At 50.0% G+C, this 70,481-nt stretch overlaps 2 protein-coding genes across 2 annotated transcripts; both read left to right on the forward strand.

The window, feature by feature from the left end:
- Positions 1-6,170: 6,170 nt before the first annotated feature.
- Positions 6,171-31,960, forward strand: GNB5 (G protein subunit beta 5). Its single transcript, XM_082321635.1, has 11 exons — positions 6,171-6,318; positions 10,612-10,748; positions 12,457-12,498; positions 13,287-13,363; positions 14,913-15,045; positions 18,933-19,076; positions 22,221-22,312; positions 22,434-22,482; positions 25,098-25,194; positions 26,212-26,378; positions 27,312-31,960. The coding sequence occupies exons 1-11, from the start codon at positions 6,207-6,209 to the stop codon at positions 27,321-27,323; spliced, it is 1,062 nt and encodes a 353-aa protein (XP_082177761.1). The 5' UTR covers positions 6,171-6,206; the 3' UTR covers positions 27,324-31,960.
- Positions 31,961-32,115: 155 nt separating this feature from the next.
- BCL2L10 (BCL2 like 10) lies at positions 32,116-35,427 on the forward strand. Its single transcript, XM_082322814.1, has 2 exons — positions 32,116-32,595; positions 34,288-35,427. Exons 1-2 carry the CDS (start codon positions 32,194-32,196, stop codon positions 34,417-34,419), a joined length of 534 nt encoding a protein of 177 aa, XP_082178940.1. The 5' UTR covers positions 32,116-32,193; the 3' UTR covers positions 34,420-35,427.
- Positions 35,428-70,481: the final 35,054 nt, after the last annotated feature.

Consider the following 70,481-nt stretch of genomic DNA (forward strand, 5'->3'; position numbering starts at 1 on the left):
GTTCATAATGACCCAGCTTTCAGTGTGCTTGAAGCATCAACTTCTGCTCAAGCAGCACATTGTTTGTAATATTTTTGTAGCTGCTGACTGAATCCTAGGTCATCTTTTCAGTTTTAAAAATAACGCATAATATTGACTATTTAATAATGCAGTGGAAAAACAATAATTATTGATCAGTGCAGATTTCTCACAAATCCGACTGTTGTTATACATTTCTGGCTACTGTTTGCTGACAGTAGTTAAGTAAAAAATAAGAGTAATCTCCTGCATGTAGTGAATCCATGTGCACATTGTAACGATGTGTAATCAGTGCACATTATAACACAATATATATTTTGCTTTGTATTTTTCTTCATAAAAATCTAATCTGCAGAGCATGTGACTGTCTTGCATATAGTGACTGTTCATCAAGCTCAAGAGATTAGTCACAGAGAGAGATTATCCAGCCTAACGATGTCTATATACAGTCTAAGCTGCACTAGCTAGCACAGCAGTAGTGGGAAGCTTTGCGCTGGACTGGAATGCACTCTTTCCTTCTTCTCTGTCTCTTTCAGCTCTCTCGAACCGCAAAGGTGTGTGACCAGACCTTTTTAGCAGTTGTATTTGGTCCATGTGACAAGTGCTCCAACGAGAAGCCCCTTAGGGCTGTTTACATCAAATCAGAACAACTCAGCTACTGCTCACTATGTGTGGAAATGGTACGTTATTGATTTTATCAGCCAGAATGTGGAAAGACTGCAAAAAACGGGGCTTAGATCTATTAATGGTCTGTTATGTTGGATTTTTCTGGACAGCAAATAAGCATTGCTAGGCCTATAGGCTGCCAAACACACACCTCTGCAGACACCTGGTGTTTCCACAAGCCTGCAACAGTGGTGGCCCCGGGGTTCAAGGATACTTTTTATGATTCTTGACCAGAAAATGGCCGTGAGCTTTTTCCCCTAGGGTACCGCATTCCTCAGCCGTGCAAATGTTACATGCCTGTCTAAACTCTGTGGTGTATGTGTGCAAGTCTGCTTGGCCTATGATCTTGATTGTTTCCCATTGCCTTTAACAGAACTTAAAAAAAAAGATTAAACCATTGCAATAAACTCATTCACTAGTGACTACAGGATATGAAGTTCATTTAGTCTGTCTTGATAAAAACAAGACACAAGTGAAGTGCTGTCAGAACTCCTTCGTGGCCCACATTTCATACCGAGACCAGGTTGTCTTGTATGCTATGTGCAGTACTCGGGTGAGAGCTGGAAGTAGCTACCATGAGGATAAGGTGGGAAAAGGTTGCGCAGCAGTGGCATGTCTTCTGTCACCATGTGTGTGCATCACCACAGAAGGTGGTAATGGGGGAGATTAGCAAACCTGCTAGCCTGACCAGCAGGTCCTGCCAGAATAGCTGCATGAAGAAGGGATGGTGTTGGAGGCTTTCTAATCTCCAGCAGTTACTGGTGAGGCAATATCCCACTCTCCTGGTAGGGAGCACTGTTCTACAGAGATCACAGTGGGGTTTTTTAAATGAAATACAAAGCTAAGGTCATGAACCTATGTGGCTACTGAAGAGCTGGTCTCCAAAACTCCTTTTGTAAACTTAAGAATTTTGTTGTCTTGATTGTACTCCAGCTTGGAGTAGTTTTGTTCTATCTCCCTCAACCACTGTGTATTATCCCTTGGAGAAGACATCCTTCACTGTTTCCCCCCAGAACTGCTCTCTACCATGACTGAGTAGGGTCCAATAGTTTGTTGCATTTGAGTGTCAGATGAAATGATCTCTGCAGGAATGCTAAAAGGTTTAACTAGCTGTGTTTACAAAACACTGTCTTACAGGCAGATGAGAGCACTGATTTGGTGGTTGTAGGTGGTGCGGTGTGTACAGTTCACTGGCTGATGCAGCACATCCTCATGCGTTACATTGTTTAGGAGGAAATTTAGATGTAATGACTGCAAGACAAAAGACAGTCCCTTCCCAGTTTATTTGCTTCTCCTGACTTTGAAATTGCTGCTTTGTTCAGGTCCTTCTTGGCCAACAGCCTATAAATAGCTATTTATCCGGTAAATTTTTGCATGACTTGATAAATGCATGCTGGAATTGCAGGAAACTGGCTGTTTGTTATTTACAGTTCCTGCAACTTTCTCCTTATTGTTCACATTATGGAAGTTAGACTCCTACCAACAGAAACAGCTGCGAGGTGGAAGCAGATTGAGACTTCAGGAAGAATTGCATCAGTACCTAACAGCCTGTTAGGCTTCCTATTAGCACTGCAGTAGGACCTTGGGCTTTCTTAGCTTGCTGCTTCATATTAATTTTGTAAAAGATTTAAAAACAAATATTCGGAACACAGAGAGCTCTTCGCACTAGCACTGAAATACACATGGGTAGGGAAATTGTATCCTTTTCTTTTTTAAATTGATTTTTTCAGAGCTGTGGGTATGTTTTGGCTTATATCAAAATGCAGACTATATCCTTGCCACAGTTGTGCACGTGTTTGTGGATGCATGTGCATAATGTGGTGTATAGTTGGCTGAGCCTTTTGCAACTTCCTAATTTGCACATGCAACTCCTAATTTCAGTCCAGCAGATGCACACATGCATTTTCATCAGTGGTCTTTGTGATTTCCCCAAAACCAACATATGTTGAGGGATAACAGAATTAGAAATTGCTGATTCCCAGTGTTGAGATCATCCTATTTCAATTGTTTGCCTTTTAAACAAAATAATCTTTTCCTCTGGGGTTTTGCCTGCTTTGGAGATTGGTGCTAATCAGTAGAAACTCAATCAGTGTTTGCCGATTTAGTCTCCCCACAGAAGTATTACTAAATTAGCTTACAATTTAAAAAGAGATCAGCTGGTGAATTAGTGAGAGTGAAAAACTTATTTTAAAGACCTAACTTTTGAGATACACAACAATTTGTGACACAATGTTAGACCCTCCATTTTCCCCAGTGTCCTTATTAACGGAACAGTACCAGCTTTCTTCCATGCATCCCCATCACTACGATCTGGTGTATTTGCCACGTGTGGAAGGTAGGTTTATGATAGCAGTAATGACTGGTTTTGCTACAGTTCTTGGTGATTAATGTTTCTGTAGCAGCTCCATAGAATAATGCTCTATAGAAAGCTGACTACTTTCAGAGTGGTTACCTCAAAATATATGAAGCCAAGGGTCAGCTTGCCTTTGCTCCATCGGGAGGAGTCAGAGAAAAAAGCTGTCTTGTATGAAGATGTCCTTATTTTGGGCAACTTGGAAGCTCACTGCTGCTGAGGACATAGCAGCCGGTTTGGAAGTGGTCAGCTTTCTGGGGAATGCTGGTGGTCAGTATGAAGCCACCGCAACAAATACTTTTATGTGCCAGTCATTACTGCACAATTAATGGATCATAACATTACAAAGTGGAGTGCAGCTACTTGTTACTGCTTTTCCATATATTCTGCATAGCATGCCTCCTGTGCAGGATGTTTTCACAGCCTTTTGCCCTGTGCTGATATGTTTTGAAACTCATCTGAAAGCAGAGACCAGACTAAGAGGACCTAATGCTTTATGCACTGCTGCTGACTGAACTGCCATTTCAGATTCAACGTGCCTTCAGCATAGTGAATTCTAATACTGTGTTAACAAATTATTTACTACTTACATTTTTTTAAGTGATCGCTAATACATTGTTAAAAGTACATTGCCTTCAGTATGGTTAGATTTTATGCAAAGAGAGAAACAAAAAAACTTGATTGTTTGCTAAATAGTAATACTTTTCTTTTTTAGTTGACCTAGTACAATGTTATCCTCTACATTAATCCCATCCTGGTTCACTTTATTTAAAGCTCCCAAATGGCCTTACTCTAACCTGTGTTTTTTGTATGATTAGCTAACGACTATATGGGTAGTTAAGCAGCTTGGTCAGATGAGCTAAATACTTTTTTTTTTTTTTTTTTTTAATTCAAACTAATTAAATACATGTTATGTATCACACACTTACATAGCTCACTCTAGAGGCTTCTCTTTCACCTCGTGGCTCTGCTTATCCCTGTCATCTTGGGACTAGTATTGTCTATCAGTCTGAACATGTATGGTTCCCAAAGACTCTCACCTTCCGTGCTGTTCTTTGTAGACTTTTTAATCCCATTCCCTAAGGCAGTGAGACTGTTCACATCAGTAAGGCAAGAAAGTCTGGGTTTTTCGGTCAGAACTGTGCCAACTATCTGACATAGAGGTGTTATCTAAGCCAAATTCCTCAGAGCTGATGCGTTCCTATCAAGGCAAAGAAATTTCCTATGTTTTTTGTTGGATTTAAGTTCTGGGCCTCTTCACACTTATCAGGTGTCAGAAATAGGGCCTTTGTCATAGATTAAAATCCCTCAAAAATGAAGTTTCTTCTTCAAAATCTTCCCCTGCCACTCCCCCAGGACACAGCTGCATTGTTGAGTTTAATATAAGTAGGTTTAATTTTTCAGACATGGAGATAGCACACGAGAAGCTTCCTGTCACTTTCCTGCTAAAAGGTGCTTTTTTTGTTCTTTTGGTATCACTTTAAAAATACTGAATTTTTATTTCCTTGGCACTGTCAGTGTGCTGGAAGGCATTTCCAATGTGCTGTTTACTCTGAGGGGCTTTGAAGGATATTCCCATTCCAGCAGTACTGAACAGTACAATAGTGAACTCTGTAGATTATACTACCTACTTTTTCTTTTGTGATACGGAATGTAACTGGATCAATTCAGTTCAGGGTTCAAAATCAAGTTCAGGGTTGCCTACATGGCCATCAGGCTGGTGGGGTTAAGTCACATCAGTTTCTGTGGACTAGAAACGTATCCACTGCGTTTGACTCTCCAGTGAAGTAGCCCAGCTCCTGCCTGCGGATCCATTGACTAAGGGAGACCTTGAGCCAGACCAGGGCCTGAATGCAGCCTCCAGCCTGACAGGGAAGAGCTCAGCAGCTCTGCCCTGCATCCCAGTCGGACAGTGACACTGCTGCTAAGCCCACTGTGGGAAAGGACTTTTATTTTCTTCGGGACCCACACTGTGTCCAGGATGTGCCCAGAGTCTAAACAGCAGCTGCAAACACGTATTTTCTTATCTCCCTTTCCAATCTTGGCACATCTCCAGGTTGAACAACAATAGCCATTGGATTGTCTATTTTCTGGCTAAAGGGAGACAATGGGAGTCAATGTGAGCAAAGTTACTCCGTGTAGATCGAGGACAATTACTGTAATAAGAAGAGGACAGGACGTTTTCAAGGAACTCCCCTTCCAGGGAACAAAAAGCCGCAAGGCCATGTGCCACAGCTCTTTCTCTGGAAACATCAGCTGTTCCCTGTGCCCAGCACAGGCTCCCAGTCTGTACTGGCGCAGGGCCTGCAGAGCCAGGGAGCTGTGCCCCAGGCTCACGCCAGCGCCACAGCGGAGGGCTCTTCCTTCCCTTCGGGGTTTTGGAAACTGGTCCCTTTCAAGGGCTGGGAAGGGGACAGACCCCAATGTGCTTATCTGTGGGCAGGGGAAAGAGGGGGCTGGTTTAAGGGGGAAAAAAAACCCTGGTAACACAAAATTTACAAATGAGGAATTCAAACCACAGTAGAGAGAAGGGTTCCCACCACTGCATCTGTCCTGCTGGCACCGGAGCTGGGCCAGAGACCTTCTGAGTGACGGAGGCGCCCAGCCACCCCTACCCATGGGGTAAAGGGAATGGTGGAGCTGAGCTGGGCTTCCCAAAGCCTGGACAGAATCCGTCTTCCCAGTCTCGTATTTTAAAATGCTATTGGGGTGACCGATGACTTTTTTTTTCTGCTCCCCGCACAGCGTGTGCAACTTGGTACAAACAAGTTTGGGTACAAAGCAGAAACGCCCTTTTGCCCGTGTTTCTGGGGAAACGAGGCCTTTGGGCTGTGCGGCAGCTGCCCGCTGGTGGCAGGAGGGGGGCAGGCGGCGAGGCCGGGGCCGGCTGCCGCCCGGGGCCCGCGGGGACGCTGAGCCTGCCCTGCCGCCTCGGGCCGGCGCTGACGGCCGCTTTCCCGCCCGGTGCCGGTCGGTGCCGGCCGCAGGGGGCCGGGGGAGCGCCCAGCCCGGCCCTGGACGTCAGCGCGGGGAGGGGGAGGGAGCCCGGGCCGGCTCCGGCGCCGTTGCTGAGGCAGCAGGAGCCTCGCAGCATCCCCGAGAGCCGGGCGGGCAAACTCCTCCTCCCTCCCGCTCTCATCTCGTCTCTCTCCCCGCTTCCTTTGCAAAGATGGCAACCGAGGGGCTGCACGAGAACGAGACCTTGGCATCGCTGAAAAACGAGGCCGAGAGCCTGAAGGGCAAGCTGGAGGAGGAGCGGGCCAAGCTGCACGACGTGGAGCGTGAGTGGGGCCGGGGAGGCAGGGCCGCGGCCGGGGCGCTGGGGGCTGCCGCACGCCCGGCCCCGCCGGCCGGGCCCCGCCGGGTACGCGGGAAGGCGGGCGGCTGCCGCCCCGGAGGGGAGCGGGGCTGCGGCCGGGGACGGCCGGCCTCCCGCTCGGCCCAGGGCGCGGAGAGAGCCGCCCCCGCGCGCCTCCCGCGTCGCGACAGCCGGTTCTCCCTCTCCGCCGGAGCCCAGCCGAGAGCAGAGGAAGGGAGGGCTCCGCGCCGGGCTGAGCGGGGAGCGGACGGGCGCCGAGGGCCGCGGCGGGCTCCGGGGCCGGGGCCCTGCAGCCCCCGGCCGCCCCAGCACGGCGGGGCCGGACCGGGGCCGGGGCGGGGGCAGGCGGCTGCGCTGCCCGGGGGGCGGGGGCGGGAGGCAGGCCTGGGAGCAGACCGTGGCGTGTCCCCCTCCGCGGATCCTGACTTCTATTTGCGTCCTTTTCATGCACGTCTTGGTGGCAGAAAGGTTAAACCTAGCCTCGTGCAAGTTGGTGGGAATTGGCGTTAATGAGGCCAGGATTTCAGGCAAGGTGAAAGGGCTGAAAAAGGAACCTTGTTTCCAAAACCAGCTCCTTCTCCCCCCCTTCCCCAGGGAAACAACTTGCAGGGATCCAGCGCTGATTCAGAGGTGCGGGCTGAGTCAACGCTCGAGCTGTCAGTGCCTAACGCTGTTACCAGCTGCAGCTTCAGCATCCGTGGGTAATGTGGCAGAAACGGCATGGATAGGTTTCAACTCTGCCCCCCCCCGTGTCCCCCCCCCCCCCCCCTGTTCAGGAAAAAATAAGCTAATGTTATTTTTATGGAGCTTCTCAAATGGGTATTAATTCATCTGTCCTGAGAGATAAAAATCCTTTTATTTTTATAATTACAATGATATAATATGTTGCAGGGTTTTTTTGTGAAAAGCATGTAAATTACTGTATTCCTCTGAAATTATGTAGCTCACTTTATTAGAAATATTAGTGGGTCATTAAAACTTACTTAATCTGTTTTGATACCTTAAATGTTGAAAAGGAATCTGAGCCTGTATCCAGTGATTTAGCTCTTAGTGTTTTGTAAGACGGAAGGACTGGCAAACATTCTTAAATTTCAGGTGAGGGAGGGTTAAAAGATTTTCTCTGGAGTAAAGAGAGCATTTTCTTGTCTGAATTAGACAATCGTATGTTATATGAGTGTCTTCTTAATAGCAATCATTAAACAAATGGAGATGGCCTCATTACAGAAACATTACCATAAATCATCATATTCTTACAGTATAATTTCTGTATCAGAAATAGTGGGGTCTCTGTTTAACAGACCCCTTAAGCATATGCTTAAATTATTTTGCTCACAAAGCGTTTTGCCTATGACTGCAGTGATACCGTAACTGTGTGTGTCATTGATACTCATAGGATATTTATGTCTTTGTCATATGTAAAAATCTGTAAACTTATGTTGGAAGGCTGTGTTTGCATAGCCATGATGTGATTTCTGAGTCAAAAGTCTTATGCTGCTGTAGATCAATGCTCCCTCGTGATATTTTATATCACTGATTCTTTATCAGAGCTTTTTTTGCGCTTAAATGATCCCCAGGAACTATTTCTGCAGCGATTGTAAGTTTCAGAATAAAGCATCTCTTCCGTTTTGTTTGGTTTTTTTTTTCTAATCTAAAATTGTATCTCTCGCATGTTTTTGCTCTGATCATGACTTTCCCTCTATGGTTCCCAAAACAAACAGCTGGCTGAACTAGGATTGCCCTTATTTGTTCAACTGGTTTTGAACAGCAGCTCTCAAAAATGTGGGTAGAAAAAAGAAATACCAAACATGCATTTGATTTGCAATCTTACAATTTTAAGGATTCAATTCTACCACTTAAAATTTTAGGTAGAGATAAAACAGTTTGTTTTGTTCATGCAATCCATAAATTTTTAAGGCCAGAAGAGACCATTAGGACCAACTGACTTCCAGCATGGAAAAGATCAAAGACCCAGTAGTATCTGCTTCAAGTCCACCCCTCCTGTTCAGGCCAAACGACATGTTTTAGAAAAATAGCCTGTTTTATCTGTAAAACCACTCAAGCTACTTATTGTCTTTAGCTGATCTACTTGCCTGAGTGCATAATTTTTAACTATCTTGAAACAATATTGGAGAATGCTTCAAAATAATTATCTGACTCTAAAACCTGTGCGAGGCGGGTGCAGGATTATTATGGCTGTGGTTGGAGATAAGCATCCTCAGAGAACCAGTAAGGCTAAACCAGACAATTCCACAGAGTCTCAGCTGCGTTGACATAATGGAAACACTTTGCCCATTGTCTGTGAAATGTTTGTTTTTTCAGATATGTTCTGGACACAAGCATCTTTCCAGCTGCCATAATAACCTCCTGTCCTGTGTTTTCATGTCTTTTGATTGGATCATCTGGCAGGTTTCCACGGGCAAAAGTGGGGGGAAATGTGTCTTTTCCTCAGTGGTTTTATATGGTACTTTCTCAGAAACTTGCTTCTGACCTCCTGTTAGAGATGGTATGGACAAATTGTCAGGAATGGTGGGCAGCACTTGTCCCCTGGCCGGGCGAGACAGGTCGAGCAGAGATTTCAGGTGAGAACATTCTTCTGGCACAGCTTGCAGGGCTGGTGGTTTTGAAAGACAACTCCTCAAAAGCTTATCCACCAGAAATTAGTCTGCCTTTGGCAGAAATTGCTCCGCTGACCCTGTGCCAGGGAACGATCTCGGAGTTAAGGATGCCTGCTCTCTCGCTGTGGCAGCCCTTCCTAGCCCATGACTTTTCTTGCAGCTCTAGAAAAGTGACAATGGGTGAAGCATCAGTGCAGCTCCAGAGTGATCACCTGCTATGTGGGATGTGGAGCTCAGCCTCCAGCATGGCATTGAAAAGCTTAAGATTTCCTCCGCCACCTCATTAAAGCATGTGAGCTTCTGCATTTATTTCCAGAGGTTTGAGTCAGCCATTGCCCCCTTAGCTAACAGCAGCCAGATCATCTTAGGTTTCAGTGTGGACAAACGCACAACACGGCATCCTAGTAATTCTTCTCTAGACAGAGTCATTTTTAGTTCTGGTGCCAGGCTCTCCTGCCACAGGACCCCTACTCTGCTGTGAGACTTGAAGCAACTCCTGCCCTCCCTGGTGCTCCGTGTGAAGTGTGTCAGAGCTGCCACAAGGTGCCAAGATACATCATGGCCCTACTCAGCTCCACGCTGGATGAGCAGTGCTGGAGCAGGGCAAATAGGTTTCTTCAGACGATGCTTTCTCCCAGGCATGTGCAGATGACCCCAGCATGAGGCATGAGGGTTACATGAGATACATGAGATATACCTTTTAGTGGTGTCAGCTGCAGTGGGATGAATTTTATGGTAAAGTGAGTTTGCACAATTGGAAATGTAAATTTGTCGGGTTTTTAAGAATATCAGCTGAAAGTACTGCTATTAAATGAGGGATGAAAGAAGTGACTTCACTACCACCAGAGGATGCTACTCAGGAAAGTTGCTTGCCTGCCCTCTCTGTTTCTCTTTCCCATAAAAGGAGAAGCTGACCCACCCATGAAGTCCTCAATGTCAGTAGAAACTGTTGGGAAGTTGGGTAGTACACTCTTGTAGGGAAGGCCAAGCTTCTCTGCTCACTCACGGCTGTGTCCTGGCCCTCACTGCTCCCTTGGCCACCAGGGGGGATGGCACAGCAGAGCAGAAGTCTCCAGTGCCGGTGGCTAGTACCTGTATCACACTGCATCACCGCTGCGGTGCTAAGAGCTGACTGCGGCTGGGAGTCTCACATCCAGAACAAGTGTTTTACCATTGAAACTTGGGAGATTTGGTGCTTACCCCATTCTTTTGTATGATTTTTCCTCCAAGACTCAGTAGTGGTCTTCACTTCTGCTCAGTACCTTGAGGCATGTGTTAGGCTGGAGGCTGGCTGTGCACTTTCAAGCCTCAGTCAGGCTGAGGATTTCCCAATAAGAGGGAGCAAGGGGGTAACCTGTTTTCCAGTTATGCTTGAGTGCGATGGTCTGCAGGAGCCTCAGCTGTTACAGCCCTGAAATTCAAGCTCTGAGTGAATTAATCCTAATCTTTATCTGGTGAATGTGTTTGTACACTGCCCACCTTGGTTTTGCCACCTGCCAGCTCTGAAGCAGAGTTCGTTGACTTGCACCATAGACTCAAACTTCACGGATTAATTCCTCCAGGTGACATTACTCATAAACACAGAGATTTGCCAGGGCAGAGCTTTGATGCAGGGCTCTCTAACCATCAGCTGTTTGCAGTTCATCAGGTGGCAGAGCGTGTGGAGGCACTGGGCCAGTTTGTGATGAAGACCAGGAGGACCCTGAAGGGCCATGGAAATAAAGTTCTCTGTATGGACTGGTGCAAAGACAAGAGAAGAATTGTGAGCTCTTCCCAGGTATGCTGCTGGGTAGATGTTTTTCAAAGCTACTGTGGGGCACTATACTCATCTTTTGGCTGTGCTATGTGCCACTCTTTGCAGGTGATACCTGTGTATATTGCAAATGTTTTCAAGATGCCCTTAAAGCAATTCATTGGCAAGGTATTTGTTCAGAGAGCACAAATCCAAGCTTCTGAACATCGCTACGGCTGTTGTAGCCAATACCCTACATATTTCTTGTCCAGTCATATACAGATTTTCCTCATATTCCCTACTACCATAGAAAATAGAGAGAATTTATCTGAGGCCACTTTCATTTCCTTGTTCTTTACAGATAAAATATTTAGTAATTATTTCAGTTTATGTGTTCAGAGAAAATAATCAGGAAAAGGGAAGGGAAGATATGTTGATTCTTCTAGAGATTTCTGTGCACAGAAATTTCTTCTGCAGTCCGTATGATTGGTGCGACCTTGAAAGCCTCAAACATCCTGCCAAAATTACTGCATTTACTTGGGCATTTTGAGAAACAGTCCTAACACCTGCTCAATACCAGTCTCATGAGCCAGAGGAGGTAATGAGATAATTACTTTCTAGATCCCCTGGTTCGTCCTGAGCCCAGTATGGCAGTGAGTGAGCTTGTTGCATCTCACAGCTGTTCGTTGACCTATATGAAATCTGTCAGTGGTCTCACTTGAGGGATAAAAATAGGCAATCATCTGCATTGCAAGCCACCTTCAGTTACTGTGAGTTTTTACCATTCATGGTGATCTCAGCAAAGAGAGTAATTTTAAATAATTAATGTCATATTTTTTAAAGTGGTTAAATGTCAGTGTGTAGACCAGAAAACCGAACAGGCAAGTTGTAATGCATTTTTTACTCTATTTTAAGAATTGTAGTGAGTCCAGGTACAATTGTTGCTCAGTAATAAGCATTTAGCTTTCACGATATGGGGAGGATAACCATATTATGTGCATAAGGCAAAGTAGCTGGCATGAGTGTAGCTGGCATACACAAAGAGATTGTGTTGCTCTCTGTGGAGTGTTCTTACGATGGCTATTTAGCAGATTGTATCAATGGCTAATTGAAGGTTAAGTAAGTGTAGTGAGAAGTAAAGGGAAAACCAGGAAAAGACAGGAAATGGAAGATGAATAAACAGTGCAATGTCCATAAATAGTCCTCTTGAGTGCTGCCAACTCGGCAAGTGATTTGTAATACAGGTCACCTCTTGTATTTGTAAGGCCCCATACTGAGCCACTGGCTGATATCACTTGGGAGAGGTGATCAGCTTTGCAGGTGGTGATTACAGGCTGGGAGAAACACATCCTGAAACAAGGTAAGTGAGGGCTCACTAATGGCAATTTCATGAGGAGATGGTCCTGTCCATGACATGTGCTGCAAGTGAGAGGAGTTCTCATAAACCCGCTAAAAGGGAAGGGAGAAAAATAAAAAAATAAATCGGTCTTTTAAGCTGACATTAGTCATCTCAGTGAGGAGGAGATATGCTTTTCTTCTGGTCAAAGACATAACTTACACTACTGAGGGGTGTCTCCTCGGTGCTTCACTGTGACCATTGTGCTGTTGTGAAAATGGAGATAAAAATTTCATGACATAACAGACTGGAGGATGGAAATGAGCAGCAGAGTTTTCCCTAAATCTGGGAAGTAGGCTGATAGCCATGTCTCTGGAAGGCCTCAATTTCTCTCTCTGTTTGTGTTCTTTCATTTAGGATGGGAAGGTGATCGTGTGGGATTCCTTCACTACCAACAAGGTAAGTGAAACTCCAGCAAAAGTCAGATTTCTGTGCACAGGGTAAGTGATAGTGGGATAAGATGAGGGCTGAAGGGCTCACAGGTGTCACGGGAGGCAGTGGGATCATGGGATAACACGCAAACCTCCACCAGAACCTCAAACCAAGGGGCCCAGGAGAAACCACCTCCCATGACCTGTCTCTGAGCAAAGTCCCTGTCAGGGCACTGTGGTTTGTCATGGTCTCCAGCCGGAGGCTCTGACCAGCCTCTTTGCTGACACGGAGGGCTCCCAGCTGGGGGCAAAGCCCAGCCAGCAAAACTGAGGCCCTCACTGGGTAGCTCCTGTACCAGGTGCCAATGTGTGATCACCCGGGATCCTTCAGCCGTGGTATTCACTGTGAGATGGTGCCGCTGCTCCTCCAAGCCCTGCCAGGGCTGCCTTGCGGCACCCTGCTCCACACAGCTGAGAAAAACCAGCTTGTTTGTAACTCACTTTTACACGTGCAGCAGTGGGGACCTTTTACAGGGCTGAGTAACCCAAATAAAACATGCTCTGCGATCAGTTTGAGGCTCATGAATAAGGTGGAAAGTGTCAGGGAGGCACTGGCCATCCTCCTGCTGCTCTGCTGGGTTCTGCAGGAAGGGTTGTCCCAGCCTTACGTGTGAGCTTTGGCTGGGGAAAGACCTGTACCTTTCACTGACCCTAAGGATGTCCCACAGAAATACTGAACTTACTACTCTACATTGTTTTCCTTGCATCGATTAGAGAAACAGTGACATCCCAGTTTAAAGAGATGCTGTGTTTCAGGAACATGCAGTGACGATGCCGTGTACCTGGGTGATGGCGTGTGCATACGCCCCATCTGGATGTGCCATTGCTTGTGGGTAAGTTCGCAGTTTCCATAGCTGCTTACACAGAAAAGCTTGATTTGTAATGGTGTCCTGGTGCCTTCAGATGCTGACAACTAGAAGTTTGCGTGCCTTGATTGTGGGTGGAAGGACTACATTCAGTGCCTCTGATTCTGTTCCCATAATGGCTTGTACACATTATCTCTACTGATCTCAGTGCAATAACATTTGTTGTGTAAGCATGGAAAATAATCCTCTTTCAGCATTTATATCGTGGGTTAGGAATTCTGCATGCATGCAACTTCCCTGTTCCAGTTTGGTTGTGTGTGTTGGATATATCTTCTAAGGGAGAGTGGTTTTAACCCTGTTCTTACTTTGCACTCTTTCTTCTACGATGTGGAGAAGGTTAGTCATTAATGATTACCAGCACATGAATAGATCTTGCCAAGACGGGGTGGAGAGAAGTAACCCCCTCCTTGATAATCTTCTCCAAGTTTTCTGAGGGCTCAGGTTTGAAAAAAATGAGTTTATGCAGGGGAGAAAACAAAGAGATGAGATGTTGGCAAAACATCTTTTAAAAAGGGACTGGGTGGATCAGACAGGCAGAGCAAGCTTGGGGTGAGAGAAGGGAACAAAGGGAGACTTTACGGTGCAGCTTGCAAATGTAGAAAGCAGCAGACTGAGACAGACCGGCAGACTCCATAAACATGTGTGGAGAGGGAGTCTGGAAGCTGTATGTTTTTGACTAAAACTCGAAGAATGGCAAGAAAGCTTTGTGTTCACACTTGTAAGAGAGACGGGGGGGCATATATGCATTGCACTACCTAATTCTGTATTTCTTTTGTGCTGTCAGTTAAGTGCTGTGCACGTAATGTAAGGCACAGAACCAGCACCTCGTGGTGTGCCGGGATCCCAGGGACAGCAGGGCTGATCTACCACAGCTCTAGAAAAGGCTCAGACACAAGTCAGACCCTTTAGGAAAGAGCCCCACATCCGCCCTGGGAGACACAGCTTAACTGGTGCAACTGTCCAGGAGGGACACACCAGCTACTGTTGCCTTTTTTCCAAACTCTGTCAGTGCTTCTGTTGCCTTTTTCCCAAACTCTTCTAAAAGCCCTGTCTTCACACCCGCTACTTGCTATACTGTTTCTTCCATAGGATTTAGGCCAAATTTATTAAGGTAGATAAACAATGATGCTTAAATACTGATCCTCACAATGATGGATGTCAACAGAAAAATGGCAGTTTGGCTGTATGTGAAGCATTAACCCTGAGGTGACTGCTATGTCACCTCCCAGTTTATACTTTCGTGAGGTTTCATTCAGTGCCATTTATAAACTCGATGAGGGTAAAAAATACCGAGGTGCAGCTGTTCAAGTTCTGTAAAGCAGCCAGTCTGGTGAGGCAGCTGGGGCTTCCCTGCACAGGGAGATCCCGGACAGCACAATACAGGGAAGTCGGTACTTGTAAGGGTTTGGCAGCGCAGCACTGACAGGTGGTTTCCTTCTTATCACCACTTGCCTTTTGTCGTTGCAGTTTTAACCAGTTCTCCTCTCTCTGTTATTGCTATTATTACTCTCTTTAGTGGCCTGGACAACAAGTGTTCTGTGTACCCTCTGACATTTGACAAAAATGAAAATATGGCTGCAAAGAAGAAATCGGTTGCAATGCACACAAACTACTTGTCTGCCTGCAGCTTCACTAACTCAGACATGCAGGTAAAAGCATTCCCTACCCGCTGCTCACCGTCCAGCAGCGCCTAACGTGAGCTGCACTCATACGTGGTGCAAGTAACCTTCCTTGCACCTGGGGCACCCAGGGCCGTGTCCTGCCCCATGCAGGGGCTGCTGGAAAACTCTCGCTGGGAGTGAGGAAGGTGCTGCAAAAGCTGTTGTAAGGAAATGCTTGTCACAGCCCGTGGCCAGGCTGTCATGCCTGCACCCTGCAAAGGCCTGTCCCTTCTGCAGAGGGAGCTCGCTGGTACCTGTGTGTTCTCTGCTCACTGGGTCTGTGCTGGCTTGTGCTTTTAGGAGCTCAAACTAATACAAATAGTTAAAAACCCATCTGAGACAGGACTAGGTTCCGTATGTATTATGCCAGATGGTGGAGGCTGTGTTGTTTGCCTGCTTTGTCCTGGATGTCCAGCCAACTTTACTTTTGCTTTCATTCTTAGTATTTTTTGTTTGTACCAAGTGAGATATTTGAGCTTGAGGATGGTCCCTCAGGGCCAGCCCTGTTGTCCATACTTGCAGTGGTGTGTTCCCTCAAGGGAAAGGAGTGATGCTATCCTCATCTCGCAGTGGGGGGCTTGGAGCACAGAGGGCCACAGTGGGACACAATGGCAAAGCCAGGAACTAAATGCAGATCTTCTGAGACCGGGCCAGCCTTCCTCTGTAGTGAACATCTCAAAGATCTCTTTCTCCAGGAACATGAAAGATGATGAAAGGAGCCAGGATAATCCCCTTGTTCTCTCTGTTTTTTTAATTTAATTGAAGCTCTGCTCAGTGCAGCTCTGCAGCAAAATAAGCAGCAGAAGGGAGCATTTTCATTGCTCTCAGTGTCAGCGGAGCTGCTGGAAAAGGAGTACCTTGTCCCCTTCTTCCAGATATTTGGAGCTCTTCTGAAGGAAGTATCAGCTCTCATTGCTTCTATTTCAGGCCATGAGATGCCCAAGAGTATGTTGTTTGTCATGCTATGGTTTCTGTAATGACTCCGAGGTGCTAATTTAAGTCCATTGCCATGGAAACAAGTGGTGGAGGTACCCAGCGCTCAGGCTTGCTTAGCCCTGACCTTACTGTGCAGGAGCCCTGCATAATTAGAGCAGTCTAAATTAAGTGGAACATTTTTGATGAGATGGAAAACCAGTATTCTCTTTTCTTGTCCAAACTTGTATGCACCGTGATTAAATCCTATGAAAGGAAAAATAGTTATTTATTTTTCGTAATAAAAAAAGAAAGAAAAGTTTGGTCTTTTTTCTCCATATTAAGTATAGCAAACTGCATTGATATTGAAGGTAATGTATGACTATTGTTAAATAATACCATGGTGTTTTTAGGTGCTTTATATTCAGTGATTCAGAGATTTTTCTGAAGACTTTTAATAGAAATTTTCTTGTGATTGATAGGCTCATAAGTGATCATTTGTAGCACTGTATGTTATTATTGAAACAAATACAAGCAAGTAGGTTGGCCAAGCTTCTGTTAGGCCACTGTTATGCAGGGGGTCCTAGAGAATCTCAGATTTCTTATCTTTTTCCTTTTACATAACAGCCTCAGAATTAAAATTATTCAGTAACTCTGAGGGTGCACGGTGCAACAAGCACACTGTGCAGGAGCTTTCCCCGCTGCGTGTGGAGCAGCTCTGCTCTCCCGGCTCACATCACTGAGGGATGTGGTACCTGTCCTGGAGCAGCCCTAGTGCGTGGTGAAGATGTCCCCCAGCCCAGTGCCCCCGCAGCACCCAGCACCCACTGCTAGGTGCTGTGAATGCTGCTGCTCTGCCTTGGCTGCTCTCTTAAACTACAGCTCGGTTCTCCCTCAGAGGAATAAAAGACAGGGTAGGAGTTTAGGAGTTGGTGTGCCCATGGGCATCTGGCAGTGCAATGGAAAGAGGAGATCTGGGGGTGGTTCATCATTGATTAAAGCCACTCTCAGGCTGTGTGGGTGCTGAAAGAGGGGGTCCCATCCTTGCTGCTCATCATGTTCCCACTCGGGGCCAAGACAAGCGCTGAGCTGCAGGGCTGGGCGACCCGCGCACCTTGTTCTCAGTGCCCCAAATCACTCTTGCCAGAGAGAGCCTCCCCCGCCTCAGTATGCAGAAAGCCGGGGAGCCTCGCTTCCTAAATTAAGTATCTGCAGCTCTGCGATGTGATAATGCTCCCCACGTGACAATGCTCCGTGGGTATAAATAGCAACAGTTAATTGGGATCTCAAGTGTTTTGCGTAGGGCAGGCAGCCATACTCCCAGTGCGGCAGGGCTGAGAAGCAGGATGAGGCCTGTGGCGATGGCGGAGGAGGCGGAGGTGAGGGTGGCCCCTCTGCCCTCGCCGCTGCTCCCAGCCCCGGTGCCTGTGCCCCTGGTGAGCAGGGGCTGTGTCCCTGCTGTCCCCTGCCCTGTGCAAGTGCTGCCTCTTGCCGCCAGGCGCCAAGGATCCCCATCCAGCGCTGCCAGAGCCCCTCGGGCAGCAAGCCGGAGTCTAATAGCAAAGATTGTTAATTCCCTTCTGGTTTGGGATTTTTGGAGTTTGGTTTGGTTTTCAATAGCAATACCCTGAAGTTGAGTCCGTAACATTTCTCTTTAAGCATTAGCTGGAGCTCTGGGTTGCCAACAGACCCTTCCCTTACACCTTTAGCTACTCCTATTCCCCTCATATCTTTCTGACACGCTATTTCAAGAGCAAATCCTCAGAGCTGAAAGTCTTCATTCCTCAGCCAAGTACAAATATTTCTCAAAACAGAGAAGTTCATTGATCTAGTCTCAAAAGCTGGCCAGAAAGACAAGTCAGGACTTTCTTCTGCTATTATCATCTCAGAGTGCCAGCGTCTCTCTACTGCAGGATTCGGAACAGTCTGTTCTGCAGCTTTGCAGACCTCTGTTTATGGGAGGAGTTTTTGAAGCATCTGTCAAACATATTCAGTGTTTAACCTTTATGCAGCTCTGTGAATCGTTTCATGATTGTGTGATCATTTTCTTCTTGAAGAGTTTTTTAACTTCTAACTACCCACTGGGATCCCTTGAGTTTCTTCACCGACCATGAGAAAAACCTGTGTTCAGGACTGAGAGCCCTCCTAAATTCACCCTTGCCTCCTTCCGTGCCAGTGCACAGGGACCCTTTCACCCTACAGAATTTGAGATTGCATAACAGCTTTGGGTGCCAAGGGGAAATTTTGAACAATTGAGCATCACCAGGATTTAGCCACAATAACAAGCGCTGATCACATGTGCTTTGTACAAGCACTGTAGCAGATGAGGGAAGCTGTGAGCTATGTTCGGTCAGTGTACGTTCAAGCCCTTTCACACACAAATGGTTTTGGACAAGTGAGAGGTGGTGGACTTACCAAACAACTGTCTAGACAGGCTTACTTCCCTTTCAGAAAATCCATGTCTTAAGCCCAATTAATTGTGTTTAACCTGGCTATTTCAAGCAGAAAAAAAATTCGGAGAGTTAAACAAGTATACTTAACTCCAACAGTTCTTCTCTTTACCCGTGTTGAATTCCAGCAGCCTAAATATGGATAGGGTTAAATACAGGGGCACACAGGAATACCAGTCTGGTTCTATCTCCTTTTCGGAGGATATGGAAATGCCAGCAGATCCTTATTGCCATCAGTTCTCCAAACCCCACTGCACAAAACTGACCATTATTGAAACACTGTAGGTATAGCTGTGTCAATACAGCTCTCCTTTCCACTCTAACTTCTTTCCTTAAAAGTAAAAAACATAAACTGTGCTTAGATTCACGTTGTTTTTATGGCTCTGGTTTATTGCATAATTCATTAAATTAAAGCTGTCCTTGGTGTATGTATAGGATGTCAGTTGTTTCTTTGTGAACTTGAAGATCATCTGCTGATTTTTGTGTTGTGACTTGTCTTGCCACATCCTATAGATCCTGACAGCAAGTGGAGATGGAACTTGTGCCCTGTGGGATGTTGAGAGTGGGCAGCTTCTACAGAGTTTCCATGGTCATGGAGCTGATGTCCTGTGCCTGGACCTGGCCCCTTCTGAAACGGGAAATACATTTGTCTCTGGGGTAAGCAGGAGCTTCCTATCATAATATAAAATTAAGGAATGTGGAAGGGAAAAGTGCTGGAGTATGTGTTGGAAGCCCCAGTGCAATCCACTCATTGCAAGCACATTTTCCAAGCTGGAGCAAATTAAACCCCTGACTGTGGGGTCAAACCCACCCAGCCAGTCTGACTGCAGTTCTGCTTACTTAGCAAATTCCACCCCACACCAAAGCAATCCAGCCTGAGACCAAAACAACGCCTCTCCCGGGAAGGGAAAGGCTCAGAGTTAGAGCAGCGGGCTCATACCGTAGCGGAGGTGTCAGCCCCTGTGGATGGGAGCCCGGCACAGCAGATGACTTCATGCATTTGGCTCCTTTCTCGTGCCCAGCTCTCTGGAGCTGGATGGATGTGCCAGGTGACTGCTCAGGGCATCGAAGTGGGGCTGCAAATAACGTGCGTGCCACTACGTCCCTCAGCCGCTCCCCAAAAGCCAAGGGGTAGCTTGGACGCTGGCTAAACCCTCGTACAAGTTGGAGCAGGGAGATGAGGTGTGGCCACATCTTCAGCTGTTGCTGAGTCCCCCGTGCCTTCCAGTGGTACCAGAGGCATTTAAAGCCCCTTCATCAATCGAACACTGCCTGTTCCCTGTCCTGGCCCAGAGGAACACACAAACCTGGCTGGGGCTGCAGGACTGGTCTGGGAAAGTACCCAGGGCATCTTCCAAATCTTGTCCTCCTGCTAGAGGGATCGCTGTTCCCAGGCAGGCGAGCCATTGGCGTGCAGCCTGGCAGTGAGGCAGGCAAGGCATAGAGGTGAGTTGGATGGGGCTCAGCTCCTTTTTGAGGTGATCCTGGTCTTTCCCACATTAGAAGTTGAGTGCATAGGTGAGAGCTGGCAGGAGCTGAGAGGTGACCTCTCTTACTGGAAGCAGGTTGCTACCAGTAACTTTGCTGAAGGTAGCTGGTTTCTGAGCCCCACTAGCGCTGGCCTAGGGCTGTCCTGTGCTTGCTGATGGAAATGGCCCTTGTGCCAGAGGGTGCCGACCATGGGTTAGGGGATTCCACTTGTTGTGCTCAGACTCATGGTCCCATTCCTACACAATAAACCTGGACCTTTTCTGTTATGTCTCTTTTATCAAATTTGGCTGGCCCATCAGGAGCAGAGCCCAGCACACTGGCCCAGTTTGCCTGCTGCTAGCACAGCTGCTCCGAAGCGTGACTGAAAGCTAATTCCATCTGAGTGCATTACTCCTCCCGGGCTTTCCTGTCACCAAGCTTGCTTCCCAGAAAGGATAGATTCATTCTCCCTGGGAACAGCTCAGCTTATTATAGGGCAAAGAATCGCAAGCAGCTATGGTACTGCTAAGAGAATATGTCATACTTGTGTCAATGTAGCAGCTTGGGTATGTCTGTCCTTACAGGGACTCGCTTAATTCATCACATGCAAAATACCACTTCAGTGAAGATCTGTCTTATATCGTGTCAATGCAGGTATAGCCAAAACAGTGCAACCTGAAGGTATGGTAGCATAGAGAGACTGCCTGTATATTGTGCCTGTGTAATACAGTAACCTTGAGCTGGAATAAGCAATGCCAATACATCAGCGTGCAGACTGGGTGCTGTTACGTTTAACAACTTAACTGAAAATCCCAGCCCTCCTGGGTGAGCTCAGGGCTGTGTCCCAGGCTGTTGTGCTCAGTGCCCTCTGAGCACTGCTCCTCAGGGCGAGTTGGATAGCGCTCAGGGGGCCCATCTCTCCGCAGGTGGTTGCTGGTTTCTCCTTCAAAACGCTAGGAGTCAAAGCACCAGCTTGTCAGATTGGTCTTGCCCCCAAACTCCCAGAGAGGTCAGTAAGAACAGTGCACATGGAAGCAATATGGAGGGCTGGGCTTGGGCTGTGGCGGGGCTTGAGAGGGAAATATGCTGAGTCCAAGATGTTCTCTATCCTGTTTGGTTTCCCCTGCGCAGAAACCACAAGTTGGTACAAAGGAACATTACCTCTTTTAAATAATGACATCATTAGTAAAGAAAATGGGATTTCATTTTAACAAGAGAATTAAAAAAAAAGAGAGAAAGATGTGACTTGTGAAGGGGCTGTTTAATTTAATTAGCAATCATATTTGCTTAAAAATAAATAACATGTGTGGCACGGTCTGCTGGGCAGGACGCACTAGCTCGGCAGAAGCAGCAGCCGCCTGGCCTGCCCTGTGCTTCCCACGCAGCCTCAGAGAGGCTGAGCTCCCCAGAGCTGAGCCTGCCTGTGGCCTGCCCCTCAGCAGGGTCATATTTATTAAAATCTCCCATCACTCTTAAAAGAAAAGTCCATGTTCTTTTTCCTGTCACTGCGATTGTGACAGGAGCAAGACATCGCAGCTGAGAGCATGGCCCTACAGGTATGAGATGGTTCCTGCCCTGAGGGCGTTGCAGACTACACGGGCTGAGCCCCTTGCCCAAAAGCATTCAGGGTGCTGAGCACCTCACAGCAAGCACCGAGTGTTAAACGATCTTTTCAAAGCACAGCTTGGAAGGGCAGGTTAGAGCTTGGCAATGAGATGAAATGCAGTTGTGCCTCTTTTCTCATCCCAACCACACCATTTGAGAACATGGGTGCAGAGCCACGGCAGGGGTTAACTCTGGTAGGAGGCTGGGCAAGAGACCCACTGGATGCACTTATTTTCTATTTCAGTGTATGAAAAGAATTAGTTATAAAACTTTCAATGTTGCATATGAATTTTTTATATTGAGCATGTTAAGTGGTAAGGGAATGAGTCAGTTACACAGCTCTGTGGCATGGTGGGACTGCAGACAGAGGTACGGCATCAGCAGAAGCAGAGCAGGGCTGTGAGTGCCAGTTAGTATGGGACTGCCCGCGCAGACACCCCAGGCCTGTCTGCACCCCACTGTGCTGCACGGCAGCGCTATGCCCGTGCTGGTCTGCGGCACTGCTGAGGCTCCAGCCTTCGTGGCATACCCTGCTCCTACCTGCTCCTGCACCGGGCTTGGGGGTACCAGGACAGCCAGTTCTGGGGCTGCTTTGCTGGTTAAATCCCCTCCGAGCTGTGATGTTCGGAGCCTTTGAATGTAGCTGGGCTTGATGAAGTGTATCAGGCACATGAGGGCTGAATGTCACCATTTGCACAACTGTAGTGAATTTTTTTCTCTTATTAGGGATGTGACAAGAAAGCCATGGTTTGGGATATGCGGTCTGGTCAGTGCATCCAGTCATTTGAAACCCATGATTCAGATATCAACAGTGTCAGGTCAGTATGTTTCTGGGAGAGGACACATTTGCAATGTTGAGCAATGCGCTGGTTCTATTTTTGAAGTCTGACCTCATCCAAGTAATGTAATGTGTTCTGGTCTTTTTTTACTCATGAACAGATATTACCCAAGTGGAGATGCTTTTGCCTCTGGTTCAGACGATGCCACGGTATGTTAATTCAGCAACCTCATTTAGGGAAGTTCTGTTACTTCCCAAGTCAGATTTTCGTAAAAGACTAGGTCACATCCACAGAGGACTTCAAGTGACTAAACTGGGCCTGTGACACCAAAGTTGCAGAAATAATAATGCTATAATATAATATATATAAAATACTCTATATAATGCTATAGGGAAAATCTAGTAACACTTTGTAGGTCACCTCTGCAAACTTTTCTACGTGAGGTACTGTCCAAATAGTCATTTCAGATTTTCTGTGTTTTGAAGTTTCATGATCAGAATTAGTTGTCTTACTGGAAGAGATCTGGCTTCATATAGTTGTTGGTCACAACATGGGAGGAACCAGATGAAATGCTGCAGCTTGTGTCAGAAGGAGCAGGACAGCGCAAGGACATGAAGGGAGCCTGCACATGAGTGCACACGTCCTGGCAAGCAGAGAGCCCTGGGGCTCAGCACTGAGCTGGGCAGACCCGGTCAGCTGGCCTCCGCAGCCCTGTGCATCCTGAGAGCACAGCCCCAGGGTGGCCTTGGCCACGTACGTCTCCTCCCTGTCAGCCTGGCTCACTGCCAACACTCTTCACTGCCATGAGTCACTGCATCCAGGTCACCCTAGATGATACAATAGCTCTTACTAGCTCTTGCTTATCTATGAGCAATCTGCTAGGAGGGGCACAGTATGTATTGACAGGTAATTTTGGTCAGCACACTGTATGCAAAATGCCACTTACCTCCTGGTGCCTTCGGGCCCCTGAGTGATGCACATGGCTGGTGGCTCTTGCTGCAGCTGGTGGGTCCCCATGGGGGACCAGGCTCTGCCCGTACCACAGCCCTGCAGGGACTGAGCTGACAGTTCAGTGTAACTCGAGAGCAGACGTTTGGGAGGCACCTGGCACCTTGTTTCTCCTGTTTATTCAAACATCACACCAGGTTGCATGAGGGTAAAGACTCTTTCTCTGCCCTCAGAGCATGTTCTGAGTCTGCTCCAATGCTAGCTAAACTCAATAGAAACAGTCCCTTTGTCTTCACTGGATGTGGAGACCTTCCAAGGCTCTTCTGGAGAGAACATACACCGCTTTTGGGTCTTAAAAGCTGCAATTATAAATTAATACCTCTAGCTCTGTGGTGAGCCCAGTGCCTTTCCGCACATTCGGATGCCGTACTGTGAGCACTTGAGATGCGGAGGGAGTGAGATGGAGAAATTGTCCATCATTAAATTCCAATGAGAGCGCTCTCTTTTTATGCCCAGTACCACAGGCTCTGGGCTCCTGTGCTTATTAATTTATTTGATGGGTTTTTTCTCTCTTAACTACTCCTGACACTTCCGACTTGAGCAGGAGAATGGGAAATTCCATCTCTGTACTTTTCACAGAAGTTTTGGCAGTTTCCATCCACTTCATTCTTTAAGTGAAGACGTTGGTGTTTTCAGCGTTACAGACTGATACACTGACTGGTATCCTTGACCTGATTTATATACTTAGGGATTTCAAGGAAGATAATCCTGACTGTCTGGAAGGAAACCATAAAAGCGTGCTCACATGGCAGTGCTGTCACCTGTGGTGGCCCCAACTCCCTATCAGGACAGTCTGATGAAATTATTCATCAGCATGGAGCACTGGGAGACCTGGACTTCACATACCTGGCAGCTCCCCACCGCCCTGCAAATGAAACAGCCTCTCCTTTATGTGGAGGCTTATCAGCCATTTTTCATTAGTAAAGTCTTAATATTAGCCAAGCCATCTGGGCAGTGTTTGCTTAAACTTAACTTACTGAGGAAGGTTTTCAGTTCAAATAGTTTCAGAAATGCATTTTGATTTCAGGGCTAACAGACTGCCTTTCTGCATGGCAATGAAGTCTGGTCTGTCTATACGTTATTTCCATGTTAAACAAGCCTAGGTATGCTGGCAAATGATAAAAATGGGAAATGCAGGTTGTAGAGGTGATTGGGGATTTTCCATGAGAAATGGAAATGAAAGATCTGTATAAAAATGTATTCTTTCACTTGAATTATTTTCACGTAGGTTTTCCAGACAGAGAGGCCTCACGGAAGGGCAGGGGCTGTTTGCCACCCTGTCTTGCTCAGAGCAAGGACTACCATCTAGGCTTCCCTGTGCCCAGGGGCTCTCTGAGCACTGTGCCGTATGGTCCGTGTTCTCAAAGAGGACTAGAGATTTAATCCTCTGTCTCCCAGACTCCAGCAATGGCTAAACTGTTGTTTTTAGAGACTGTCTTCCCATGCACCTCCCCAGCAGCAGGGTGCCCTAATATGTAGGAAACCACAGTGGGGAAGCAAGAGGGTGGGGGGACTTTCAGTGGGTAGACATAGTCTAAAACCTACCACTCATCTCTTTATAGCAGGACAGGCAGGAGGCTTAGAGAAGTGCTTTGGAAAAGCAAGTTCTTCACTTAATTTATACAAAACAGTCTTGTGTTGCTTAGAAGCCTGTTAGGCTCCAGAGGAGTCCCAGTTACAGTGGGCAGAAATAGCAGAAGGAAGGAAGCCAAGCAGCCGCTTCCCGTGATGCCTGTTAAGCTGCAGTCCTTCCCAATCCCATTTTTTCAATGCTGCCTTTACTGAGGCATGTGTGTTGGTTTTGTTTTAATCCTAGTGTCGTTTATATGACCTTCGTGCAGACAGAGAAGTAGCAATTTATTCCAAAGAGAGCATCATTTTTGGAGCATCCAGTGTGGACTTCTCTCTTAGCGGTGAGACCTGAACTTTGGAGGTTATCTTAGTGTTGGGATTTGAGGGGAACTGTAAAATTTTGCTAGTTTAATTTCATAAAGTATTTGTTATTAAAAATTACTAAAAGTAATACTAAGTACCAAAAGAAACATTTAATGCATGGAAGCCTTTTTTTTTGCCTCTGTAAAAATAATTACTCTTTAAATAACCTAGCTGGCTATTGCTTCGTTGTAGCAATGAAAAGTATTTTCCTGGCCCTGCTGAAGGCAGGAAATATTTTGCCTTTAACTACAGCTGGGCTAGAATTTCACAATAATGACTAAAAACATTTCAAAGGAAACATGAAATGTAACTAGACTATTATGTGCACTTACATAAATAGTTTATAAAAGGATAATAAATGATTAATAGATAGTAAAAGTATGTTAGAGGAGCATGAAGTCAGAGACATTGCCATTTTTCACTACAGGTCCAGAGACGTGAGCTCGAGTCTTCTCGCTCTTCCCCCAGCACAAATGCAGAGCTCCTCCAGTCACCCTGTGTGGGGAATATCTCTGTCATGGTCACAAGCACCACAGCTTGTCCTATTGGGGACAATGAATCACTTACCAAATTGTCTACTAATCATTCAACCATTTGTATTCAACTTCTTGCGTAACGTCTCAGCCAAATATTATTACCCTGCATTAGCTGTTGAAGTGCTCTTCAGTCTGTCATGAGTTGGAGTCACCCCCCGATCTCTAATGACTGAACAGATTCTATATAATTTAACTCAATTTTAACTATATTTTTAACTAATAAATTTTAATTGGTTCAGCATTCAGTATGGCTAGCTCAGCAGTGGAGCAGGGATGTCTAACAGGAGCACAGCTAGTCTGGAGGAAGCCGTGGTCAGGGCTCGCTGTGTGCAGAGGGTGGCACGGGAAGGCTGGGTTGTGGCTCACTGGGTGATGAATGTCCTGCAGAAGGCCCTTGCTGCAGTCAAGACCTGTTACCTACTTAAGACCTCACTTTGTAAAATCTCATTGTCTTTGTAGGTCGCCTACTGTTTGCAGGCTATAACGATTACACCATAAATGTCTGGGATGTGCTGAAAGGGTCCCGTGTATCCATTCTGTTTGGACATGAAAATCGTGTCAGCACCTTGCGGGTCTCTCCTGATGGGACAGCATTCTGCTCCGGCTCCTGGGACCACACTCTCCGAGTAAGTGCTGGGAGCATCTGCCTTGGGTACCTCTTCCTGTCATGGTTTAACCCCAGCTGGCAACTAAGCGTGACGTAGCCGCTCGCTCACTCCCCTGCAGTAGGATGGGGAGAGAATCAGAAGAGTGAAAATGAGAAAACTCGTGGGTTGAGATAAAGACAGTTTAATAGGTAAAGCAAAAGTCGCACATGCAAGCAAAGCAAAACAAGGAATTCATCCACTACTTCCCACTGGCAGGCAGGCGTTCAGCCACCTCCAGGAAAGCAGGGCTCCATCACATGTCGTGGTTACTTGGGAAGACAAACACTGTCACTCCAAACGTCCCCCCCACTTCCTTCTTCTTCCCCCACCTTTATATGCTGAGCATGACGTCATGTGGTGTGGAATAGCCCTTTGGTCAGTTGGGGTCAGCTGTGCCAGCTGTGCCCCTTCCCAACTCCTTGTGCACCCCCAGCCCACTCGCGGGTGGGGTGAGAAGCAGAAAAGGCCTTGGCTCTGTGTAAGCACTGCTCAGCAATAACGAAAACATCCCTGTGTTATCAACACTGTCTCCAGCACAAATGGAGAACATAGCCCCATACTAGCTACTGTGAAGAAAATTAACTCTACCTCAGCCAAAACCAGCACACTTTCTTTGTTTGATTGTTTAAAAAAAGGGGGCAAGGGGGAAGGGTTGTTACAGGAAAATTGATTCTAGAGGGACTAATGAGGATATAAAACCACAGGGTAAAACATGAACAGAAAATTAAAATTAAAAAAATCTCCACAAAGTGCTAGCTGAACTGTTAGGGGAATTTTGAATTTATGGGTTAAATAGTATCATTGCTGCTGATGATACACTGTACCACTAATCTGACTGCCTTGCCAAATTTTAATTAACCGTTTGATAGAACAGTCAATGTCATAAACGGTTGTTCAACTCTCTCTCCGCAGATCTGGGCTTAACCTGAGATCCTGTATGCAGAATCAAATGAAGACTGATTCCCTGGACTACAAGAACTGCAGAAAAATATCCACCCCTCAAATTCAAATATTTGCTACGCTACAAAAGAATGACACTGAACCCACAGATTAACACAGCTAGGTAGAAAACGTACTCTGCTTGAACACATAGCAAACATCAACTTGTAGTTAAATGAAATGTTTTTAATTCTGTTTTGAAACTATCTTCTTTTATTAGAACTAGTTTAGATAATTATAAGGGACTCTTCTCTGAAGTCACCTGTATCATAGAATTGAGTAATTTCAGTGCACTTTATGTATTTATTTGCATGAGCTGAGTTCCTTTTTAAAGTTAAAAAAAAAAAGAAAAAAAAAGAAAAGAAATATTCCTGATTATCAGGATGTAGCATAAGACTTTGGAAACATTCCATAGTAGTGCATTGAATTTTGGTGTTGAAAAGTGGAAAGAAAAACAATTCTGATACTTTATGATGGTGTTATGGATGACTGAACCTTGGTCGTAAGTAGAGGAGCAAAGGACCTACTGTGAAGGTAGTGGCTGTTGTCATAAAAATGTATTTTTTGTACAAAAAAGGAATCCTTTCAATCCCTGTTTTTTCCTACCGTCTTTTTAGATAGAAATAAGTATTTCATCTCTGTTACCTGAATATAAAGAATCTAAATATATACAAAATGATAAACTGCAAAGATGAGGGATATAAACATGATTTACATAATCATGAGGTAATACTTAACCAGTAGTTTCTTAGAAATTTTTAATCGTATCACTTGGTGAGTGAATTTTCTTTTACTTAAAGGAATACTACATGCTAAGCACTAAGGGAAACTACATGCTAAGCACTAAGCACCATTATACTGATGGTCAAATCTTTTCCAAGTCAGTCATAGTCGTTCTACAATCATGATTCTTATTTGCATTTTGAGCAGCTCCTACCACTTTGGCAGGGCAGTGTAGCTTAAATGTGTATTAAGGCAGTATATGCCCATTGTAAGGTCCTCCTGCAATGTCCAAGCAGTGTAAGTTCATGCAAATGCGGGTCAAACCTTACAAGCCAAATGGTGCAGTCCTTACTCTAACAGTAATCTCCCACTGGTGTGGACATAACTTTGTTGTAGCTGGACTTGAGAATGAACAACAGTGAGCTATTGAAAACCTGCTGTGAGCCACAGTCCTGCCAGCGTTTGACACTGTGCTCACCAGAGCCTGCAAGCCATAGGGTCCAGGAGCCACTGGGTTTCAGGGAAGCAGTACAGCCGGCCCCGTTGCCGGCAGCCCCCAGCCCTCTGCGGGAGCATGGTAATGCAATACAAACAGGCAGGACTACCCCCATGCGGAGCTGATGCTGTAGAATTAAGACTTAACCAGATAAAGCTGAGATACAGTTAATTATAGAACTATTGGGAAATTACATCTGCATTTATACATTGAAAACTATTGAGACTAGAGTGTGTGGCCTCTGCTCCTACTGCCGGGTACTGAGTCTAACCTGAGCAGAGGCACGTAGGGAGCAAAGTGCTGGAGTAATGCTGGGGGCTTGCACGGTCTGGCCTTTGAAATGCAAGTGGTGAGATACAGCTCTGAAAAGATCAAAGATACGATTTATATTTAGATTGAAACAAGAGAAAACAAGCTCATGGGAATGAGCTTGCTCACAAGCTCACTGATCACTGGAGTTGGCTGTTCACACCAGTTTGATGATAATCTCCTCATTCTGTTGGCAAGCGAGACTTTTTTGCAATTCTATAAAAATTGTATTAGAAACAAAGTCTCCTCATTCATGAAAACATTAGGGTCCATGAATCCATAACCAATTAACCTAGGACACTGTCATTTGTATCAGCCTTCAGTCCCTAATGAAATAATTCAGCTGTTTTCACTTGGAAAAGTCAACTCTGATGCTTTGCAATATTTGTGGCAAACTATCCCTGTAACAAACTGAATGCACTATGGAAATGTCATATAGAGCTCACTGTGCAATACTGAGTCAATACACTGTACACATTTGATCAAAAGATTAATGTTTAGATAGTATTTATTGGTAAGAGGTTTGTTTCAAACATACTACATTGTGTTGATATTTATGAATGGCCTAAATACAATAAATTGTATTTTACATATGGAAAACATGTACATAGTTGTTTTTCCCATCAGTTAGGTACTTGTAATGGTAGCTATTTTCTCTGGGTTTTTTGGCATTTACTTTTTTGCACCATACAGTTTCTTAGATCATTTGTCCTGCAAAAATCTAGGGTGAAATCCAGATCTACTAGAAAATTGCTTCTGGAATATCTTCTGGAAATACCCAAGGTGAGCCAGAGCAACTGAGAGCAAGCAGTCCTTAAAAGTACGTGAGACTCCATCTGACCTCCTTCTGCGTTCAGGAGGCCAGAATTCAGGTGGTGTTTTCCTGCTCAGAAGGATCACAGCTAACGTGATGTTTTCTTTCCAGATCCTCATCGCCATACCCAGGAATGCACTGGAAAACACAGAGTATGTGTTTTGCGGGCGTGCAGGATTCTCCTCACATTGCAGTGGGACACCAGTGAAAGCTGGGCACCGAAATGCTGTTGAGGGCTCAGGCTGTCACTGTTTGGGTAAACCGTATTTGCAGATGACCTTGAGATGCAGCAGTTCAGCCTTCTGCCTTGTCAGTAGAGAACCGGTCTGGGGTCAGCTGTCCTCGCTGCTTTAGTGTAGGTTTTGTGGTCAGCATGAAGGTGGTTGGTGGAAGTGCTCGGTTTAGACACTGAAAAAAGCACCTCCTTCATTTAGGCTCATTGTTTCATTTCCGTTCCTCTGAGGGGCTGGGGAAAGTGCTGAGCCAGCTTGTTCTGAGTGACATCAGTGCCCAGACTGTCACCAGTTCAGCGAGAAGGAGGCTGACATTGCATCTTGCACTTCTGTTCTTGGCAGGGAGAAATCCCGTGGTTCTTGCACTTCAGGGCCGCTGCCTGTGGACTCGTAAGTCAGGCTGCATGGACTCGGCACCTCTGAAAACCACCTTTTTGTTCCTGAGGTAACAGTGAAAGCTGTCAACCAGGACGTGCCTCAACTTCCCATCAGATAAATGAAGACAGAGGAACAGGGCACTGAAGTATCCGTTGTTTTTCTTACTCACTAAAGGTTGGCCAGGGAGGCTTTGGAAAACCCAGTGTTTTGAGACTCCCCTTTGGTCTGTCAAGCTCTTTGTGTCTTGGAAATGCCTCTGTTCCTTCCCAGAGGGAGAGGTTTTAACCTGCTTCTTGTCCTTTTCCCAGTGTGTCCCAGCCTTGGAGAACAGCCGTGCAGCTCTGGGTGCAGCAGGGAAGCAGCCGTGTCCCGTCAGAGCCCCGGCACTGGCCCTACCTCAGCTCCAGCCAGGAGGTGAAGGAAAAGCAGTCCCGAAAAGCTACGCAAGCGGGCTGTAACCAGGTTAAACATATGGAAAGCAAGGGAGCTATAGCTAGGGCAAAGTCACTGTCAGACAGCTTCATCCCGTTAAACAAAAATGGTATATAAACAGGAAGGGTGGAAAAGGATATTGCTAGAGAAAGAGCAGCCTCTCCCTCTTGCTCTCCTGCTGCGAGGAATGCAATAGGAAATTCCTGCTCCAGGATTAACAATCATAAGGAAAACTCTAGTTAAAAAAGCATGTGTGTAAGCACTGGTGAAAATTAAAGATATCGTTCCAGCTACTGCTCTAGCGTATAAACACAGACTAGATTTCCCTGCTTAAAAACAAAACAAAAGCCAAATATGGGGATGTAAAACTAGGAGTTTGCCTTAGGAATGACTCTAGGAGATCAGGCCAATTCTTGACAGTGATCTGAGAAACTGCAATAGGATTGACTCCAACCATCTATTTTTAGGTTTTCTAACGGGGATGTAAAATGGAGACAAAGAGCTGTAACTCAGGATAGGTGGAGTGAAGCCGAGCAGTCCCGCGCTGGCGCACTGGGCACCTGGAGCCCGTAGTGTGATGGGAGGCGAGAGCGCGACCCAGTCCCAGGCGGCTGGGGCAGCACCTCTCCCAGCGCTGGCGCAGGGCTGCGCGGCGGCGGTGCGGTCACAGCCATGCTCTGCACCGGGCCACCAGCTGAACCTCACCTGCAGACTGGCACTGAGCAGGAAGCGCAAGCTGGGTGTACCTGTGCTGGGCCTGCCATAAATCTTGAGGTGGTATTTATGGGAGTTTTGATGATCTGTTAAGCAGTTGATGGTACTCACAGCTCGAAGGGCACAGCCGGGATGCAGGGGAGGCGTCTAGCTGAGATGTCTCCACGGTGCTGTGCAAATGACACCACTTGGCCAGTGTTGTTCTCAGCCATTTTATTTTACACCAGCAGTAGCGATGGGCCCAGCCTTTGCACCACGAAAGTCCTAATCCTAAATTTTGCCTGTAAGCCCATCAAAAAGCAAATGCCACTGCATTTGTTTGGAAAATATGCAATGCGCTCATCCTGCAGTCCTAGGAAACCTGAAGCTCCTTCGAGGCAAAGAATACAGGTTCGGGCCGCTAATGTGGAGAAAAACCCACACGAAAAAAGCGTCTTGCCGTCGGCATCCGATCGCTCAGCGTTTCGCGTGGCTGCCCAGGGGAAACCCGCGGCTCGGCGCGGCGGGCGCCCCCGGGGGTGCAGGCGGGCGCGCCCCGGCAGCGACGCGGGACGCGCCGGCCGGGGGCGACTCCCCCCCGCCCCGGCTTCGGCTTTCCACCGCCCCGGGCCCCGCCCCGGAGGAGGGGAGCGCTTCCCAGCGCCCCGGGGCGAGCGGGGCTGGGCCGGGCCGGGCCGGGCCGGGCGGAGGGGCCGCCCCGCCTCTTAGTCGGCGGCAGCTGCTGCTGCGGGGCCGCAGCCGCCCTGGGCCGCCGCCATGCCGGGCTCGCTGAAGGAGGAGACGGCGCTGCTGCTGGAGGACTACTTCCAGCACCGCGGCGGCGGCGCCGAGCTGCCCGCCAGCCCCACGGCGGCCACGCTGCGGCGGGCGGCGGCCGAGCTGGAGCGGCGGGAGCGGTCCTTCTTCCGCTCCTGCGCGCCGCTGGCGCGGGCCGAGCCGCGGGAGGCGGCGGCGCTGCTGGAGCGGGTGGCGGCGCAGCTGGAGGCCGAGGGCGGCCTCAACTGGGGCCGGCTGCTGGCGCTGGTGGTCTTCGCCGGCACGCTGGCCGCCGCGCTGGTGGAGCGGGGCTGCGGCGACGGGCCGCGCTGCCTGGCCGCCGCGCTGGCCGCCTACCTGGCCGAGGAGCGGGGCGAGTGGCTGGAGGCGCACGGCGGATGGGTGAGCGGGGGCGGGGCGGGGGTCGGCCCGGGCGCGGTGCAGACGCGCGGCCGCGGGCAGCCGGAGGGTGGGGAGCCGGGAGCACGGCCCGGCAGAGCCGCCTGGGGTGGGCAGCGGGAGGCCCGGCCCCTCTCCCCGGTTAGCGGAGCGGGGCAGGGCAGCCCCCGGCGCCGCGCTGCAGCTCGGCCCCGGGGGTGTTGCAGGGGGAGGAGGGGTGCCGTTGCCCGGGGAGGTGCCGGTGGGCCTGCGGCGGTGGGCGTGTGCGGCCCCGGCGGCGGCGCGCCGCGGGGAAGGCTCGGGCCCCCTGCGGGGGCCGGTTAATCCGTAGCGGCGTGCGGTGGGTGCGCGCTGGGGTGTTCAAGGTGCCTGCGGGTGCCCTGCGCTGTGGCTTAGGCCAGCTCTCTGAAGGCGCCAGTGGCCAGCTCTGTCAAGCTGCAGCCTCCTAAAAATACAGGAATGATGCTGCTGGCTGGTGGGGGGCAAGGTTTACCTTCTCCTCAGGTCCACAGTCTTCAGGTTTTGGCGAGCAGGCTGACACGGGTCTTCTCCCAAGTGTAAACACAAAACACCAATGTGCCTGTTCTTAACTCTGCCTGTCTGTAAAGCCACCCATCCGCTAGACCTGCTGCTCTGGTTCCTGCGTGTCCTGGAACTGGTCAGGTCGGGGCCTCGGGACGGTGTGGGCAGTAGCGTTCACGTACGCTGCGATGTAAAGCGATGGCGGCTGCTGTTGCTTTCTGCCGCTTGAGATGCATGCTGAAAGTACGGCTTTCAAGGCGTCCATGCAGCTCTGCCTGCGTTTCTGAACAAAATGTCAGCTATCCCGCAGAACTGCACATTTCCTATTTTCGGTCCTAGTGGAATATTTGATGCCAGTACAAATAAGCACTAAAAATAGAAAGGGGGGGAAGCAGCCACTGGTTTTGTGGACTTTTCCAGAGACCAAAATGAACTTGGTTTTCCAGTGGTCACTGCTCGGAACAGTATGGTGGTTGGCTACAACGTTCACTGTCACTTGGCAAAATCGCGTTGCCTGTTCGCACAAATTAAAGTGTAAAGAACAAAGTTCCGGAAGAAATTAAGAGTATAACTTGTTTACATAGACATCTGCGGAGCAGAGTTCAAACACGACCATCTGGAGTTGTATTGCTGCCACTTCTGATTATCACAACGATCTGGGAGAGCAGCTGCCAGCTTTGCTCTGTCATAGGTCAGCTCTGAGCAGTGTCCGCTTGGCCCTTCCGAGAGATCCGTCCCGCATCCACCGAGATGGGACCGGCTCCGGGCTCCTGTCTTTTAAGTGGAAGTTTCCATATCCTGTGTTTCAGATACTTTCTGAAACTTGAATGAGGGGGAACAATGCTGGCAGCTCCCGCCAGCAACTTGCCCAAAAGGGCAAAAATAACATAATGACATGCTGAGCATCTCAATAGGAAGTTTGCAATTGTCTATTGAGCAAAGCGTACAAACACTTGTAGTTACTGCTTTCAGTCGCCTTGTGCAAAGGCTCTCACAAAGCATTTTTGTGTGCCCAAGGCAGCAGGCTTAGACTTTCATGATTAAAATAGAGACTTCTGCAGCTGACAAACGGCATGCTGGGAGTATGAACCAAACGGTGCTCAAAGACTTGCTGGAAGAAAGCTGGTTAATTGTAAGCCAACCAACTCAATGTCCTTTCTCTTGCTTTTCTAGGATGGCTTCTGTCGCTTCTTCAGCAGACACGGCTCCCAGCCGGCCGACCAGAGCAGCACCATAAGCAACGCGATCATGGCCGCAGCGGGGTTTGGAATAGCAGGATTGGCTTTTCTCTTGGTGGTGCGGTAGGCTGATGAATGGATCTTGCCATGGGAAAGTACTCTCAAAACTGACAATTGACCAGATTTCACTCTATTTTCTATAGAACAGACCCTCTAAGAAGAAGTTTATATTTTTAAACTGGCTCGGAAAACTTTCTCACCAAATCCTTGGCTATAAACTGCTTCACTCGCTACGCGGTAACAGCACAAACAAATGTGTACTAAACCATTTGTGCATGTTCAAAGCCTGTTGCCTCCAAACATCCTCTGGACTTTCTTTTCGAAGGTGTAACCTAAACTTTAGCATGGTTCATGTACTGTAACTTCTGAGTGCTCGGTGTTATGCTAGGAAAACGTTATGGTGGACTTGCTACTACACCCTCTGTTCAAGACGTGTTATTTACATGGAGGCAAGTCTTCGAACCCGCCTTCCATTAATACTGTAAAGCGGCCGAACGTTGACTGTGATTTAACACGGTTTATGTCTTCAAATGCGGTGCACAGCACTTGTTACCGAAAGGCAACTCATTCGTTGATTTAGAGCAATTAGTGCCCGTGATGCGAGAGGCATTAGTGCTTAATGTAACATAAGGCTGATTTCATTACACTACAAGAAGATAAGTATTGATACAGGACGGTAATGGCTGCAGTACTGGTTCTTACTGAAAGGAAAGGAATTTAAATATTAAACCTTAATTGGTATATTGAAATCCAGTGAGGGCTGGAATTTCTCTGGATTTCCTTGACAAAACGAGAATTTCCATATATCTTAATATATTTTTGAAGTATTTATCACTGTATAATACTTGTAGCCATGACATCTTTATTTTTGTTTAAAACTTAATGCTGGTTCTTGTCACTCTAGTGCGTATCAAGCATTGTCTTGTTTGAGTAATAGTTCACCCTCTTTTCAACATGCTGTGTATTTCTTTCAGTGGTTGTACAAATTGCCTTATGTTTCTGGTAGCTTTTAATAACGTTCCTGGGTTACTCATAGCGTGTACAATTTTACTATGGTGACTTCAAAGGTGAATAAATGTTAAGTATTTTTATTTTAAAAAACTTTCTGCTTATTTGATCGGATGGGTGATGGTACGCAGACAGCGCCTGTTTCAGCGGTTGCCCAGATCCGTCAGTTTGTACCCACCTTCCTGGTGCTTTGACCTGAAAGGAGGAGCTGCGCAGCACCAGAGCAGTGTGATACCAGTCTTCGTTGCAGAGGAGCCCTGCAGTCAGAACTAGGGGTAAGACAGCCTAAGGGGAAAATCCAGTCCAAAAGGCCCATCTTCACCACTGAGACGGGAAATAACCTGGTGCTTTTGTAGGCCAAAACTTTCCAAAGTTTACCAACATAGCTGGGTACAGGCAGGCTCCCCTCAGACCTGTTCCTGCTTGTAGAGAGCGACAGAGCTCTTGTTTCTTCTCTGCCAAGACTTGCTGCTCCTCTCTCTTTCACACATGCATGCTTTTTTACCGAAACTGGAGTTTCTGATAGGAGTTACGATAAAGACTAGCAATAGGTGACAAGAGTTCAACCCTTCTCAGATTAGTAATACTGAGCAGCTGTAACTTTTGAGGGTGTTGGGCTTAACGCTTTTAAGAAGCGGTCTCGTGCTCCCCCCTCCAAGTCAGATGTTTCTGTGGCACTGCTGGCTCTGATGCCCGTTCAACCGCGCGAGCCCGTTGTTCAGCCTCCCTCCCTGGCCGCCCGTCGGCGCACCCCTCTGCCCTTCGAGAGGGCATGCCCCTCTGTGGGAAGAGCACCCGGCGGGCGGTGGGCTTCCTCTTGGGAAAGGTCAGCCTGGCAGCCGGGTCGGCATCACCGTGGCCGGCAGCGGCCACCCTGCTTCTCCTTCTGCTGGCCAGCGGGCCCCCGGGGAGGTGTGCGGTGGGGGCTGTGGCCCTGCGCTGGACAGAGCGGCGTTGTGCCGACCGGCCGCAGATGCAGGGAGAAGGACAAAAAGGGACATTCAGGGACGGTAAGTCCCGCGGAGGTGGGAAGGAGCTGGCGGTCCTCCCCCTCGCGCCGCCCGCTGAGAACAAATGTCTGCTTGTTCTCTGACTTCCAGTTCTCTAAACTCCGGCTTGGCTCCTCTTGGTGAAAGGATTAAGACCCCACAGCGCGGGACCGTCGTGCTCAGTTCCTCTCTCGAGTTCCCGCAGGGACGGTGCCTGCTTCTGTGGCAGCTGGATGCTCTTGGGCATCTGCCTCCTGTCGTCCTGGGCGGCCAGGATGCTGCAGTGCCTGAAGCTTTCGCTATGGTGGGAGTGAGCTGGCTGGTGCTGGGAAGTGAAGGTGGTTTCCAAAATGTGGGATGCTTGGGGGATGTGTGCTGAAAAGCATGGCAAACGACAGGGCAAGAAATGCTCTAAACAGAGGTCAAGTGTTGCATGGAAACAATCTACTGCGGATCTCAATGTCTCCTCAATATCAAACAGGACAAAGATAAAATATCGGTATCCTGATTTCCAGTGTAACCTGATCTGGCAGGCCCCAAAAAGCAATAGCAGAGAGGATATTATGCTGGTTTTTACAGGGTGCTCTGGAAAAGAGAAGAAAACAGTGTGGAAACGTCCTTGAATAAAGTCACATCAGCCTTTGGTGTAAACCTGACCCTATATGAGGTGCGGCTTGGAGAGTGCCTGCCACTCTTCCTCGGCCTGGGAGAAGCTGGGGGTAGGTTTCCTAAAAGCTAGAAGAACTGGGGGTAATTTAGGAAAGCTGTAAGGCTGAGTCAGGAGGCTGCAGTGCAGCTCAGCAGCATAGAAGCAACACTGCCTGTGGCTGCCTGACGCCCGGAGCCAGGCTGCTCTGGTCTCTGCTGGCAGCCCGCACCCAAGGGTGCTCCGCTCAGCCACCCCGAGGGCAGTGGGCACAGCCCAGGCCACCGCAGCCCACGCTCCCTGCCCTGGTACTGGCAGGGGATGTGCTCGTCCCACCCGAGCCGCTCTCTGCTGCCGTGGGACCATGGTGGTGTAGGATTGAAGACCAGGGCTTAAATCATTGGAGCCCCATTCATTTCAGGGTAGTTTAGACTAACTTACATTTGCCTGACGCTTCTGATTGTTTTTTCTCCATTTCAGCCTGACCATTTGTCTCAATGAAGTCCTGTATTTCAGTTGAAAACTGCTGCTCATCCTCTTTTCTGCTTCAGAAAAGGGAAGCAAGATGCTGCTGTTCCTTTCTTTAAATGCAGAAGGAGAGTAGGTGGTGTTTAAGCACAAGGCTACATCTAATCCTCCTGACAGCTTTCACATCTTCAGCGTTGGTGTACTTCCCAGGCAGGTGGTGGATGCAACAGGCCTCGTCCTGTCTAATGATTAGCACGCCGTAATTGCTGTAGGTTCTGCTGGGGCCCCAATGTGCCTACACCTGCAGAAGCCATCAGTTGTGGGTGCTTCGAGGCGCCCCAGTGCTGGGCAGGGTCTTGTGTTCGAGGGGAGAGGAGAGGCATAAAGGTGCTGGCTGAGCTGCGGCCGTCGCCTGGCTGCTCATTGCAGTTCCCAGTCTTTCCTGCTCTGCTGTGTATGGAGACCTTTGCAGGGCTGAGAGGTGGAGAAGGCGGCGTTCCCAGCTTATAATGGTATTCACAGTGGCCTTACTGGAGCAGTTAGTGTTATCTGCTGGCGCTGCACCTGCTCCCTACGCCGTTCCCTTCTGACGGGGCATCCATTGTAATCACCAGCAAAGGCTGACGTGCTGTTGCAGGAGCCCAGCTGCCTTCCTGTTAAAGGAAAGAGAAATCTATTCATCAGGCTTCTTAAGAGCGTTGAACTAGCCAATGGGTTTCTTTTTGACTTGGAAAAAATGAGACGCTGTTAGAGCTCAAAAAATGTGAGTTGCAGAATGGTGTTATATGGCAGTTTGTGAGCTGCTTTGCTGTGGCATGCAAAAAATCCGGTCTGGCATGTCTCGCTGAAGGCATTGGTGCTGGTGCTGCGGCCTGTTCTGCCCGCCCATGCTGCCATCCCGAGGGGTGCGGCGTGGGTCTCACCTGCAGGGTGGTACCCAAGCCCGGGCCGGGTGGGAGAGCCCTGTTGACTTACTAATTGGGCAGCCAAAAAAACCCCCAGCGAATCATTGGAAGGAAAAAAGATCAAGTGTGTAGCATTTATTCACATAATTTCACTTCTTGTCTTCATTCAGTTTGGATAATGAAAACAAACTTCTGGGTTTCACTTCTGTTTTTTCTGGCTGCTTTCTGTACCAGACTTGAGCTGGGGCGTCCTTGCCATGAGAAGATGCGATGTTGGGAGAGCGGGTGCAGCTGGGAAATGACTGGCTTTCAGGTTCAAAAAGAGGCAGTGTAATTCCTTCATAAGTGCTGCTGCTATTGGGAGCACTTAAAAATGTTACCTTCAGACTTTTAACAATTTTCCCGTTACAAACTGAAGTTCTTAAAGGAGAACAGAGTTAAAAATAAAAAATAAAATCCTGATTTACTTGAAGTCAAATGTAGGAAGTCTAGAAATCAGCTCTGTGCTGAGCTAACAAGATCGTTTCACTGGATTTTTTTCTCTGCCTGGGCTTGGTCTATTTGTTTTATTCAAATGAGAGGAGGAAGAGAGGACCTGGCTTTCCTTGTCAAATAGGTCTCCTTTCAAACAGGCCATTTGTTTCTGCCCAGCCTGTGATAAGTTTCTAGCACTACAGCCTGTAACTGATACTCACAAACTGGCAATCTTGTGGTTTCTGGATGTTCACCCATTTTGTGTCAGAGCTGACGTGCGTTACGTGTTTCTGTTGGTTAAGAATTAAACCTATTAAAATGTCTGGTTTAATTCAGTAGGGGACCACGCCAGCTACCGGGGCGATTGAAATCCACGATGTCCTGTTGTAAGAGACACCGCAGTGCAGGGAATTAGAAAAGCCTGTCTGCACTGTAGGCACTGCGGAAAGTTTGTGCTCTCTGGATTTGATCCCTTTAATGATTCTGACCTGTGACAACAGTTTGCTTGAGGGAGTTCCTGTGTTTGACCCAACCTGCTCTTTTGTTTGTCTCTGAACAGCTCAGCACATGGTGAATAACAGCAGGAACCCCACACCCTGCTTACAGCTTTTGGATACTGTCTTTTTTTTTTTTTTTTTAAATGTGGCTTTTTTAAAATGTGGACCCAGCAGGGTCTGTGGGGAATGATGGCCTGGCTCAGTCTGACCGTGGGGAAGTTGTCGGTGCTTCATTGCACCTCAGGGAGGCCCAGGCATGGTATCTGGAGCTCTGCTGTGGGCAGCCTGCTCTGCAGCCTGACGCCAAAGCCAGGAGCTCTTGCTGGCGCTTTTAATTTGCGATGCATAGCAGTAAAAGAGCAGAAGTGCTTGGCTTCATCAAAGTGCTAGAGAGAAGGCACTGTCTGTAGTGTGCTGAGCTAAGAGGCTGGTTGGCTCCTCCCTTGTAGCCATTAGTGCGTTTAGAAGAATCCCAGACTGTTGTAATTAATTTCTCAGCATTAATTGTGAAGCTTTATGATGAGCCCATTGGAAACTCCTAAAATACAGGCAGAGCCGTGTGGCTCTGGTGAGGAGTCAGTGCAGGGAAAGCAGCATTTACTCTTGTCTCTCCAGGAGCAGCCAGCAAAAGCTCACTCGGCACTCGGCCTCCTGGCACGTAGGCTGGACCTCCTGCTCCTCCGGCTGGACACGGCTGCTTTGCTCCCTTGCCAGCCTGGGGCTTTCCCACCCCTCCTGAGGCAGAGGGTGCACTCCCAGAGGTCCCAGCAGCCTGCCTGCGGGAAGCGCGGCCGTGCTGGGGGCACCCAGCGTCGCCCTGCCCCGCGCGCTGGGCTGTGCCCCAGGCAGCACGGCCGCGCCGCCTCTTGGTGCCAAGCACAAGGCTGTGAAGGAGTGGTCATACTGGTGCTGTACTGGGTGGGTGGTGGTTAGATGACTTTCTAGTGATTATAATGCATGAGCAAGAACAAATTCCACCAGTCAGGTATAAAACAATCTTGTAAAACGGTAGTGACGAGACCAGCAGCAGCCGAGAACTGATGTGCTTGACACAGAGGGCAAACACTTGTTTCCTGATATCCAGCGCATGCACAGTGGGCACCTTGATACAGGCGAGCGCTTTAAATGTTGAACCTCATTATACTGGGAGCCTGCAAGTGATGTGGTTCCTCGGGCGTTTCATACCCGAGCCGGATGGTGGCATTTTCACGCAGAACATGGGACATGATCCAGCAGGTGCCAGCTCTGCCCAGGAGGGCTGGATTCCTCCCCGGGCTGAATCCTGTCCCCTCACACAGCCCCGTACGGGGCGGCACCGCTGACCCCTGCGACGGGAGCGTGGGGCTGTCTCACGGCCACTGCCTGCTGCGGGTGAAACCCGGCCCTGCAGGGTCAGCCAGTCAGTACGTGGTTTCTGTCCTAAAACTCCACAGAAACCCCTGAGCTTTCCAGCATGTGAGAAGTCTGTAAAACGTGAAGGTTTAATTTTTTTTCTCTTTTTTTTTCCCTAACCCTTACATGCCCTGAGGAGCGGGCACCTGCAGTAGCCCCGCTGGCAGTCCCGGCGCGAGCACCCCTCCTGTGCGGGGCTGCTGCTCAGCACAGGTCACACTCAGCCATAGCATGAAGAGCATCCCTAAATGTTCTTGCTGCCAGTTGTGTAGGCAGCTCTGTGCCATAGCAGCATCACCCTTCCCCGGCCTAGAAAAAGAAAAATTATTTTCTCAAAATCTTTGGAAAAGGGCACAAAATAGCACAAACGTAGCCTGAATCTTTAAAAAGAAAAAAAATCCGCTGGGGTCTTGTGTATTGTCCTTGGTGATGTTCAGAACACCACCTGCTGCTCTGAAACCCTTCCAGTGTTCCTGGTCAGTTTTTCCAAGAGAAGATCTGCTCCATGGGAGGAAAAGGTTAAACGTGGGAGCGACCAGGGAAAATATTATGTGAAACAGAAATCCCGGTGCTGTTTGTTCTGCCATCTGCTCTACACTGGATCCAGAGCTGTGGGTGGTTTCCCATAGTGCTCCTGCTCCCCTCGCTGCCACGCAGCTGGCGGAGGGCTTTGAACTCCCCGAGCTCTTGGCACTGCAGAGCTGGGTGAGATTTGCATCTCCTTTCTACTGGAGGAGCTGCCCTTTGGCAGGGCGAAGCCAGGCGCCGTGGCCCGGCCGCTGCACTGGAGCTGCCGCTGAGAGCCCGCTCCAGCAGCAATCCCGAAAAGCAGACTTCAACAGCTTTGGCACGAACAGAGCAAGCACCAGGGGATGCTGGGGTCGGCGTATCCCATGCCATGCCTGTAGGGAGAGCCTGGGCAGGACAGCCTCTGCTTCCCTGGGAGTGCTCAGAATTTCCATCTTTGCAGCAATGCACCAGCGGTGCGAGATGCTCCCCGGCGAGCGGGGCAGCCCATGCCCACCCCCAGCTGCTGCCGCTGTCCCTGGGAGCCAGCGGCAGGGCAGGCTGAGCCCTGCATGGCTCTGTGCCGGCACACCATCCTGCCGGCAGTGGGGCCTGGCACGCGTGCCAAAGCATGGGAGGACAGACGAGTCGCTTGTCCCCGTTTTGCGGACGAGGGACCGAAGCACAGAGATGCGCGAGAGCCTGCGAGCGGGCAGTGCTGGGGCCCACCGAGAGCTCGGTGCCTGCGGCTCACCCTCTGCCACAGCCGGCAAAAGTAGGGTGAAATCACCTCACCTCTTACCCCGGGGTTCCCTTTCTGCTCTGCCCCTTCCCCCAGCGCCCATTTCTCTGCTTTCCCCCGGTCCCCCAGCCCGGCTGTGCCCAGGGCCGCAGGCTGCACACCCCTCCGCACCGTGCACCGCCTCCGCCCCCCTGCCCACCCTCCCCTGCTCTGCTTTCCCTTGGGAATGTGACCTTGCTCTCTAGATTATTTACAGACAAAATATTGCTGCAAGCCTGTGGAAGGGGTTTCTGTTGTTTTTTTAAAGTGACTGAATTCCACAAAAAATGAATTATTTCAAGGGGCGTGTAGGGCCTGGTGGGAACGCTTTGCTGTGTTTGGGAACAGGCTGCCTGAAGCCATCTCCCCTGGCCAGCACAGAGGTGCGAGAGGCTCTTCTTTTCCCTAGCTATAGGAAACGATCTATCTCTGGTTTTCTTAGAGGAAACCCACCCCCTGCTTGGGAAAGGCTGCCAGGACGAGACACCAGTATTAATGGGGCCATGGCACACACGTAACCAGGACCTGGGCTCCTTCCCGAGGCGTGCGTGAGCCAGTGCTGGCTGTGGGGCAGAGCAGAAGCGGGGGCTGCTTTCCGTGGCTCCCCCTCCCGCGCCCCGGGAGCCGGGGCTCTCCACTTCCCCTCGCCTGGGTGCTCCTGGGTCTCCTGTTGCGCTTGCAACACAGGCTGCGTTTGCTGAGGACCTCAGACAGAGCTGTCACATCCGATCGGAAGCGGTGGTGGGCTGGTTTCTCCTTTTTTGTTTTTACTGGCAGGACCAACAGCTGCCCTTTTCCCTGCTGCTGACAATTCTTCTGTCTAGCTTAACTTCTGAAAGCCTCGTGGTGGTGGTTTCCCACTGTGCAGAGACCTTATGCCTTTGACCTTGCACTGCTGCGGTACCCTTTGCATGGCTGCTGGAGGCCATAAGGCTGTTCATTGCACACAATAATGTGAGTCGTTAGGTTTGAGCAGCATTGGGTGTTTCGGATGGGGCTGACGTGGGGTCCCTGGCCAGCACTGATTTCCTTACAGGGTCAACATAAGCCGTCAGGTTCCTGCAGCTGAGTAGTTGTCCTGAATAAGGCTGTGTGCTCCACTTTTATTTAGGAGTAAGCACAGCAACTGTAAACAGAGCTGAACTGGATCACAGACAGTGCCCTTTTTGCTGTGGGAAAAGTGCTTGTGCCAAAATACCTCAGCCTGGCTCAGCGTGCACCTTGGCTTGTTCTCTCCATAGACCGAGCCGGGGCTGCTGATGGGCTGGCAGAGGCGTGCTCTGCTCCCCGCAGAAACTGGGCCGGGAGATCTCAGCAAATGTGGCCACAGGGGATGACCATGAAGCAGGCGCCTGCAAAGCCATTCCCTGCCTGCTGTGGGGTTAGTGCCAGCCCTCCAGAGTAACTCCAGCCTTCCCAGCTTGCGGTGGTGATGGTCTCATCCAGGCCCTTGCGGAAGCGTAGGGTGCAGGATGCGCACCGGGCAGCGAGAGGATGCTGAGGGGAATGGAGGTGGTGCGTGCCTAGGGACCTTGATCAATCAAACAGGTTCAGCGGGTGGTGGTGGTTTGGAAACCCATCTTGCAGTAGATTTGTCTGGAACTGCTCTGGTCCGTATGCTAGTTTGGGTGCTACTGAGCTACAGGGTACTCTGTGCAAGTCATAAATGAGTATACTGGCTATAAAGAAGGGCAAAAATCGATGGATTTTTTTTAACAAAATTCTGGAGTTACCCTTGTTGAGAAGCTGTGGGGATGACGGCTGGGACAGGGAAGACAAATGGAAAAAGGTTTATTAGTTTAGTCAAATCCTTGACTTGGCTGCAGCCAGCACGTTCAGCGGCGGGGTGGAAACGTACCAGGTGAGAGGCAAACATACCTGCCAAGATCAAGCGCAGCGGCAGCAGGTAGAGCTAAAGGGCATCACGAGGCCGTGTCTGCAGGGGCTGCTCCTTATCGACGCGCCTGCTGGCCGCTTTGCGAAAGCGGCCCCTTGCCACCTGCGCCTTTGGTAGCTGGGAATTTTTCTGAAGGAGCCGCAGTTATCAGGGCTCCGGCCGTGCCTGGCTGGCCCTGACATAGGAGCAGCACTTAGGCAGCGGGGAGCAGTGAGAACTGCTGGGAATGCCCACTGCTCTGCCGCCGGGCAGGCGAGCGGCGTGTCGCGGCGCTTGGTGAGACCTTGCAGGAAACCTGCGGTTCTTTCTCGCCTAAGCTGCCCAGGCTCCTTGAAAAGGATAGCAGGCATGCTTGGGGCTGCCAAACCCTCCCTGCTCCCTGTGTCAGCAGGCAAACTCCTGCCCCATTCTATGGCTGTCAGCAAGGGGCAATTACCACATTTGATGACTACTGCAAATCAAGGGGCAAACTGCCGCCATCTTGCAGGGGCAGGAGGGCTGTGAGTGCTGGGCACACTCAAACGCACGCTGAAGGTGGCCGGGCACTGACTGGGAGGTAAGGGGCGGCAGGGGAAGGGCTTCTGTTCTGGGTTTGCTCTTTGCCAGGGTTTGCACGGTGTTTGCTGGATGCTGAAGCATCCTTGGGAAGGCAGGAAGGGAAAGCTCGGCTCACTGTCTGCTGCGGTGCACAGCTCTCACCTTCCAATTCCCCACCTTAGCTGGGGGTAACGAAAACCCCATGCCATTCCCCTAATCTTCTAAATGGGTGCCTTTTTATCAACAGGATGTCCTGGTTATCCTTTTTTTGCAGCTGAGGGAAGCTGAGGAGTGCAGCAGGTCTCTGCTCACGCTGCCGGTAAGAACAGGACCCAGCACGCCTGACTCTGGATCTGCTCCGTGTACATCTGTGTACGCATAATGCTGCTGCTCACTAACGGGGTCTCTGGCACCTTGCTTCCAGCCAAATATTAGTGCCTCGACTGGCTTGAAGAACCAAGTGGGATGCAGGGGCGCAGAGCAGCCCCAGCGGGTGCCCGGGGAAGGGGTCTGGCAGGGCTGCCAGCGAGCAGCTCTCCACAGCGTCAGACCAGTGGTGCTGGGGTAAGCCTGGGGCTTTGATGGGTGCTCATGCCCCCTTAGAATACGGAATTAGGCATCCTAAGTGAAGCATCTTCCCTGCCTGGGTGTCCCAAAGGGTTAACGATCCTGGCAGCAGATGGATGGGTGGTAAGGAGATTGATTGCCTCCCACAAGGTACATAAAGTCTCTCCCTCCTGCAGAAACACACCACTTATTCAACCAGGTAAATAACTGGTTTAAAATCCCCTCTCACAGCAGCTGACCCTACACGTGTTTATCCAAGTGACTGGAGTTGTTCCAGTCTCTCTGGTAAGTGACCTTTCCCGAATTTTTCTTTTCAAGTTGACATTTAAGAAGGGGGGAAAAAGTCACAGCAACAAATGGTGTTTTAACAGCGATAAAGCCGTACCCGTCAACAAAGCCAGGAAAGCCGTGCCGGAGCCCGCGCTGGCGGCTCTGCCGTCCCCACCGGAGTCCGTACGGACAGCGCTGGCTTGTGTTTCCCGACCTGCTTGGTTTTGCATGAAGCGATATTTGCAGCGGCCGTGGGCCGCTCCTGCTGCCTGGGCTGGGCCGGGCTGGGCTGGGCACGGGGCGGCTCCCCAGCTCCCGGGAAAGGCTCCTGGGTGCAATTAAGTCTGAGCCAGCTGCTGGCAGCTGGAGGCACTCACAGTATTAGTTCATTACTGCAATTCAAATGAAGAAGAGTCTTAAATCTTCTCTGAAAAGAATCTGGGTTTGGCAGGCAGTGGAGCACTTGGCTTATTTTGAAAATGCCTTGGACAATTTTGGTAAATGTTCTACTGTGTGTTCGTGGGAAGTAACATTTACCCCTAGTTTTCATGTTCCTTGGTTCTCAGCATCAGCACTGCTGCAACTCACCACTCTCCCCCAGGAGTCATTTCACAGGGAGATATTTAAGCAATGAAGTCTCTGGGCTTTGCAGGAGGTTTACCTCTTCAGCCCAGGTGCCCAGTAAGCACATGAGCTCCTCTTCCAGGCTGGGAAGTGCCGATGGCAGCACAGAAGGCTGCTCAGCACTGAAGGGTTCCCCAAATCCCGCTCTCCCCATGTCCTCGCTGATGCTGTAGCTCCGGCATGCTGGCTGCCAGCAGCTCCATCTCCACCGGGCTCCGTGGGATCTCTTGGGTGTCCCTGCCTTCTCCACCTGCAAAGCACCCCACAGCCCTCCCTGCCTGGCCCTGCAGCCCTTACCCAGATTTTTGGCTTAGTTGCAGGTGGCGAGCAGGACTGTGAGCAGCAACTGGTCTGGGGTGTTGGAGTCTGTGATCCCCCCCTCCGGCTCCTCTCCTCGGAGTGCTGCTAGAAATGGTTTCCATAGGGACCACCCCAGGGATGGCCAGCCCGGGGCTCTGCTCTGTGCCTGCATGATCCTGCCTTGAGAAGAGAAATCAAAACAAGGACTTTCCAGTGGTCGTGTTTCCCATAGCAGGAGACATGGGAGATCCCTGGGAAGCAGCCAGCAGTGGGGATCCCCAGAGCTTGGTGCTTTCCTGGCATTTCTTGCAGAGGACCTGACGGGAGCAGCTGCAAAAAAGCACAAGGCAACGAGGGGACTGGGGCAGAGGCAGCACTTCAGTCATACAGCGACACGCTGCTGGCTCAAGGTGATGCTGGGCAGCCCTGCACCAGAGCCCTCCTGAGCACGCGGGCCTCCAGGCTGGTGGAAAGCTCTGCTTTCAGCAAACCAGTGCTTTGTGACAAATTTCAGTTGAGAAATGCCTAAGTGGCTCTGTCAGGACAAGCCCGATGGATGTGCCTGGCTTTGTGGTGATGCTGTTTCTTGGATTTAATCTATTTGTGCAAGAGGAAAAAACAATAACCAAAAAAACCCCAGATAAGTCCAATAACAAAGATGCTTTCAGTGAGCCGATAGCCAAGCCTTGCGTTTGCAGTTCATCGTGCCCCTGCACTGCCCCAGCCCCACTGCTGGGGAGCTGGGCGCAGCCAGCGGCACGGGCAGGGCACCGCAGCCCCCAGGCTGCCGGGAGCAGGGGCCGGCAGCTCACAGATCCCCCTGTTAGGAGCGTCCATCTGCCATGGCTCTGCCTGCTCCCCTGCTGTCCCCAGGTCTCTAGTGCTGCACACTAACATGAGCCAGCTGAGCTTTTCTGCTGGGCCGCCACTGGAGTGATGCTTGTGCCAGCCTCTGTGGCTGCTTGGGAGCGATGGCAACTCTGGGGCCTCACCCACTAAGTTATCTTCAATCTTTCATGGCAAGAATGCCTCATTTTGCTCTTGCTTGCAGCAAGCCCGGGTGTTGGCTTGCTGCAGGGTCAGTACGTGAGCCCTGGAGCGGGACTGCTTGTATCCGGAGCCTTCCTTCCCCTGCGATAACGTCAGCGCTGGAGAGCAGGCGGCTATTTTGGTCCCAGGAATGCCAGCGGATGATTTCACTTTTGTTTTGTACCCGATAACCTTTCCCATCACAATGAGAGACAGCGTCCGTGCTCCCTGCACTTCCGTGTGCTAGGGGAAAGCCATTCAAGCACCTCTGCAGGGGAAAAGAAAAAGCTGGTTTAAAAATAACTTCCCGATTGTCAATGGAGCCTGGGCAGAGGAAGGGCAAAAGCCTTCCCATGCCGCACTCTGCACCTTGCGCTGGGATCGGCTTCACCGGCTGAGCCGGGGCACGAGGACAGCGGCCGTGGGAATATTTGCTGTGCTGGCTTTTCCCATCGGCCTCGCAGGGACAGGAAGGTCTGGGAGAGACTCTTCCCCATGCAGAGTTGTCCCCATGTGTGGCTCCAGGAGAGCTACAGCAACGCCCTTTTCCCCCCCGCCATGGCAACATGCAATGGTGTTTTGCCCCTCTTGCCCTTTTCCGAGTCCTTTCCCTGCTGGGTTTCATGGCTCAGTCAGGAGCAAGGCGAGACAAACCCACCCCGGGCCCCAGGCGAGATAAGTCTGGTCAAACCCAAATTGCTGAAGTTCAGCTCCAGTTTTTATTTCCTGTGGGGAAGGAGCTGGCTGAAGTAACTTGTTTTTTTTCAAGCTTTCAGCTTGCAACTTCCCACGAACTGCTGACCCATCACGTGACAGGAGCTGTAGCGGGGCCACTGCGGCGAGATGCCGTATCGCCGGCTTATCGAGCCGCACCGGGGCCGCGGGCAAACCCTGGTGCTCAGGTGGGGATGGGCCACCCAGTGCCCGCATGTGCCAGGGCATGTGCAGCACCCAGGCACCAGACCTCTGGGAATGGGCAAACACTGATGTGCTTTAAGAAGACAGGCAGCAAGCTTATTTACTGCCGGCCCCCCTCCCCTATGGAGAGATGCTTCTCGGCTCCCCAGAGGCGATGTGGCCCCTCTCGCCGATGCCCACCCTGCCCTTCAAAGTACATTATAGGCCATTTTTGTGGGCTCTTGGCCAGTGGGGTGGCTATCTGGGCTCCTGTTTGATTGGTCCCTTTGCTCAGTGGGAGGTTTTTGCTCAGGCCCCTGAGCACACGACTTACAGGGTGGCTCCAAACCTGCCCTTGCCCTTCCTGAGCTGCAACCTGTTTACAAAACAGTGGCTGAGGACTGCTATTTATCCTTACATACACATTACATTCAGAGTTGCTAAACAGGCAAAGCCAAAATGAAAGTCATCTGAATTTTCTTTAATTAGAATAAGATCCTGATGAATCATGAGGTTCTTTACCTCAAGGATGCACCAAGAATTGACTTTGGCAGCAGACATCAAGGTACAGCAGTCAGCAGAGCTCACTCGCTGCGTTGACATCTGCTGGAAAGACTTGTTTTTCCCTCCCAAGTCACATGCTAACTTGTGATCTGATCATGAGATACAAAGGATAACCTTCCAATATTTATTTTTCTCATCTGGAATTTTAAAAGGCAGAGGAAAAGAGTAAAAAGCAGCGTAAGGGAAAAAAAAAAACCAAACCCTCGCCTCTTTTGGTTAGCGTTGCTCCAGGCGCTGTGCTTGCTGCTGAGACAGGGCAGGAGGCCGTCCCCAGCGTGATGGGCTGCATGTGTGCCCGCTGCAGCCGTGATGGAGGGCGTCAGCGTGGGGACAGCATCGGTGGGGAGAGCATCAGCGTGGGCAGAGCGATTGTCGCTGCTGCGTTCAGCCACGTAGACGTGCCCCGCTCCAGCACGAGCGCACCCGTGTGCAGGGAGAGGTGGGCAGGGGCTGCCTGTCCCAGGGTGACCTGCACTGGCACGGGGTGGGGGGAGCTTGTCCATCCCCGGTGGCTGCCCAAAGCTGGCCCTGCGCCATCCTTCAACACAAAATGTGTTTGTTTGACTACAAATGTCAAAGTAACATTTTTTATAACACTATCCCAATGTAATCAGCTAAGCAGGTGGAGTTATCTGATACATGCTCTAGTCCAAAGGTGTATAGTAAGCCCAGCTGCAAGATTAAACCAGAATCACCCTCGAATAAAATCCCCCATGTAATCTATGGGGAATTTTGCTAGTGCAGTTTGGGTATGTTTACTTCTGCGAGACGAGGCCTATCAAGCACGAAAAAAACCCCAGGAGCCCATCATGGTGCTGACAGAGGGGCTGTTGGGAAATGAGCATTCGGGCTGCCGAAGGCTTTGCCATGAGAGGAGTTCTCGCTGAGGAGAGACCAAGGCAAAGCAATAGGGCAGGGTTGTTTATTTTCCAAGATGGAGAGGTGTGTACCATTGATTACCAAATTTGAATAAGGAGGCTGCTGCCCACGGTTTGCATACGTGCATCAAACCTGACTTACACGTACGGCGGGATTACTCTGGGAATGGCAGATTGAGATCAGCAGTGTGTACGTGTGTCTGTCTGTCTGTCTGTCCATCTGTTCAGTGGTGGGAGCAACTACGCAGAGCTGGGAAATGCAGCAGGCCATGGCCATACTTTCCAAAAATCCCACTGGCATGGGATGCCCCCCTGGCCGCACATCTGCCAGGCACCTGCATTCATGGACAGAGCTGAGGCTGGGCATCCTCTGCAGCCATGTGTGGGATGACTGGCCCGGCATCATCCCCCAGTTACTCAGTACTTCATCTGGCACAGCTGAGCGACTGTGCACTGTGCCAGTGTCCTGCGCTGCCATGCCGTGCCACAGTGCACTGGTGGGTCCCTCGGGGGGTCCCTGTGTGCCCAGGCTTGGGGTGGGGACCAGGGAACACAGAAAGGTAAGGACCGTGTCTGCTAACTACAGCTCAACAAGTGAGAAGAGAGGTTGAAGGCTTGTGGTTTCCTTCGAAACTAAAAGGCCCCCTAATATTTCAGGAGGCTGGTGGCATCAATGAGCCGCTGCAGAGCGCCCCAGCCCGGGGGCTGTTGGTGTGTGTTGAGCCGGCCGGTCCGTGGAGGCTGAGCCCCACGTCCTCGGGAGCATTCAGAAACTTCGCGGTCTTTTGGGAGGGAGACATGTAAGCCTCATACCTTCCTGGCTAAAGCCTGCTGGTCTCCTGGCTCTGCCTGTCCAGGGAGGGAGCTGCAGGTCTACAGGGTCATGGGTGGCTGGACCCAACCCGTGCCCCTGGCCCCAGGACGGACAATGGAAGGGGAGATGCTCCGGGCAAGGCCAAAGGCACTGCACTCGTGTGTGACATACTGTGTGTCAGCCTGACACAGGGTGAAAAACTCTGCTGTAGCTCCCCTGGAAATAAGTAACTGCGAGGAGGAACATAAAGGGGTGGCTGTCACGCTGGAGGGAGGCAGCCAGTGCAAACCGAGTTACGAAAGCACCGTCTGCAAGAGCAGTGCGCCTGGCCGCAGCCTTGCCACAGCTATTTCGGTGCCGAGAGAGGGCTGAGCGTGGAGGTGTTGCCAGTAAAAACGCACACTGGTGTCAAGTGGGGAGGGGAAGAGGCAGGACGGAGGGACTAATAGGGAGGGGAAGAAGGAATGGTGTCTGCTGGGTGCTTTCAGTGTGGTGAATGTCATTTTGACTGCGGTAGGAAGGTAGACTTTGACGTTTCGGGGAGGATGGCTGAATGACGGGTTTGCAGCGAGAAGTAGATAAACACCATCCTGTGAGGCTCAGCTGGCCCCTGCGCCTTTGCCAGGACCATGGCATTCGTGAGAGAGGCTAGGGATAGCTGGGACCTGATACAGTCCCTAGACTCAAAGCTGGGGAAGCATAAACAGGAGACTATTTTAAATTAAAACCAAAGCAATCCGTCATAAAGAGCTGTCTCTAGTAAGCAGAGTTAGTTCTGATTTCAGGTTTTGAGAAGTCTTGAAACTGTTTAGGTCCAAGTTGTATGTCTCCTGCTATTACATGAGCTTTACTTCGCAGTGTCCTAACCCACCCTCCCATTGCCCCACTTAGTGCAAAGACCAATTTTTTTATTCCGAAAAGCCAACTATCCTCCTTCCTTAGGCAAATATTGCTGTGGCCTCTGCAACAGCGTTAGCCAGAGATGGTTATGGGCGCTGTGACGGGCTAACGAGGGGGTTGGTGCGCAGTCATCAGTGCTCCATGCAGGAGAGCGGCATACCTGCCTCCAGCATTTGGAAGGAGTTTGGGTTTTCTGGACTTGGCTGACCTGTCTCTGTGCCCCAGGGGCATCTCTGAGCACTGCAATTTCCCAGTTTGCCGGCCCTTTGCCTGCCCCTAACAAAATTAGAGCAGGCCTGACCCAGAAAGCCAGATGCATGAGTGATCAATAGTAATGGTAATTGGTTGGCAGTGCTGCCTGGAGGCTCTCGATGTCTCAGTCCCAAAATAAATAAATGGGTTCAGAAAAAATGGAGGCAGTCTGACACCGCTGGCTGGGGCATTGGCTGGAGGGGGCTTCAGCCTGTGGTCCCAGGGCCGCAGAGGGCAAGGCTGCTGGCAGAGGGCTGAGTTTACCATGCCCCATCCCTGGTGAATGACTTCGGTCCTTCAGGTTTCCCTTACCGGCGATGGCGTGCCTCCAGCAGGTTTTGCTGTAACGTGTTTGTTCCGCAGCAGCAGCGTGCGGAGGGCTCGGGCGGAGGGAGGCAGCCGGGGCAGGTGCTGCGGGGGGGACACGCTCACACGCAGCGGGGGGTGCGACCACGCCATGTGTGAGTGCCTGGGGAAGGAGATGCATCTGCTCATCCCTGACTGCGGTGTAGACACTTGCTCCTGGACAAGAAAGCAGTCCCTGTTTTTAAGGAAATAAACAAATCCCAAAGAACGTCCTTTTGGAGCGTCCCCTCCTGCCTGCTCACGTCCCCAAGGGACAACGAGGGCTTTGTAACTGCCCAGGGCTCTTGGGAACCAAAACAACCTCGGTATGAGCTCAGCGGCTGTAAATCAGCAGGCTCCACCGGGTGCTATTGCTAGGGTAAATTTAGTGCTGATTGCTTTGATCTGAAATGCTTTTATTTCATACCCTCTACAGAGATAGACGCAAGGTCAGACTAATGGCTGATACATGAAAAACGTATGTGGCCTTTATTGATTTTGCAGTGATTAATGATTCAAAGGGAGGGCCGGTGATTCATGCACACACGAGCAGTGCCTGGGAATGAGCAATGCAGCATTAATTCCAGCATCCAGCCTGCTTCCCACTGCTCAGGGTACCGGTGCTGCTCTCAAGGATGTCCTTGCACTGGGCACGCAGACATTTGTATGCAGTGAGCTCTCGCACCCATGTCTGAGTTCCGTTTGCCTTGCTTTTGCTGTCTGTTTTGGAAGGGGATCAAAAATAACCAAACCTAAACCCTTACTGTAGTCTTGTTGACAAATCCTCTTGAAGCTTCCCTGCTGCTGTCCCAGGTGGTCCAAGAAGAGAGTCCTTCAAAAAGGTACAGTACAGCGCCTTGCCCCAGCTCACATCAGGAGGCGTCGCGGCAGAGTCCCCGCAGGAGGCATCCCCCGGGTTCAGCCCTTTGGTTGCCAGCGTGTGGTCTCTCAATAAGGGAGCTTCAAAGCTGTTTGCTGTGATTAGCCTTGCAGGCAATGGTTTTTCAAATGCTTTTCCACCCCCATGAGCATGTGGGACTCCCCGGAGGCTGGCGAGCCATGGCTGTGGGGTGGGCGCTCTCCTCCCGCAGCCCCCCAGCCCAGCCCACCCCGTGGACAGGGACCGCAATCCCCCAGTTCGCTCTGTGCCACAGATGCAGCTGGAAACTGTATGGGGAAGTCATCATAATTTTGGAGGGGGAAATCAAGCCCTGTTTGAAGGCTTGGGCGGTGGTTATGCAACTTTCCTATCTGGTATTTGAGAAAACTTCCCCCTCCTGGCTGTTTTAGCCTTGTGACTATGACTAAAGCCATCATGTTGCCACCAAGGCTCCTTCTGCTGGGCTCACTGCTTTTACACTGGCTGTCTCGCTGAGCAGGCCAGAGACCTGCTACATCTCTTAGGGCCTGAAAACTCACTGCAGTTTGGGTTCCACTTGCTGCCAGCTCTACTGTTTTTTTTTTCCTCTCTTGCAGTTGTCGATGGCTAAAGGCAAAGATGTGTTCTCTCTTGGGCAGTGTCATGGAGGAGGCAATGCTTTGCTATAAGAGCAATTGCTCGGTTACGTGGTCACCCTCCTGGGGCCATGTATCCACCACACCCCCTTGGCAGCAGCACATGGTTCAATGCAGCACATTCACTGGGGATAGGGAGCAAGGCAGGAGGGGGAAAGAACACCACAGAGGGGGTTTCTTCAGCTTTGTTCCGTGTAGCTGGATTTGGGGGGAGGAATTTCAGAGTTGGTGGCGATGCACACGTGCGTGTGTGCGGGGGGCAGATGTTGGGTAGATCGTCATCCAGCTGCGTGGCCAAGCGGGGAAATGAAGGATGACGTATGGCGGTGCCATACTCCGGTTCCCGGGGGTGCCTGGGTTCCTCTTTGTGGTAGTCGTTATATGGCAGCACCAACATGAACACAGGTGAAGGTCCACAGGTACAGGCTGAGTTCAGGCCGTGTGGATGCCAGTGTGCACAAACCAGTTCAGCCACACGGCAGGGACGTGTAAGGCCATCTGCAGCTCTCTGGAGGCACTGGCTCCCAGCCCATCTGTGGCAGGACCCATAGAGATGTTTTGAACGTGCTGAGGAGACGAGGGAGCTGTGTACATTGAACTAAGCCCATGTCCTAACGCTCCCCCAGCCTGAGCTCCGCAGCCCTCCCCCAAGCCCCCCTGGGCTGGCGGCACCGCCTGGGAGCACCTGGGCAGAGGCACCCCTGTCCCAAGCAGCTCCCACGCTGTGGCAGAGTCTGGGCACACCGCCCTAAGGTAAGGGCACGAGAAAACGGTCCCAGTGGCAAAGCAAGGTGAAAATGTCCACCCTGCGAGTGGCTGCAGTGCAGTGCTCACGCTCTCGCCCTTTGCTTTGCCTGCTGATAGCACCAACGCTGACCAGCCCCACATGCCCAACGCTGGCTCTCGGTGTAATTGGTGACAGTCCCAGTGGGGTCTCCGTCCCCCTTCAGGAGCAGCCGAGGGCTGTCGCATCCCTCCAAGGGACACTTTGGGGACACGGGATGTTGGCCCTGGTGCTTCCCCACTGCCCATGGCACGGCAGGAGAGGGAGGGCAGCATCACTGGGAGGCACCCGGAGAGACATTGTGTGCTCCCAAAATAGCTACCAGGCCAGGTTGGTTTTCCTGTTTACTCCCTAAGTGGAAAATAAGAAGAGAGTAAAAAACCTCATCCCCTTGGCTATAAAAAGATTTTGTTGTGTGGGCACAGGAATTTTACCTTCTTTTCATTTTCCTTCCAGTCTAGCAGAGCCTCAGTGGCGCCAGGTGTGTGGCGTGGGCTGTAACAACAGTAATGCAAATTAAGAGGGATGCTGGGAATAGCATCTCCTCTGTAGGGGATATTTCTTCTCGGGCAGGGAACTGGGCCCATTCAGCAATCTGGTGATGAGCTATATCAGGGTTTCGCAAAGCACGAGGGTCACAGAGGAGACATGCAGGGTTTGTGCTGGGGACACAAAGCCCCCAGAGGGTATACCCAGCACTGACCCAGCCAGGGTGCAAGGCAGCTGAGGGCATGCACAGCTCCAAAGAGCGGGACAAAAGGTGAAGAAACGACATCATCCCTACAGCGTTTCATGCGCAGATTGCAATGAACAGGTCGGCTGGGTGGGTTTGGCCAGCAGGAGTGAGGGGTCAGAGCAGATAAGATACTGCCACGCTGGAAAACTGGCTGGGCTGTGTTTCGGGTTTACAGCATCAGGATGAGTTATTGGCAACTTAAACCTTGCAAGCCCAGAGAGGTTGCTAAACCTTGTTTGCCTCAGATTGTTTGTCCAAAAAGATACCGAGAGATGAACTCTTTCTTCCCTTCGTAATTGGCCATAATCTTATCTGAAGCCTCCAAAGTGTCCTAGAGACTCCTCAAAGAGATAACAACCAAACAAAAAAGAAGTCCAAGGGCATTTATTTCTGAGGCTTGAGAGTGGGAAATAGCACAAGTTTCTTGGCCAGCTTTGGTCACCCCTATTTGTCATAAAGAGAAGGAAAGGACCCCAGAGCTGCCAATGTCTTGCTTAGGTAGCGACTGAGCTTTCTTGCCTCCTTGCTTCTCTGGATAACTGGAGCTGTTTTGAGGAGGAAAGTCTCAAAGTTGATATAGCTAATAACTAGGAAAAAATACTGCATGAGAGCAGTAGGCTACAGCAGCCCATGTCTCAGGTGTCCAGCTGCCTATGCCAGTATGGTTTAACCATCTCCCACCAAAGGGTGTTTTTTGGTGTGTTTGTGGATGCCCTTCAGGTGAGAGGCTTTCTCATGTATTCGGTGGTGGTTTCAAGGTACCTTTTGCTCTGCATGGTTTGTGGCTTCTCACTTGCCAGAGGAGCCTCTAATAATCTCACCATGGACTTTGAAAAGTATGTGCAATTGTAAAAAAGATGCCCCAAATGTAGTATTTCCTTTAAGATTCAGTTCAGTGTCTGTGTGCCTGACTGGTCTTAGCTGGTCTTGCCCTAAAAGATTTTACAGTCTCTGTGGCTCTTTTTAGGGGTCTGTTTCTGCCAGTGCCACCTGTAGTTGTCCATTTGAAGCAGCTGAGTGTTATTTGTGATGTTGCCTCCACAGCACAAGCATTCCCCTGCGTGCTCACGGCCGGGCAGGCTCGCTGGCAAGCGGGGCTGTCGCACAAGGGCTGGTGGTCCGGAGCAGACGTGGTGGGTGGTAGGTGTCCACACGGCACGTCTCACCCCCAGCAGTGGAGAAGCTCCTGTGCTGCGCACCCCTTCCCATCGCTGAAGCTGTCTGCTGGGGAGGGGTTGCAGACACCAGAACAGGACGCGCCATCCCAGCAGCACTCATACTGGGCCCTACTGGGGGTGTTCCCACTCAGGGGTCTTTGCTTATAAATTGGATGAGCCCTGTTAGTTCCATGAGGGTCCATCATCACCCCCACCCCCGGGGGGTCCAACCACCACGTCCCATCCCTGAGTCCGTCTTAGCTTTACCTGTGATTTTTATATTGTCCATAGCAAAACATTTACTGTGTGTCCAGTGAGCCCAGCTCTGGAGCTGGGACCTGGATTCTGTGTTAATTACTGTGGTTTTGTCCAGGTCATGGATTAAAAATGTGACAATTCAAAGAGGGAAGAAGAAAATTCTTCTCTGACAAAGCGTCTGCTTGATGCTGGTTCACGACTTAGAATTAGTTTTCAGACCTACGAGTTGGCCAGGTTTGGCCACAGCTATAACGTGCTGTGTTACCTGTTGCATTATTCTGGTTCTCAGTCAAAATACAATACCAAGTAAGAGGCGTAGCAACGTGTAAGCATCCTGTATCAGCACCAGAGCAAGTCACTGTGACCAGATCTGTTTTCTGTCAACCTTTCTTGATTAGCAGAAATAAACCATTTAAGGGAGGGGAACTGAATTAATCAGCATGTGCCTGGGCTCCGGGTCACGGTGACTCGCCTCTGGCATTATCCTGTTCACTCTTTCAAAATACTGGCCTCTCACTTTTCTTTTGGATGTGTCCCTCGGCAGCTGGAGCAAGGGCAGGACACAGGGCCACTCCCTCTGCCAGTGCGGATGTCCTCAATTATTTCAGGTACAACGTGTCTTTTAGGAGCGAAGAAAGTGGATGCGAGGGATACATAAATGTGGTGTTCTTCTGAGCAAAGCAAACTAACAGGAGAAATGAGCAGTTTGCTACCCTCCTGTAGTGATTTTTTTAATACAAACCAGTTCACAGGCAGTAAGGATACTCTGTCAAAGCAAATTGATTTTTTTTCTACTGTTTTGCTCACCCGCTGCAAGCCTACAGGCAGCCGCTAGCGAGACTCTGCCCTAGCTAGTGAGCATGCCCTTCGCTTTGTTGTGCTCAGCCCCACGCTCCTCCGGCACTTACGGCCCCGGCCGGCCTGGCTGCGGGGTGTTACCCACCGGTGAGCCGCAGCCGTGCCCCCGCGGGACCGGGGCCACCCGCACCGCAGGTCACCTCCGAGGCAGCACTGCCAAAAGCCGGACACGGGCCCCAGAGGAAGCAAGGCGGCCGCAGGAGGTGGCTGACGGCTGGGCGCGGGCGGCAGGGCTTGCCTTGTGCTGCAGGAGCGCAGGGGACAGGCCTGGCGGGGTTAAAGCCCTTAGCCTGACTCTGCTAAAAACACACGTTGCATGGTTTGTGTGCGCAAGCTGCCCCAGTTCGCCTGGGGTTTACCACACATTTTCATCATACTTGCAAAATGCTGTTATCACAAATTGCAAAAACCAACCTTGTCCTCATCTGATCAGAGCGAAACCAGCACAGCTCTGCGCAACGTCTCCAGCGTGTCCGGTCTGCTGAGTGCTCCTGTGGGGCACACGGTTATTGCTCAGAGATGCTTTAGTTTGTTGCTTTGGGATTTTTTTTTCATTGCAGCCTCCTTGGCCTTTGCCTGTCAAAGCAGTTAGTAACCATTGCAGCCAGGGTACTCGCTGCCTTAGCTACTGGCCATGACATGACTTTTTGCTGTGGGCTGATGTGGCCTTTCGGTATGCAAATAGGCTGCAGTAAAGCTGAGGATGTCAGGGAGCCTGTGCTGGGCTGCTCCTGAGCAGAGGGCCCGGGCTGCCACCAAAGCCCTGCTGAGAGGAGGCGCGGCCGGAGCTGGTTGTGGAGCCCAACGCAGCCTCCCCACTCCCTGTCCCATCGGGCGAGCAGCACCCCTCGGGGTCACCCCGTCCCGCTGGGGCGAGGCGGGCAGAGCACTCACCATCTCCCCATTGCCAGCGCCCGTGTTTCACGCCGATAGCTTCTTCCATCCCAATAGCTCCTTGTGTCCTGACAGCTCCTTCTGTCCCAGCCCTTGTCTCCACTATGGAACAACGGTGCGGATGAATGAGTGGGTCCAGCAGGCAGGCAGTCTGGGAGGCTCTGCGCATTTCCCAGGAGTAAAGCTGCTGGTTAAAGTAATATGTTTAATAATTATTACAAGTCCTGGAGGCTATTTAAGCTGTGTGGCAGACATGAGCCGGAGTCACCACACGGCTTGCAAGCACCAGTCCCCACGACAGACCACTTTTGTATGCTGCTGGGCTGCGGTGCGGCTGGGGTGGAGGACGGCATGTGCAAAATGTCGGGGAGCACTGCAGATTTCTTACACTAGAGCTTATCACATGTTTTTGTCTGTAAGTGAGCCGAGCCAGAGCTCAGCCCCTTCCAGGGCCCGCAGCCCTCCTGGGTGAGGCACCGGCAGGGCTCTGTGGGCGGCTGGGCAACAGGTGAGTGCTGGGGAGAGGGAAGCCCAGGTAACACGCGCAAGAAATTAGGGCTTTCACAAGATGCTGTAACGAACTGCAGCCCCAAGTTACAGCCGCGTTCTGCCTACGCCCACAGCGTGCTGCAGGGACAGAGTTACCCAGCGCAACCCCACCGCCACCACAGGACAGAGCGTGCGTGGAGGGCCAGCGCAGGGCCGCCGGCGCTGCGGGCACACAGGGCTTCAAATGTCGTGTCATACGCTCCGATCATATGGTGCATCTTGCAGCAGTAATCAAGTGACTCTGAAAATCAGGACATGAAAGTGCTTTGGCAGTGTCAAAAGCGAAACGTAAGGAAGAAAATTTCCCCTCCCCTTACTCCATAAAAGTTCAATATTGCACAGATGATCTGAAATTTTTTGAAGTAGTAAAGGCTGACTGTGGGACATAAGTAAGTGTTTTACACTGGGTACAGGGATCTTCTGCTTCAAAAATAGATGAGACACTTCACAGGGGAGTCTTTCGGCTTTGCAGGCAAGAGATAACAGCAGAAACCTGATATTGTCGGAGGCTGGCTGTAGGAAATGCAATTGCTAATGGCTAGTCTGGACGTTCCACGCTTTGTACTTAGAAGTATGTGTTTCATCATGACAGGTGAAGGGAAGCTGAACTGTAAAGGCTTACCTTGCTGTAGCAGGAGGCCTCCAGGTGGATGTCCAGCTTGACTCCAGCCCAGGGCACGGTGCTGGGCAGAGGCTGGGGTGGTCCCACCCCCTCCCAAATTCTTAGTTTTGCACCTTCTTTCTTTTTGCAGGTTCAGAGTTCTTATCCACTTGCAGGGAGTTAATTTTCTGAAGGCCTTTAGTGCTTTGCCTGGGTGCCTTTGGCACTATCCGTGCAGGCATGACGAGCTGGCATTTTTGCTTTGTCCTGCAGGATGGAGCCTGCCCGGGTTTGTGAGCCGCAGCAGGAGGCTTTCTGGGGTGCTGCTCTCGGCACAGCCAGGCGTCACCCTGCTGCCTGAGCCGGAGATGACAGTGGCTGGAGTGGCCGAGCCTCTTGACTAGGTGTGTGGATACACACAGCACACAGGGCAGGAACAAACCAACACTGCCCTGACACAATTAGTGTTTCTAAATGAGCACTGGGCTCATCATTGAGGCTCATATTTCCATTCCCACCCATCACCTATGTCAGCTCACTTCTTGGCGACACCAGAGAATAACTAAACAAGGAGAGTATTTTGTTTGGTGTTACACAACCAGCTGAAGCAGCAGCTGGGTGATGGCATTGTAAGGCTTTAAACACCTCTGCTCTTGGCGGAGCTGATCGGGTGTGCGTGGGAGCTGGCCTCCTTGGGATTGGGATCCCCAGCACTGGGGGATTCCTGCAGGCTGCGGCCACTGCTCAGCCCTCCATCCCTGCCTTCCTCCCTCCATCCCTGCCTCCCTCCACCCCTGCCTCCCTCCCTCCACCCCTGCCTCCCTCCATCCTTGCCTCCCTCCGTCCCTGCCTCCCTCCCTCCCTCCCTGCCTCCTTCTCTCCATCCCTGTCTCCTTCCATCCCTGCCTCCCTCCCTCCATCCTTGCCTCCCTTCATCCCTGCCTCCTTCCTTCCATCCCTCCCTCCCTCCCTGCCTCCTCCCCTCCCTCCCTGCCCCCCTCTCTCCACCCAGGGGCGGCTCGGGCGGTCGCAGGGCGCCGGCACCCCGCGGTGGCTGCAGGGGTGTGCAGCTGGTGTAAGAGCAGGAGCCAGCTTCCACAGCCTGCTTTTCCTGCAGAGGTGAAATAGATAGCATGCACTGTATGTAGAAACAATTTATATACACATGCACATAATTTATATAGATACACACACACACACACACGTGTGCATTTTTATGTGGGTATATACACACATAAATGTGTATATGTGTATAAATTCTATACATATACATGCATATATACATATATAATCATATACATATGTGTGTGTGCATATACACATACATATGCATAGAAATTCTATACATATGCATGCATATATGCACATATACATATATACATACATATGTACACATTTGTGTATGTACACGCACATACCTATGTGTATAGGTACATGATGTCTATAATGGATATATGTATTCAATTTACACATGCACGTATGCGTATATCATTTTAGATACATATATATATACGCACATACCTATGTGTATATGATGTCTATAATGCATCTATGTATTCAATTTACATATGCACGTATATGTATATCATTTTAGATACGTATATATACGCACATACCTATGTGTATAGGTATGTGATGTCTATAATGCATCTATGTATTCAATTTACACGTGCACGTATATCATTTTGGATACGTGTACATACGCACATGCCTGTGTATGTATACGACGGATGCCCCGTGGGTGCGTACCAATCTGCACGGGCAGGTACGCGTACATCTAAAACCTGCGGCAGCGGGGCCTTGGGGGCGGCGGGCAGCGCGGGGCGGCGCGGGGCCGTGCCGCCGCCGGCCGGGGGGCGGCGCTGTCGGCTGCCGCACCCGCGCTCGGGCCGCCGGGCGCGGCCGGGCCGCGGCGCTGGCGGGGCCCGCGGGGCCGGCGCTGCCGGAGCGGCGGCCGCTGCCGCTCTGCTGCAGGGAGCAGCAGCCTTTACGCGGCTTCTGAGGTGCGGAGGAACGCAGGGGGGCCGGGGCAGCCCCAGCCGGGCTGAGCGCCTGCCCTTCGCTCGGCCGATCTGGGAGGAGGCCGTCAAAACCCCGTACCAGCCCGCCCGAAGGGTTGCACTTGCAGTGTGCCCGTAGGACACCTTGCGCTGTAGGAGAGGCCTGAGGAGCACGGGAAGAAGGTACAGGTGCTTCATACAACAATCTCAATTTATCATAGAATCATAGAATCATAGAATCGTCAAGGTTGGAAAAGACCCTTAAGATCATCGAGTCCAACCGTTAACCTATCACTGCCAAGTCCATCTATACCATGTCCTCGAGCACCACATCTATCTGTCCTTTAAATACCTCCAGGGATGGAGACTCAACCCCTTCCCTGGGCAGCCTGTTCCAATGCCTGACCACCCTTTCGGTGAAGAACTTTTTCCTAATATCCAACCTAAACCTCCCCTGGCGCAGCTTGAGGCCGTTTCCTCTTGTCCTATCGCTTGTTACTTGGGAGAAGAGACCGACCCCCACCTCGCTACAGCCTCCTTTCAGGTAGTTGTAGAGAGCAATAAGGTCTCCCCTCAGCCTCCTCTTCTCCAGGCTAAACAACCCCACTTACACAAGTGTTTTCTCAACCCTAAAGCTACTACCCTTCTTGTTTAGGTTGCTCCACGGTGAAATCTAGATTTGTTGAGCAAGTAACAGGATGGGCATGATGCCAGGTCAGGTATGGCTTTTAAATGATTAACACTTAAAATCTTATATGATTCAGCTTTAAAATATGTAATGGAGAAATGGGAAGAAAATACCTTCTTCTGGAGAAGTACACAATTTTCAAATTTCTCTCTTTTAGAAAAGAGTTTTCACATACACACATCTTGCATCCCACTAGAGTTGCTCTCCTTATGCTTTCATACCAGGCAATATCCTAATAACTTGTAAAATTGAAGTCATTTGGGAAATATTTGCTGTGCCTTGGGAGGAGTGAGGGGCAAAAGAACCAGAGGTGAAGCAGGGGTTGTCCTGCCTTGGAGGGGGACAGGCACGCTGTAGCAAGCTGGTGCAGAGCAGTGCTAGGCTGGAGCAGCCTGGGGGGGTGGGCATGGGCACGGCCACGCAGCCCGGAGCGGGGACTGCGGAGCTGCCCCTTGCTTACCTCCTCCCGGGCTTGAGTTTCAGGCTGACCGAGGCGGGGCACCCTCCACCTGTGTGCGAATGGCTCACCAGGCGCGGTTCGTGTTGGTTTGGGTGAGCCGCTGCAGGGTGACCAGAGCGCTGCCTTGCAGACAAATTGTAATAAATGATGGAGTTTGATCTCCGTTGAGATGAAACAAGCTAAAAAAACCCCAGCCCCACATAGCACAACGCAGCAGCCATGGATTTATGCCTGCTGCTGATTTCACAGCACCATACACGTGTGGAAAAGCTGCTTGAGCTCCCATGTGTGCTGAAGCACAGGGGCTGCCGTGGATGTGCGGGTCCACAGCATCACCCCCATTAGTGAAATGCCTTCCCAACACACACCCTCCCCGTCGCTTCAGCTAACCCTCTCCTCCTGAGAAACAGCTAATCTTTGCATGCCTCGGCCTTTCCCAACACATCCTGGTTCACAAGTTCAGCGGCTTCAAAGTTGCATCTGATCATTAACCCTGAAAGATCAGCAATTACTGAAGAGTTTAAGCTGCGTGTTTGAGATGGCTGAGAGGCACAAAGTTCAGGCATGGATCTGCACCCAAATCCCGAGACAACCTTCCCAAAGTTCAAGAGGCAGATTGAGAGCGAGGGTTTTGGTTCAGCTGTGAGATGCTTGAGCATTGCGTAGGTTTGTGTCTTCAGTTCTTCTTAAAGCTGCTTTCATGCAGCTGCTATTTCAAAAGTGACCGTGAGTTTTGGGTGCTTCTGGCCTTGCAGTCTGTGGTGAGCATGGCCGGGCTTACAGCTCCTGGGGCCTTCAGCTGGAGAGATGAGAGAGTCCAAGTAAAGGCCCTGCAAGGCACAGTTCTTCATTTATGCCAGAGACTTTGCTAGAAAATGACTCTGTTCTTGTGGATTTTCTCTGTCACTTTTCTTCCTGATAAGATTGGTACAGAAGAAAGTGCTGTTTGTGACCATGTTATACATAAAAACAAGAGCAGAAGACAGAGGCTCCATCTATTGGTAGTTTTCTTTTCAGTTTGTTGTTATTTCCATGAAAAAGCTTTTGGTATCACAGCACCACAGGAAAACTTAGGTTGGAAGATGCCTCCCAAGGCCATCTGGCCCTCCCTCTTGCTCCGCGTGAGTCCAGCTCCATCGGGCTGCTCCGTGGCCAACGAGCCCCTTGAGCCTGAACGGTGTGAACCACAGCACTGCGGTAGCGCTTTCGGAAGGATCAGAAGGAGCGCCGAGTGGCAAAGACATGGGTATTCTCCTTGATGGTATTTAATCTTAATGCAACTCATTAGTCTTCATGGTGGAAGACTGATGGTGCCAAAGGATTAATTTAAATCTAAATTCCTTTGGTATTGCCTCAAAGAATGGGAGGTGAAGGTCACGTAGTGAAGGAGGCCCATGAATACAGCCCCGCCTGTAACGCTGGCTCCTGCTGCGGGTAGAGGTCCAGCCCCAGGTGCCCCCAGGGCAAAGCTGGTGAAGGGCCGACGCCTTCCAGCCCTGCTGGTGCTGGTGCTCCTGGAAGTCAGTAAGGGGTCTGCGCCAGGCCGAGTGGAGCCCTTGCCTCGCCCTTCAGGAGAAACTACCAAATCAGCCAGAGTCAAGCATGAGCTGAGATTGTTGCTGGTTTTGTTTTTTTCAGCTGTTTAAATTGCTGCTACTCAGTGAACTCGGATCAGCGGATAAGGCTGGAGTCCTGCAGCACAGGTGCTCTGTTAGGAGCTGATGGAAATGCAAGCTGAGCTGGTCAAGGGCAAGCAGTGCCATTGGGCCAGCAAGAGACCATCTCGCCTGCAAATGGAGGCACCATCTCCTGCATGCTTCGTGCCTGAGCTGGGGATGCCGGGACTGAGCCTGGCCAGCGCCCGGACGGCAGCAGAGCACAGGAGCGTGGTGGCCAGCCTCTCACCACACCAGATACAAAGCACAAGGGCGTAGCTCCGTTTCATCTTTTGTCTTTCAGCTCCTAAAATTGTCCCACATTGCCTGAGTGGGTTGGCATGTTTTCAGCACTGAAAACCAGATGTTGCCAAATTTCCAGTGATTGTTCTTGGTCCTTTGTGCTGGTACTTTAACAGAAGTATGCATGTCATGCCTCTTGCAAAAACAGATAGGATTTACTCCCTTAACAAGGGTCAGCTCTGTTTTCAGCTGCCTTCCTCTCTGCAGAGATGTCTATCTAGCTCAGAAATGTTGCTGTCAGTTTTCCGTGAGCATGAATTCAGTAGCACCCTCCATAGCAACACACAGACGTCTCCCAGCCACTTGCTACCTGGCCACCAAGCAGCTGCTCGGTTTGTGCCTGCAAAAACACTCACCTGAATATTTTTGCCAGTAAAATGACATTTTTTTTCGATCTGCAGTTTTAGACATTCAAGCCAGAGTTTAGTCACCAGCTCTGTGCTTCCTACCTGGCTGCAAGTACAGTACTGCAAAGGCTGGGAGCACATCTCCCCTGCGCCGTTCAGACGAACCCCTCTGACGTGGGCAGGGAGGCCGGCGCGCAGTGCGGCTCTGATGGCACTAGTGCGTGCAGGGGTAGGATGACATCTTTCTGACTCCAGCTCAGCAGAGTTTTTGCCCTATCTTGGTTTCATGCATACTTGATGCAGGCTTGTAACAGAAGCCCTCAAACCAGTCCTACAGCTGCTGCTGCAAGCTACGCTTCCTCCAGCACCCTGCCTTTCTGCAGCAAATACATAGCATTTTTTTGTAGTTCAGGGGTATGGAATAGAAAGAAAGCTGGGACGGAGCACAGCATTAAAAATAAGCTAATACAGCACAGCAGGAAAAGCGTGCTAAGTAACCTGAGCTGTCACCCGGCAGCACTCACATAGTGGCCAGATGAAGGCCTCTAGCAGAGTCTCTGAGATGTCCAAAGAAACGGTGCTGGCCCACATGGACCAAGGCTTGCCAAGGGTGCCTGCCAGGAGCTGCTGCTTACGTTGGCTTAAGTTTTAATGAGTGTGGCTCATAGTCTTACGTATGTCTTCATGCCGAGTGCCCTATCACCCAGCTTCAAACCAGGAAAAATAAGCAAAATTCTTCTAGCAGTTTTCTTAGTGTTTATTTTTTTCATACTTACTGGAAAAATAAAGTGGCACATTAATAACCATCTTCTCAGAAATATAGCAAAACAGTATAAAGGGAAGTGGTGGGTTTTTAGTGACAGCTTAGGTTTTGTGGGCCAATCACTGTAACCAAAATTTAGTTTCCTTAATGAATTGGAAGCCCGAATCCCAGCAGGGAAAGAGCTTGCTACATGTTTGCAAGCATGACACTTCAGGCTGCCGCCTTACCTTATTTTAAAAGTTCCAGAGGAAAGTGCCAGCTACCTCTGGAAGAGAGACCAGATATGTACTGCTGTATACTGGGATGGTAAACAGTCAAGGCTGTAAAGTGGGAAATACACTGTTCCCTTGATTCGGCAGGGCAAACGTGGCTCCTATCATGCCGTGGGGCTCTGCAGCACCTCGCCCAAGCACGGTGCTGAAAACACGGTGGCTTCTGCCTGTGTTCACAGGAGCTGGAAGCTTGGGAGAGAAGCGCTGTTAGTGCAAACGCAGGTTTATGTTGAACCGAGGTACTGGGAATCACGTTGCATTGAACGGGCCCAGGGTTATCACCATCACACTCCTGAAAGAGCAAGCGCTGGCGGTGCAAGAGCTGGGTGCTACTGCCTGGGCCGCCTGCTGATGGGCTGCGAGCGCTCTGCGCAAGCTGGGCTTCACCTCGTGTGTGTGCGCGTCTCTGTGTGTACGTATGTGTATATGTATGTATGTACGCACGCATTATGTATGTATGTGTATTACGTGCACATACGCATGTATGTATATAGACACCTTGTATATGTATATGTTTTATATACACACACATGTATATATAGACGTATGTACGTATACACGTATATGTGTATATATACACACATATTCTATAAATTATTCTATATACACGTATACTATATTCACATATTCTATATACACATATAGACTAGATTCTATATACACATACATATATGTATACATACACATATATACACGTTATATATGTATATACTTTTATATGCATACACATATGTATACATAGACATTATCATGTCTGTATATATACACATATACCTATACATATATAACATGTCTATATACATATAGGTGTATGTGTATGTTATACATATATAATGTTTATATATACATATATATGTATGTATATATAATATAAAGTTATATTACATATGATATAATGCTATATTATATATATGTATATATAATGTTATGTATTATATATATAATTATTTTTGTTGTTGAGATCAAACCGTCCCTCAGGAGCCTCAGGGGGTGTAACTGGTTTGCAGCCCTCTCTGCAGCTGTGGGGTTTTTTATCACGTTCTTCAGCCCCGTCCCGTTGGGCAGAAGGGCTGCTGGACTTTACAGCAGAACTGGCAGAGCCCTTGATTTACACAGCAACGCCAGCACCAAGCATTTAGACCAAGGGCCATCATTTATTCGGGCTTTGCTGCCCTGCCTGGGAGCCAGCACTTCACTGTTCGAAGAGCAAACTGAGTTTTGCTCCTAACTTGCTTTTGGCATATTATCTGGCATTTGGCAGGGAGAGGTGGTTTCTCTGTGGCCCTGATTATACACAGGAGTGTATTTATTTCTCCCATTATAACTCTCTACCTTGGTTGCACTGGGAATTTTTCAATACTAATATAGAGGTATTATAACTTGAAGGTGGTTCCAGTTCCATTATCATAGCAGTGGCTTATGCTGCTCTATCTTATTTCCTCCCTCATGAAGGAACAAACTCCATGCACTCTGTGCCTTGTCCATGAGAGCCTGTGGCTTTGCCTGCTTCCGCAGTGCCCAACCTGCCTGTGCTAAACCAGAGGAAAGCAGGAGGAAAGAGGCAATTTGCTGAGCTCCCCATAGCAAACTGCCTGTAGGTGTTTCTTGGCTGCACCCAGGCAGCCGTGCTGGCAAGGAGAGGTTTCCTTCTGGGGGGCAGAGGAGGGCTCGCCCTCCCTCTCTGGGCTGGTGCCGCCAGCGTGCTCCAGCTCCACCGTGTGCCATGTCCCCCCGGCTGTGATATGCACCCTTCCCTGGGACACTGCCGGCTCGCCCTGCACTGGGCCATTGGGTTCTCCCAATGGTTCTGGTTATGGCACCCACCCTGCGCAGAAAGCATAGCCTCAGCCCCAGCTCTAGCCCTCTCCAGAAGAATAAGGCGCGCTAAGCCTCTTTCCATAAGCTAAGGATGTACGTGAAGCTGTGCCGTAGAGGACTGGAATTAGACTGGCGAGTTTCACCAGCGGACTGCATCCTCATGCCGCTGCAGGCAGCTGGGCTGAGGGTCAGCTTTGCTTTAAAGAGCCTTCAGGGCTACACTCGTCACCCTGCTGCCCCAGGGACGGTGGGGTGCTGCCACCTCCAACGGCAGGGATGCACTGGTGCATCAGCAGTGACTTCATACGGGGAGGTAAATGCGCCAAAGCCAGCAGCAGGCTGTGAAACTCAAACCACAGAGACAAAAACTGATGAAAGGGTAAAGTAAAATCTGAGCTTAAGCATATTGTGTTGAGGTTTTTTGAGTACAAAGGTCTGTGGGCGCCCCTGGCAGCTGCAAAACACATCGTACTTCCTCAGAGGAGAGGAGAGGAGAGAGGAGAGGAGAGGAGAGGAGAGGAGAGGAGAGGAGAGGAGAGGAGAGGAGAGGAGAGGAGAGGGACCTGCCATGGCAACAGGCCTGCTCCGAAACACTGCATGGACACCACCACGTTGTCAGTGTCCTGAGCAAAAGGTGATCTCCGGAGCTCATGCTGCTATGCCATTCTTCACATAACCATACCTTACATAGACACCTCTTACTTAAGCTCCCAAAAGCCTTCCATGTACTTATGACAGCCATTAATTTAAATATAAAAAGCTGCTGCACCCCAACTACATTGCTGCATCTGAAGGTACAGCTGAGGCTCGAGCACGGCCCCCACCACGGGGCTGCTAAGGTGGTCTCAGTGCTGGGAGGCATAAAACACTCTGTGACCACTTTGTTGGTCTATTTTTTTGGTTTGTTTTTTGCTTTTTATCTGTGCATGACTTTTTATCAAGGGTCAGAAGCACTTGTACTGCAGAAGACTATTGATTTCCAGAAGGAAAGCGACTGATGAATCGCTGCAGGTCCATCTCTAGAAGATGCCCAAGTGCTGCTTGACCTAGCATTCTCTGCGCGCCTGCAGGGAGTGACTCCCCCAGCAGAAGCGAGGGCAGCGGAGACAAAGATGAATGGCTCATTTCCCCTGTAATGCACCACAGAAACAGGCTTTTATGAAAAATAGAGTACAGAGCAAGATGGAAAGGGCGACAGTCATTTTCGAAGGTCACACATACCATTTCTTTATGGCAAGTTTGCCTTCTGTGACTGACAAAAGCAGGACGGATCAAGTGTCTTCCAACAGACCTGGATTAAAAATGAAGTCATGTTACTTGGAGGACTGACAGTCCCACCAGAAATAATAGAGGCTGCTGACAGTTCTGGCTTCACAATAAAAAGCATCTTCCCACGTTGTCAAAAGAGCTTCTCCGGTATGGGCATAAATAAGGCATTATTTGAATGGAAATGTTAATGGCAAAGAGATATAAATCATATTGGTCTGTTGTAAAAATACACTGTAGCTGAAAAATGCATTCTTGTTTCTCGTATATATGAAAATATGTGTGTGTGTATAAACAAGATATGCGTAGCTATTCATATCTCTATATATTTATGTATAATTCTATGCATGTGTTGTACACATGTCGGTAGCTAAAAATACTTAGTAATCATCAGTCCTTCCCCTAAGAGCAAATGGTTGGTGTGATGCACTGAAGGCTGTTGTGCAAGATCTGACTAAGTATCTATCTTCCCCATACCTAAAGGTTGTAACGTAGCAACCATTGTTTTCTGCTCAGAGGACACTATTTCCAAGCTAATTGTTGCTAGCCTTATTAGTGGCCGCTGTCACGGCTCCTGATGCACTACGGGCCAGACAAGAAGCACAGCGGCTTTGATCAACCACAATCTTGATGAAGCTGGGCCATGGAGAAGAGGCATCGCAAATGAGGGCTCACCCTTTGATGGCACGCTCTGTGGTGAAGGAGATATTTGGCTTAAGAGCCTGAAGTGTTCAGACAGCCTCACTGTGACGGCAAGCTGCTCCTGGCTGCTGACCGGGCTTGCGGCCACGGCTCAGGAGGAGCCCACAGCCTGAGGCCATGCTGCAAACCCTGAGCTAGAGGCTTTTACTGTGTCATATGTATACATATACACATACACACACATGTATATGCACGCACATCCACGCATGCACATCAGGATGAAGGAGGATTCCAGCTTTCAATGTTCAAAACAACTAACTTTGCCTAAAAGACCAAAGCAGTTGACCCCAAGGGACAGTATCTGCAGCTGCTGAGTCTGGATGATCACCACTACCATGGCACTGCTGCTAGAAATTGGGGGTGTCCCCACTGCCCCGGGGGCCGACACGAACGGGAACACCATGGGGGTATCCTGCGATTGCTGCTGCGAGTGAATCCCCTGGCAGGGAGAAGGAAGGGACTTCAACAGGAGAAGGACCAACCCAAGCACGCCTGCTCCAGCAAGCACTGTCCCCGGAGGGGCACTGGCTGGCGGGTTGGGGACAGGACAGGGACTGGCCTGTGACCACAGATGCCAGCGCAGTCCCGAGCCCGTGCCCTGGCAGGCCGGCACCCAAAATGGGCACTGCTGGCACCGCGTACGCCCCCCCCGCTGCCGGGCTTGCGGCTGGTGGAGGTGTCGGGTGCAATGCCAATATAGGGTTATATAAATGTAAAAACATTTTATATAAGCCTATTTTATCTGCAAATCATTTATATTTAGAACACCTATTTCTACTGGAAACACTAAAACCATCTTACATAAGAGCTTGTTTAAATCCTTTGGCTTAAGGTTTGGGCAGGGGGAGGGGTTGGTTCAGGCATGGTGCATTCAGGCTGCGTTTTATAATCAGAGCCTCAACAGACAGCCGAAAGCTGGTCTTGAAATCCTTTTTACTTTCACTCCACACTGGCCTGACAAT

Source organism: Platalea leucorodia, assembly GCF_965183815.1.
Source record: "Platalea leucorodia genome assembly, chromosome: 9".
Taxonomy (NCBI): Eukaryota; Metazoa; Chordata; class Aves; order Pelecaniformes; family Threskiornithidae; genus Platalea; species Platalea leucorodia.

Coding starts and splice junctions, on each gene's coding strand:
- GNB5 (XM_082321635.1), top strand. CDS start 6,207: ATGGCAACCGAGGGGCTGCACGAGAACGAGACCTTGGCATCGCTGAAA. Junction 12,499..13,286: donor ATTCCTTCACTACCAACAAG/GTAAGTGAAACT, acceptor GCTGTGTTTCAG/GAACATGCAGTGACGATGCC. Junction 15,046..18,932: donor TCACTAACTCAGACATGCAG/GTAAAAGCATTC, acceptor CACATCCTATAG/ATCCTGACAGCAAGTGGAGA.
- BCL2L10 (XM_082322814.1), top strand. CDS start 32,194: ATGCCGGGCTCGCTGAAGGAGGAGACGGCGCTGCTGCTGGAGGACTAC. Junction 32,596..34,287: donor TGGAGGCGCACGGCGGATGG/GTGAGCGGGGGC, acceptor TTGCTTTTCTAG/GATGGCTTCTGTCGCTTCTT.